At 43.8% G+C, this 72,089-nt stretch overlaps 1 pseudogene; it reads right to left on the reverse strand.

The window, feature by feature from the left end:
• Positions 1 to 6,953: 6,953 nt before the first annotated feature.
• On the reverse strand, positions 6,954 to 58,630 carry LOC138674509 (piwi-like protein 1; annotated as a pseudogene).
• Between the last annotated feature and the right edge of the window lie 13,459 nt (positions 58,631 to 72,089).

Raw genomic sequence — 72,089 nt, forward strand, 5'->3', positions numbered from 1 at the left:
CACACCGCACAGAGACCCCGCACACAGACACCCCACACGCCACACAGAGACCCCGCACAGAGACACCCCACACGCCACACAGAGACCCCGCACAGAGACCCAGCATGCCGCACAGATACACCCCGCACAGAGACTACCTGCACAGAGACCCCGCACACTGCACAGAGACCTCGCACAGAGACACCCCGCACGCTGCACAGAGACCCCGCAGAGACTCCGCATGCCGCACAGAGACACCCCGCACGCCGCACAGAGATGCCGCACAGAGACCACGCATGCCACACAGAGTCCCCGCACAGAGATGCCGCACAGACCCCAGAGAGCCCCGGTAGGCCCACACAGAGCCCCAGCAGGCAGGTACACATCCCTGGCAGGCCCGCACAGACCGCGCCCGCACATGCAGACACTCAAAGTGTCCGCCCACGCACCGCCCACACTTCATTAAACTGCATAATTTCACTATAGGAACTTCCAATTCCGATTTCCGATATCGCAAAACTATTGGAACTTGGTATCAGAATTCCGATACAGCGAATATCGGCCGATATCTTGTGCTCTTTGGAGCGCCAATGACAATGCAGGGATTGTCAGCAATGCACTGTAATACCACAGCCATCTTTGTTGTGGTATTACAGTGATTGGCTGGTCGCACAGATTCATCAGGTCTATAAGAGACCTGGTGCCGCCTTGCTCGCCGCATTCTTCTTTGGACTTAGCGAGTGTAGGTAGAGCTGCTGCTGAGATAAGGTCAGAATCGTCCTTTTAATAGTTAGTGTAGGTCTGCAATTGTTCAGTCCACAACTCCTGAGAAACCAACATTCCTTTTTAGGGCTAATTCGGGGGTCCAGAGCTTGCAGCGCTAGGTAGGCAAGGGAGTCTATGTGCACATATCCACATCAGTGCAAGGCCTTCAAGCACTGTATGTGAGTACATAGCTCTCACGGCATACCACCAAAAGCTCCATTACTGTCTGCTGCCGCTTATTTAATATATACCTAGCTGCGGTTTTATGTGGTATTTTATTTTTTTTCACCTTATACCTGCTCCTTTTATTCTAAAGCAATCCATAGCCTCCTTATTTCAACATTTGTTTGCTTGGTCACGTTGCAGAATACAGCCAGATTATTGTAATTGAAGAGCCCGCAAATCTAACAATTTTTTTTGTTCCAGGCATCAGATGTGTGTGCACCAAAAGATCTTTTTTTGTGTGTGTCATAGGCAACTTGTTGACACAATTTAGTTGTGCCCCAAAAAATCAAGGCCACATTTAGATCAGTCTGTTATCTCAGACTGACAACTGGTTTATCTGTGGTGGAAAAATCATAGCTTCGCAGGCATAAGTTTCATAGTTCTGTCTGCTAGCCTTGTTCGACTTTTTTTTCTTTTTTTAAATTCACCAACCCCCCCCCCCTCAAAAAAAATATATACAGTTTATCACATCAGGCTGAGGCCTGGCATATCTGTGATGGAAAAATCGTAGTTTTGCTGGCATACGTAGAATAGTTCTGTGTGCTAGCCTTAACATAGTAACATAGTAACATAGTTAGTAAGGCCGAAAAAAGACATTTGTCCATCCAGTTCAGCCTATATTCCATCCTAATAAATCCCCAGATCTACTTCCTTCTACAGAACCTAATTGTATGATACAATATTGTTCTGCTACAGAAAGACATCCAGGCCTCTCTTGAACCCCTCGACTGAGTTCGCCATCACCACCTCCTCAGGCAAGCAATTCCAGATTCTCACTGCTCTAACAGTAAAGAATCCTCTTCTATGTTGGTGGAAAAACCTTCTCTCCTCCAGATGCAAAGAATGCCCCCTTGTGCCCGTCACCTTCCTTGGTATAAACAGATACTCAGCGAGATATTTGTATTGTCCCCTTATATACTTATAGATGGTTATTAGATCGCCCCTCAGTCGTCTTTTTTCTAGACTAAATAATCCTAATTTCGCTAATCTATCTGGGTATTGTAGTTTTCCCATCCCCTTTATTAATTTTGTTGCCCTCCTTTGTACTCTCTCTAGTTCCATTATATCCTTCCTGAGCACCGGTGCCCAAAACTGGACACAGTACTCCATGTGCGGTCTAACTAGGGATTTGTACACAGGCAGTATAATGCTCTCATCATGTGTATCCAGACCTCTTTTAGTGCACCCCATGATCCTTTTTGCCTTGGCAGCTGCTGCCTGGCACTGGCTGCTCTAGGTAAGTTTATCATTAACTAGGATCACCAAGTCCTTCTCCCTGTCAGATTTACCCAGTGGTTTCCCATTCAGTGTGTAATGGTGATATTGATTCCTTCTTCCCATGTGTATAACCTTACATTTATCATTGTTAAACCTCATCTGCCACCTTTCAGCCCAAGTTTCCAACTTATCCAGATCCATCTGTAGCAGAATACTATCTTCTCTTGTATTAACTGCTTTACATAGTTTTTTATCATCTGCCAATATCGATATTTTACTGTGTAAACCTTCTACCAGATCATTAATGAATATGTTGAAGAGAACAGGTCCCAATACCGACCCCTGCGGTACCCCACTGGTCACAGCGACCCAGTTAGAGACTATACCATTTATAACCACCCTCTGCTTTCTATTACTACGCCAGTTACTAACCCATTTACACACATTTTCCCCCAGACCAAGCATTCTCATTTTGTGTCCAGCCTAGAGCTTACCTCTTCATAAAAACTGATTAGATTGGTTTGACAGGAGCGATTTCTCATAAACCCATGCTGATATGGAGTTAAACAGTTATTCTCATTGAGATAATCCAGAATAACAACCCCCAGAAACCCTTCAAATATTTTACCAACAATAGAGGTTAGACTTACTGGCCTATAATTTCCAGGTTCACTTTTAGAGCCCTTTTTGAATATTGGCACCACATTTGCTATGCGCCAGTCCTGCAGAACAGACCCTGTCGCTATAGAGTCCCAAAAAATAAGAAATAATGGTTTATCTATTACATTACTTAGTTCTCTTAGTACTCGTGGGTGTATGCCATCCGGACCCGGAGATTTATCTATTTTAATCTTATTTAGCCGGTTTCGCACTTCTTCTTGGGTTAGATTGGTGACCCTTAATATAGGGTTTTCATTGTTTCTTGGGATTTCACCTAACATTTCATTTTCCACCATGAATACCGTGGAGAAGAAGGTGTTTAATATGTTAGCTTTTTCCTCGTCATCTACAACCATTCGTTCCTCATTATTTTTTAAGGGGCCTACGTTTTCAGTTTTTATTCTTTTACTATTGATATAGTTGAAGAACAGTTTGGGATTAGTTTTACTCTCCTTAGCAATGTGCTTCTCTGTTTCCTTTTTGCCAGCTTTAATTAGTTTTTTAGATAAAGTATTTTTCTCCCTATAGTTTTTTAGAGCTTCAATGGTGCCATCCTGCTTTAGTAGTGCAAATGCTTTCTTTTTACTGTTAATTTCCTGTCTTACTTCTTTCTTTAGCCACATTGGGTTTTTTCTATTTCTAGTCCTTTTATTCCCACAAGGTATAAACCGCTTACAGTGCCTATTTAGGATGTTCTTAAACATTTTCCATTTATTATCTGTATTCTTATTTCTAAGGTTTTTGTCCCAGTCTACCAGATTAAGGGCATCTCTTAGCTGGTCAAACTTTGCCTTCCTAAAATTCAGTGTTTTTGTGACTCCCTGACAAGTTCCCCTAGTGAAAGACAGGTGAAACTGTACAATATTGTGGTCGCTATTTCCTAGATGCCCGACCACCTGCAGATTTGTTATTTTGTCAGGTCTATTAGATAGTATTAGGTCTAAAAGTGCTGCTCCTCTGGTTGGATTCTGCACCAATTGTGAAAGATAATTTTTCTTGGTTATTAGCAGAAACCTGTTGCCTTTATGGGTTTCACAGGTTTCTGTTTCCCAGTTAATATCCGGGTAGTTAAAGTCCCCCATAACCAGGACCTCATTATGGGTTGCAGCCTCATCTATCTGCTTTAGAAGTAGACTTTCCATGATTTCTGTTATATTTGGGGGTTTGTATCAGACCCCGATGAGAATTTTGTTACCATTTTTCCCTCCATGAATTTCGACCCATATGGACTCAACATCCTCATTCCCTTCGCTAATATCCTCCCTTAAAGTGGACTTTAGACAAGATTTTACATAGAGACAAACACCTCCTCCTCTCCGATTTTTATGATCCTTTCTAAACAGACTGTAACCCTGTAAGTTAACTGTCCAGTCATAGCTTTCATCTAACCATGTCTCGGTTATTCCCACTATGTCAAAGTTACCTGTAGATATTTCTGCTTCTAGTTCTTCCATCTTGTTTGTCAGGCTTCTGGCGTTTGCGAGCATGCAGTTTAGAGGATTTTGTTTTGTTCCAATCTCCTCACTGTGGATTGTTTTAGAAACGTTCTTACCTCCCTTCTGAGTATGTTTTCCTGGGTCTTCTTTGTTCGAGTCTAATGTTTTTCTTCCCGTCCCCTCTTCTTCTAGTTTAACGCCCTCCTGATGAGTGTAGCGAGTTTTCTGGCGAATGTGTGTTTCCCAGGTTTGTTGAGGTGTAGTCCGTCTCTGGCGAGGAGTTCTACTTGTTCTACTCTTTTTTTTCAAAAATTCACCAAAAACCAAACATATATTTTATACAGTCTGTTATGTCAGGCTGAGGCCTGGTGTATCTGTGGTGGAAAAATCGTAGCTTCACAGGCATAAGTTGCATAATTCTCTCTGCTAGCCTTGTTTCACTCATTTTGTTTTTTAAAAATTCACCAAAAAACAGAAAATTTTTTATACAGTCTGTTATGTCAGGCTGAGGCCTGGTGTATCTGTGGTGGAAGAATCGTAGCTTCACAGGCATACGTAGCATTGTTCTGTGTGCTGGCTTTGTTCTACTCTTTTGTTTTTTCAAAACATTCACCAAAAAACAAAACAAAAAAATGTATACAGTCTGTTTTATCAGGCTGAGGCCTGGTGTATCTGTATTGGAAAAATTGTAGTTTTGTAGGCATACGTAGCATAGTTCTGTGTGCTAGTCTTGTTCTACTCTTTCTTTTTTTTCAAAAATTCAACAAAAACTAAAAAAAAAAATATAGTCTGTTATGTCAGGCTGAGGCCTGGTGAATCTCTTTTGGAAAAATCATAGCTTCGCAGGCATACATAACATATTTCTGTGTGCTAGCCTTGTTCTACTCCTTTTTTTTCAAAAATTCAACACAAAACAAAAAAGTTTTATACAGTCTTGTATGTCAGGCTGAGGCCTAGTGTATCTGTGTTGGAACAATCGTAGGTTTGAAGGCATACTGATCAGATATAATTTTGCTCCAAATAATTACTTTTGTGCTGAGCTTTTGAAATCGTTCAGTAGTCCATTTAAAATGGGCAAGGCAAGGAGCAAGGCAAGGGGAAGTGGAAATGATGCGGATGGTGCATGCAGAGGCCAAGGCCGTATCGAAGCTGATAGTGGGCCACAACAAAGACCCACATCTTCTCGCTCGACCTTCCTGTCCCAGTTTCTAGGGGACCGCAGCACACCACTATTGAAGCCAGAGCAGTGTGAAATGGTTGTTGGTTGAATAGCAGATAATGCTTCCAGTCACTTAGCCAGCACCACCACCACCATGTCTTCAACACGGTCAAGTCTGAGTAGCCGTGAGTGTGGACTGGATATTCCTTATCCTGATACTCCTTCCTCCCACCATGCCGAGTGCCCTGAGGCAACTGATCCCACACTTGGACACTCTGACGAGCTGTTCAGTTTTCCCTTTCGAGATTCCGTACTCTCGGCTGGTCAACTTGAAGTGATGCCAGATGAGATCACATGTAGCGATGGCCAAAGCTTTGACCAGCCACGGCCACACGAAGGCAATGGTGGGAAAGTGTCAGAAGAGGTGGACGATGATGAGATACAATTGCCAGGAAGTCAGGAGGAGGAGCAGGGTGTGGATGTGGAAGTCGAGGTGGTGGATGACATAGTGACTGACCCAACCTGGCAGGAGGACAAACAGAGCGAGGACAGCAGCACACATGGGGAAGGAGGCATATCACCACAAAAGGCAGGAAGAAGCAGTGTGGTGGTCACAGACAGAAGATATGAGGGAAGTTGCCATTCCAAATGTTAGATCTTCCCAAGTCTGGTTATTTTTTAAAGACTGTGCCGATAACCTCAAACAGGTCATTTGCAGCACCTACCATGTCCGCATCAGCAGGGGTAGCAAAACTACCAGCTTGACCAGCACTAGCATGATCAGGCACATGGCAGCAAAGCAGCCAACTTTGTGGGCCGAAACCCAGGCTTCAGGAACACTGTCTGCAGGTGACACCACTGCTTCTTCCACTGTTTTGCGTAGAAGCCAATCCCCAGTCCACCATGCATGTGAAGATGCTTCTAGCCCTGCACCTGTTGTTGCCCACCATCAAGCAGCACCATCATCAAGCCCATCCACGTCCTTGTCCCAGCACAGCTTTCAGTTGTCCATACCCCAGTCATTGAAATGCAAGCGTAAATACCCATCCAACGCCCCACAGGCCACAGTACTAGATTCTAACATTTCTCTTTTGCTTGCGCTTGAAATGTTGCCTTTTAAGCTTGTTGAGATGGAAGCTTTCTGCAACTTGATGGCGGCGGCCATTCCTAGGTACTCGGTCTCCAGTAGCCACTATTTCTTCCGGTGTGCTGTACTGGCATTACACCAGAATGTGTGCCACAACATTACCCGTGCCCTCAACAATGCTGTTACTGGGAAAGTCCACCTAACTACAGACACGTGGACAAGTGCTTGTGGGCAGGGATGGTACATCTCACTGATGGCACACTGGGTTAACATAGTGGAAGCCGGGACCCAGTCGGACCTTGGGATGGACCACATCCTACCACGCCAATGATCAGCATTGCCCCCACAGTCTACAGCTCCTGTACCTCCTCCTCCTCTTCCTCCTCCTCCTCTTCAGCCTCCGTCTGTGAAATGAACACATCAGTCAGGAGCTGGAAGCACTGCAGCACTGCCTCAGCCAAGGGGCAACAGACTGGCTGATGATGAAGAAGTCATACCATTCAGGTCTGGTGACTTCACTGTCAATTATTGTTCCTGATGGTGGATTCTGGAGCCGGCTGCCCATATTAGCAAAGAATCTGGCATTTATTCTTTTCTTCACCACCACCACGGTTAGTCTTGGGCTGTAATCCTGTTTAGCAGACTTGATGCAGTCCATGAACTGTGGGATCTCGCAGTTCACTGTCCGTCACCTACTCCTTCTCTGTAGATGATGATGCGGTGTGGCAGGCCTACGTTAGTCTTGCTCCACGCATGCAGCACGCTTGCATACAAACTTTCAGGCCATTGACAATCTCTTGTCTCTGATCCTGGATGATGCATTGGGAAAACCAAGGAGTCATTTGCTTATTCGTGCTCACAACATAGCCAGCAATAGATCTGATCACCTCCAGAGTGTCATGGTAGCAATCAATCCCATTGATTATCAGTTTTTCCGGTGGCATCTCCATGGTCCACAGCTCTCATCCGAACTTGCAGTTCATCTGTAAGGCGATTTTGGTACAGACAGAGTGTTAGGACTGGCGGAATGCACCAAGTATAAGGTGAAATAATATTAGGTGCGTTCGCAGTCTGGGGTACACCGTGCAGGTGAAAACCTACTGCTAGTAAATGGCAGTGCTATATGGTGGTGGAAGCGAACCCTGTTAAGCCACAGGACCGCAATACCACACTAAAGAGCACAAGCTAAGAGTCACCGAACTCAGTCCCTAGACTCTTGGTTGAAGTCCGTTCAGACTAATAGCGCACAACACTGCAACTGGGTGTATTAGGTAACAAATAGAACTAGTTTTAGAGCACCGAAGTGCGAACTGTGCCGTGCTGGCAGACACCACCAAGCACCCGGACGTGGGTTAGGAAGCGCACTACTGGCGCATGGCGCCGCACTGGCGGTCACAGCAATGAATGCTGATTCGTGTGTAACACGTTGTGAGGATAGTCGGATGCTAGATAGCAGCCATACACCTTACGCGAGCAGTCATACAATAGGGTGGGTTATTTAAGGACGACTTGCACTCATTAACATACACACGTATACAATTGTACACTAGCGCATGGCCGTGCGGTCATGTGAAGCTTATATAGCTGCAGTACGTATAGGACCTTCCAAAAAAGGACCAATGGGAAGCTGCCGCAGAAGTTTAGCACCTTCAGGACCTTCCAGGAGGACTAATGGGAACCGCTGCAGCATCTGAGCCTGTGACCCTCGATCTCCAACAGGAGATCTCACCCTGGGCATGCTCAGAAGGGAAAAAGCAGGACTTAGTACCAAAAGCATCCGCTCGCCACTGCCCAGCACTGGCTTTAATGGCAAAAGCTGGAAAAGCAACAACAAGCCAAAGCACAGAGTGAGACTGAGCCAGACGCAAGGACCGATGTCTCCACTGAGCAGGTTCCATTGCAGCAGGAGAAGAATGGGAGACCGCAGCAGAAACGGCCTGAGATTCCCCCTGTGCAGAAGCGGGAACTCGACCCCTAACACAGAGAGGACAATCTGGGGTTTTCTCAAGGTCCTGGTGACGACGCACTGACTGGGGATGACAGGTGCTTCTTTATGGCGTAGTACTTCATCTTATTAATGCTGGACAGGATGCAGACGACCACCTCGGTGTGGTCCATGATGTTCTGCTGGAAGGCCTGTAAATATCCTCCCACCATGTCCTCAACCTCAACCAACACCGCCTGGTCCATCTTGATGCATATTTGCTGTGTGATCTTGAACATGTTCTGCAGAAGAGCCTTTGCCACGTCCTAATTTCTCCGGGTGTAAAAAGCAGCCAGTTATTCATATCTCGGGGGCTGATCAGGATGGGACCACTCTGCTCTCGCAAACCAATCAGCAAACTGTGGATTATATTCAGCAGATTTTTCTTTTTGCAGGATTTTTTCCGGAGGTGCGAATCTCCCTTCGAACTGTAGGAGATCGGTATCGAAACTTAGCCCCCAGTCACACAACTCTTTCTGAACACTCTTATCCTTGTGTATGTAGTTCATGAACTTTCCTACTTGTCACTCCCTCTGTTCTGGTGGTAAGCGGGTGTGAACGACCATGTCTTTCATGATGTTGAAGTCGCTTCTCATTCTGTCGGTCAGACCTGTTAGGTTACAGAACTCTGGCACCAGTACGATGGCTCCGTCTGTGGCTCCTGGCTTGGGCCTCCAGGGGATATTCGCGATCAGTGGCTGGATCATGTCTTTCACTTGTTCAATGTATTGGTTCTTATAGTAGTCCACAAAGCTGATCTCGCTTCCGTCTGCCTTCTTGAAGGTGGATGCTGTAGTCATATTCCAGGTGATCTCGACTATACGGTAGGTTTTAGTGTTGTACTTGGTGAGGACGATCTGTCCGATCAGCTCCTTGCAGCAGGCATCCTGGAACCTCTGAGGGCCACACGAGGAGTAGAGACTTTTCATGATGTCGTGCACGGTCTCGATCCTGAGGACTTTATGGCTGACATCAATGCTCAACATGATGTTGGACTCGTACTGGAGGATGGAGGTGAAAAAGCCCAGGCAGAAGGCGAGTCAGTGAGCTCTGACTTTGGTGGTGTTGCTCAGGTTGTAATAGTTGCGTCCAATCTGCTTCATATCCATTATCTTCCGGAGTCTTCAGAAAATGATGTTATAGAAATGGCAAAAGTGTCTATATGATGGCCGTTAACAATTTGAAACCAAAAGAAATGTTACTCCCCCAGGGGAAAAATTCATAAAAAGGAGATGTACGTATTTTCTTCCCAATTATTATTATATTTTCCATTTTTCATAGCTCTGGACAGTCCTCTAATGAGGTTGTGTATACCTCTACAATAAAAAATTATTCAAAGACTTTTATATTATATTTTTATTTATAGCCCTATCTCTGAGCTGTTGTTAGAGACAAACATATCTTGTTGGACACATTATGGCTTCATATTTATGAGTCTGTGCTCGCCCCTCTCTTTTGTTATTTTCTTTCATAGGTGGAGTCACATTTTTTATTTATTTCTTTTATTTCAGTATGATTTATCTTAAGTCTCCTCATTCTCCAACACTAGATCACCAAGGTTAACTGGTTTTGTGCTGCTACAGCCAGTCCAATTTTTGCCAAGTCTATGATGGCAATAAAAGATTTTAAAAAAATTTAACCCAATGGTGAAATGTTTGTCAGCCCATGCACTTACTGTATGGGCATTACAAGTCTAGGAGATCCGCTGCTTAAAATTGGGCCTAGTTTTTAAGAATGCCTTCCTCAAGATATCATCATTCGCTGACACTAGATCACCATGATTAACGGGTTTTGTGTTGCTACAGCCAGTCCAATTTTTGGAAAGGGTGTCTATGATGCCCATAAAAGATTTTTTAAAAATGTACCCCCATGGGGAAATGTTTGGACAATTTTAGTACTCCAAATGTTTTATTTTAGTGTCATAGCCTACTTATGGACACATGTTTGGTGGGCCCAAAAAAAACAAGAGCACATTTTGATCACTCTGTTATCTCCGTCAGATGCATGGTGTATCAGTGGTGTCCAAATCCTTCCTTTGCAGGCATACATTGCATTTTTTGGTATGCTAGACTGCTACCCTTGGTGTATACAGTATTTTGTGGTTTTTAAAATGTTAAAAAATACATCCCGCACATTAAAACAGTCTGTATCTCAGTCACACGTCTGGTCTATCAGTGGTCTTCAAATCTTGTATTTGCAGACAATCAAACATTCCATTTTTTTGCTCTGATACCCTTGGTATATACAGTATTTTGTGTTTTCTAAAATTAAAGGGACTCTGTCACCTGAATTTGGCGGGACTGGTTTTGGGTCATATGGGCGGAGATTTCGGGTGTTTGATTCACCCTTTCCTTACCCGCTGGCTGCATGCTGGCTGCAATATTGGATTGAAGTTCATTCTCTGTCCTCCATAGTACATGCCTGCACAAAGCAATCTTGCCTTGTGCAGGCGTGTACTATGGAGCACAGAGAATGAACTTCAATCCAATATTGCAGCCAGCATGCAGCCAGCAGGTAAGGAAAGGGTGAATCAAACACCCGAAAACTCCGCCCATATGACCCAAAACCGGTCCCGCCAAATTCAGGTGACAGGTTCCCTTTAAAAAAATACATCCCACGTATTGAAACACTCTGTTGTCTGTCACACGTCTTGTCTATGTGTGGTCTTAAAATCTTGGCTTTACAACCATGCATTCAAGTTATGGGTCTGATACACTTGGTGTATAGATTATTTTGTGTTTTTGTAATTAAAAAAATACATCCCATATATTGAAACAGTCTGTTATCTCAGACACACATCTGACCTTTGTGTGGTCTTCAAATCTTGGCTTTTGAGCCATACATTCCAGTTTTTGGTCTGATACCCTTGCTGTAGACAGTATTTTGGGTTTTTTACAATTTTAAAAAATACATCCCACATATTGAAGCAGTCTGTTATCTCAGTCACACGTCTCATCTATCAGCGGTCTTCAAATCTAGTCTTTTCAGACATACATTCCAATTTTTGGTCTGATACCCTTGTTGTATACAATATTTTGTGATTAGAAAATTGAAACCCATAAAGGCAACAGATTTCTGCTAATAACCAAGAAAAATTATCTTTCACAATTGGTGCAGAATCCAACCAGAGGAGCAGCACTTTTAGACCTAATACTATCTAATAGACCTGACAGAATAACAAATCTGCAGGTGGTCGGGCATCTAGGAAATAGCGACCACAATATTGTACAGTTTCACCTGTCTTTCACTAGGGGGACTTGTCAGGGAGTCACAAAAACACTGAACTTTAGGAAGGCAAAGTTTGACCAGCTTAGAGATGCCCTTAATCTGGTAGACTGGGACAATATCCTCAGAAATAATAATACAGATAATAAATGGAAAATGTTTAAGAACATCCTAAATAGGCACTGTAAGCGGTTTATACCTTGTGGGAATAAAAGGACTAGAAATAGGAAAAACCCAATGTGGCTAAACAAAGAAGTAAGACAGGCAATTAACAGTAAAAATAAAGCATTTGCACTACTAAAGCAGGATGGCACCATTGAAGCTCTAAAAAACAATAGGGAGAAAAATACTTTATCTAAAAAACTAATTAAAGCTGGCAAAAAGGAAACAGAGAAGCACATTGCTAAGGAGAGTAAAACTAATCCCAAACTGTTCTTCAACTATATCAATAGTAAAAGAATAAAAACTGAAAATGTAGGCCCCTTAAAAAATAGTGAGGAAAGAATGGTTGTAGATGACGAGGAAAAAGCTAACATATTAAACACCTTCTTCTCCACGGTATTCACGGTGGAAAATGAAATGCTAGGTGAAATCCCAAGAAACAATGAAAACCCTATATTAAGGGTCACCAATCTAACCCAAGAAGAGGTGCGAAACCGGCTAAATAAGATTAAAATAGATAAATCTCCGGGTCCGGATGGCATACACCCACGAGTACTAAGAGAACTAAGTAATGTAATAGATAAACCATTATTTCTTATTTTTAGGGACTCTATAGCGATGGGGTCTGTTCCGCAGGACTGGCGCATAGCAAATGTGGTGCCAATATTCAAAAAGGGCTCTAAAAGTGAACCTGGAAATTATAGGCCAGTAAGTCTAACCTCTATTGTTGGTAAAATATTTGAAGGGTTTCTGAGGGATGTTATTCAGGATTATCTCAATGAGAATATTAACTCCATATCAGCATGGGTTTATGAGAAATCGCTCCTGTCAAACCAATCTAATCAGTTTTTATGAAGAGGTAAGCTATAGGCTGGACCACGATGAGTCATTGGACGTGGTATATCTCGATTTTTCCAAAGCTTTTGATACCGTGCCGCACAAGAGGTTGGTACACAAAATGAGGATGCTTGGTCTGGGGGAAAATGTGTGTAAATGGGTTAGTAACTGGCTTAGTGATAGAAAGCAGAGTGTGGTATAAATGGTATAGTCTCTAACTGGGTCGCTGTGACCAGTGGGGTACCGCAGGGGTCAGTATTGGGACCTGTTCTCTTCAACATATTCATTAATGATCTGGTAGAAGGTTTACACAGTAAAATATCGATATTTGCAGATGATACAAAACTATGTAAAGCAGTTAATACAAGAGAAGATAGTATTCTGCTACAGATGGATCTGGATAAGTTGGAAACTTGGGCTGAAAGGTGGCAGATGAGGTTTAACAATGATAAATGTAAGGTTATACACATGGGAAGAAGGAATCAATATCACAATTACACACTGAACGGGAAACCACTGGGTAAATCTGACAGGGAGAAGGACTTGGGGATCCTAGTTAATGATAAACTTACCTGGAGCAGCCAGTGCCAGGCAGCAGGTGCCAAGGCAAACAGGATCATGGGGTGCATTAAAAGAGGTCTGGATACACATGATGAGAGCATTATACTGCCTCTGTACAAATCCCTAGTTAGACCGCACATGGAGTACTGTGTCCAGTTTTGGGCACCGGTGCTCAGGAAGGATATAATGGAACTAGAGAGAGTACAAAGGAGGGCAACAAAATTAATAAAGGGGATGGGAGAACTACAATACCCAGATAGATTAGCGAAATTAGGATTATTTAGTCTAGAAAAAAGACGACTGAGGGGCGATCTAATAACCATGTATAAGTATATAAGGGGACAATACAAATATCTCGCTGAGGATCTGTTTATACCAAGGAAGGTGATGGGCACAAGGGGGCATTCTTAGCGTCTGGAGGAGAGAAGGTTTTTCCACCAACATAGAAGAGGATTCTTTACTTTTAGGGCAGTGAGAATCTGGAATTGCTTGCCTGAGGAGATGGTGATGGCGAACTCAGTTGAGGGGTTCAAGAGAGGCCTGGATGTCTTCCTGGAGCAGAACAATATTGTATCATACAATTATTAGGTTCTGTAGAAGGACGTAGATCTGGGGATTTATTATGATGGAATATAGGCTGAACTGGATGGACAAATGTCTTTTTTCGGCCTTACTAACTATGTTACTATGTTACATACTGAAACAGTCTGTTATCTCTGTCCGATGGCCATTTTATGTGTGGTCCAAAAATAGGTTTTTTTCATGCATACATTCCAATTTTTGGTCTGTCTAATATCCTAGGTCTATACACTATCTTGGTTAAAACAAAAAAAAATTACAATGTGGTAGTTCCGTGACACGCCCCATCTATCTGTGGGCTACAAAGTGTGCTTTTGAAGCTTCCATTATCCTTTTTTTGCTGTGTGTTACTAAAGCTCAAAATAGTAAACACTATTTTGTCATGAATTTAAAAAAATAATAATTTTACCCCCATGGGTAAATGTTGGTCAGCCCATACGCTTAGTGAATGGGCAGTACGAGTCTAGGAGACAGGTTCCTTGGTAATGGGACAGTTTTGTTTAGGAGGCCCTCCTCCATGTTTCTTCAAAGGGGGGATTGGGGTGCATGCAAATTTGGGTAAAGGCGGCCCTTGCATTGAATGAATAAGGAACCTGTATGGCAGGACTAACTGAAGACTGTGAAGTGGGTTTTCCTGTAACCATCCAGTATCTGGGTTCAAAGGCTTATTGGGGTCCATATGACTTGATATCAGAGCAAGCCTTGCATTCAATTCAACATTTTTTCAGGAGGCCCTCCTGTACCTCTCATGAAAGGGGTATTGGGGTGCGTGGTAATTCTTGGCAGCCCAGGCACTCACTGCAGAGGCAATTACAGCATAGGAGACCCACTGTTTAATAATGGCCCTTTAAGAATATTAATGATGCCTGATGTCGCTCTAAAAATAGACTTTGTGACTTTAAGAGTTCATCCTTCAGAAATGAAACAAGATATGTCACCTTATGTGTCACACACCACATGGTCAGCTAGGGTTGTTAAATGTTACAATGACATTTCCCAGTGAATGCATTTGTATTGGCTGAAAGCAATGTTAAAGTTAAAAAAAATGCATCAAAAACGCTGCGTGTGAACATAGCCCAAGTGGTGGAGGAACATTTTGGTCTGGGGTAAATTATTTTGCCTTATATACAACTCATTACCCTGGAAAGGATGTACATTAACATATTTCCCAGCAAAATCGATTTTGGTTTTGTTTTTGTATGTTTTTTGGTGCACCTGTAAAAATGGCGTGAAACTCTGACAACATTGCTTACAGCTGTGACCAAGGAGTCAGAAATGCTTCCAGGGGCGATCCCCATGATGTTCCTGTGTCATTTGAGCAGTGTTTCCATCATTTTCAGACATTTGTAGACCTTAAAAGGATCCCTGGGGGGATCGCAGTAAAAATACTCGGGTTTCCCATAAACTTACATTGGGCTCGTTGCTCAGGTCGAATACCCGAGCATTCCAATTTGCTTGACCTGAGCAATGAGCACCCGAGCATTTTAGTGCTCGCTCATCACTAATGACCATGTGATATTTCAGTTTTTCTTTTTTATTAAATTTGCAAAAATTACTACATTTCTGTTCTTTTTCAGGCAAGATGGGGTGCAGAGTGTACATTAATGTAAAAAAAATTAACATTTTTGAATTTACCAAATGGCTGCAATGAAATAGAGATTGAAAAATTTGAAGGGGGGAAGGAATACTTTCTGTACCCACTGTAAACTGTATATGTCTATGAAAGCCACAATTAATGATCTATACAACATGAATGTATAAAACAACACAATCAAAATGAGAAGTATGGAAGTCAGTTAATGCGGATTTTCCTGCCAGGTCAGATATCAACTATATAAGGGTATTCTGGCAGTTATTATAGAACAGATTGTGTTGGGATTTCTGCAGGACTGAACTATGGCAATACAGATTAAGCAATTAACCTTGATGTCACTGTAATTATTAAGATACTTTAGCAAAATGAACTAATTTCCCCAAAGGATGTTTTCCTGAAATTAACTTCCAATATTTTTGAGTTGCCAAAATAGGAAATGTTAATGGAAAATTAGGTTGCCAATTTTTAACAAATCTTTAGGGTAAATGGCTATATATAATTTATTTATAATTTGTCTGAATTAAAAAATGCTGAATAAAACCTTAAAACTTACAATAGATTAGTTACCTCTACGGATCACTAATGTTTATTCAAGAATATTTTGCAGCAAAAGCTTGACAGGAAAATCTGCTACAGGGCTCCTAATGGTAATATTACCAAAAGTGCTGATGCTTTGCAAAAATGTGATATTGTAAGTGATAACATCACGATATATCTTAATAATGTTATTCCTCCAAATGGATGTCCATATAATACTGTAATAGTATGGATTCCATAAGCGGTAGGAGAAACTTTATTATAGAAAACACTTGTTTTTCAAATGAAATGGAAAAATGTCTAACTTTCATCTCATGATGTGTGTTCTATTTTCTGTTGTGAATAAAATATAACTTTAAGAGATGTCTAAATCATTGCTTTCTTGTTTTCTTTACATTTTACACAGTATCTCAACTTTTTTTTTTAAATTAGGTTTATGCGATTAAAATGCTTTTAGCCTTCATGCATACAAGGTGAATTTGTTTGTGGCAAATCTAATGTGGAGTTTGTCACAACTAGTGATGGGCGAGCGTGCTCAACACTGCTTGATACTAGTGTGAGGCAGTGCCGAGTATCATGAGGCACCGGATTGCTCGGGTCCCAGTAAGAAGCTCATTTGATTTAGCTGAGCCGGGCGTCGCACTGAAGGAGAGAGAGAGTCCTCTGGAAAAAAGCTTAAGTTTGCCATTTACTTCCATTATGCTTGTTACTTGAGTTGAGCCCGTCAGAGCATCTGCTGTCCTCGATTCGAGTACCCAGCAATTCAGCATTTGACTGCTAAATATTAACACTAGTCACAACATCTTTCTGTGTTGCATGAAAAAAAATTATTTTCACAAATAATATTTGTGTTTTAGGCAGAAATCTGTATGATTAAAAATCATGTATTAGTATTATAAAGCAGGGGCAGACTCTAATAGCTTGGGGCCCCTGTGAAAGAAATGTGTCTGGCCCCCTCCCTGCCCGGTACGCTGCTTATGATGAGAGCAATCTGGCAATGGGAACTAAGGTAGATTGCCCTCATTATTATCAACCTGCAAGCAGGTGCGTACATAGAAATCACAGGGCCCCATAGCAAAAGTTCCATTTGGGCCCCCCACACCTCTAAAAATATATATACTGTAGTTATATTTTTTCATTGAGATGGAAATATATATATATACTGTATGTGTGTGTAATAAATATATATATGTTAGAATTTGGCTCTGCTGGTTCCAGCGCAGTCAGACTTGGAGTCAGGTGAAAACCAGTGTTGGCCATGTCAGCGAATAGAAGTTTTGGTTCTGGGGTGGCAAAGCTTCTGAGTGGGCCCCTAAACAGGTATCCTTGATGACAACTCGATGACGCACCCTAATAGTGGAGGAGAACCTAAGCAAATGACCGCACTATTACTGAAAATAATCTCTACATAAAGACCAACATGGATATTACCGCCATATGATCCGTGGTAGATGCCAGCCCTGCAGAACATTTAAGAGATCAAAGTACAATTACAGATAATGTCTTACCGCTGACGTTCTTTCTGATGGAATCGTTCATTTTCCCTGTCTTTTCCATCTGACCCAGACCGACATGACAACTTCTTCCACCCAGGACTTGTCTGCAGAGAATACAACAAAGACACATTTCACATCTCATATTCCAGCCATCACCATCTATTCCCAACGAGCACAAACTCCTCATCTTGCTGATATCCCAATGCTGAGCCACTGCTGCCGTGTGTGTCCCTATTACTGCACCTGCTGTGTGGTACTATGTGCCTTCTAAATTCTGAAGCAACCCTCTATGATATAGTAATGCCAGGTGCAAGTGCCCTAGAACGCAGTGCCTACATTTTGCCCCCTAGAAAGTAATATTGCCTCTGTGTGCCCCTTTATAGTCACAGTAACCTGAGTTCCACTATAACAATAAGTGCCCACTTTACATTTAATAATGTCCCGAGTCTCTCCCCTGTACAGCTCCCCTATACACAGTATAATGCCCCCTCACTGTATAGTACCACCCACACAGTATACTGACCCCTTAGTAGCCTCCAAACTGTGTGATGGCTCCAACACTCTATGATGGCCCCTTCACTGTAATCCCCACACTGTATGATGGCCCCATAGATTACCTCCATATAGTATAATGTGCCAGATAGTCCTCAATATAGCACAAGGCAGCAGCCCGATAGGCAGACCCTGTAGTATAAGACAGTACCCCTATACACAGACCCTGTAGTATAAGGCAGCACCCCATAGGCAGACCCTGTAGTATAAGGCAGCACCCCTATAGGAAGACCCTGTAGTATAAGGCAGCACCCAATTGGCAAACCCTGTAGTATAAGACAATACCCCTATAGGAAGACCCTGCAGTATAAGGCAGCACCCCATTGGCAGACCCTGTAGTATAAAGCAGCACCACCATAGACAGACCCTGCAGTATAACACAGTACCCCCTAGGCAGATCCTGTAGTATAAAGCAGCACACCCATAGGCAGACCTGTAGTATAAAGCAGCACCCCTTAGGCAGACCCTGCAGTATAAGGCAGCACCCCCATAGGCAAACCCTGTATTATAAGACAGTACCCCTATAGGCAGACCCTCTAGTATAATACAGTACCCCCATAGGCAGACCCTGTAGTATAAAGCAGCACCCCTTAGGCAGACCCTGCAGTATAAGGCAGCACCCCCATAGGCAGACCCTGTAGTATAAGACAGTAGCCCCATAGGCAGATCCTGAAGCATAAAGCAGCATCCCCATAGGCAGACCCTGTAGCATAATGCAGCATCCCATAGGCAGACCCTGCAGTATAAGGCAGCCCCCATAAAACACCACAATAAATAAATACTCCTTTTTCTTCTTGTTCCAGCGGTGCTCCGAGCTCCCGCTCATTTCCTGACAGCTGGTGCCGGGCAGAGACGTCATTGCACTTGCTATCAGTGTCGGCGTCGGCGACATCAGACGTTGACAGGGGGATGATGGGAGAAGGAGCGTAACGCTCCTTCTCTCATCAATGTGGTGATCTGTATCGGATAGATTAGATGCCGATACAGCTGACCTTTTGATGACAGGCGGGGGGCCCACTGCGCGTGTCGATGCAGTTACAGTAGCATAGCTCTGGGTGGGCCCCCTCAGAGTGCGGGGCCCTAGGTGACCACCCCCTCTGCCCCCCCCCCGGTAGCTATGCTACTGAAGAGAACACTGTAGATGTGGCTGACACTCTAGTTACCACATGACAGCAGTTGTGTAAAGGGCCTCCTCGTGGTTATGTGATTACTACTGGAACCTGCAGAACACAACCATGTATATATTATATTGCATTATATGTTTGGTGTCTGTACCATCTGGTATCTGCTCTACTCATTGTCTTTGGAACTGATGGAAATAGCTGAGAGCAGCGCTCAACATATATAGGTGATGGAGAGAGCAGAGGCCGAGCATGCACAACTCCGCTCCATCCAGGAAGAGACTGCAGAGCCCTGTTCTCAGAATCTCTGGGGTGCCCAGTGGTTGAATCCCCAGTGATCAGCAAGTTATCCACTATCCGATGAATCACATATTCATCGTCCATATACCATACATACATACACACATACACCGTACATACATATACCATACATACATACAACATACATACATACTGTATGCCGTACATAGATACACATACATACACCGTACATACATTAGCATATACCATGCATACATACATATATCATACATACATACACACACATATACCATACATACATATACCATACATACACACAGATATACAAACATATACCGTTCATGCATACATACACACATATACCATACATACACACACATATGCAAGTACTGTCCATACATACACACATATTCCGTACATACACACACAGTAATATACATATATAGTATACACATACCGTACATGCATATACTGTACATACATGCGCAAAGACATTCACATATACCATATATACATACAAATATACCGTACATACAGATACAAACACATATAGTGTGAATACATATACTGTACATACACAGACACAGACATACACATATACTCTACCTGCATACACAGAGGTACACACACATATACTGTACATACATATACCATACATACACAGACACAGATATACACAGATGCACACACATATACCATACATACACACACACACAGATACTCGTACACACAGATAGAAACACACGTAAATACACACATACTGTACATACACACACAGAAGCACACACTCATACATACACAGATACAGACATATAGATATACTGTACATACACACACATAGATACACACACATACATGTACTGCACATATATATATACACACAAAGATACATACGCACATATACAGCTCTGGAAAAAATTAATAGACCACTGCAAAATGTTCAGTTTGTCTGATTTTTTTGTTTATAGGTATATTTTTGAGTAAAATGTAAATTGTTCTTTTATTCTATAAATGTCTGACAACATGTCTCCAGAGTTCCAAGCCATACATTTTGTATTTTTTTCTAACAAAGAAAAATGTTCTAAATAAAAAAAGCAGTGATTTCAGACCTCAAATAATGCAAGGAAAACCAGTTCATAATCATTTAGAAACAACAATACTAATATTTTAACTCAGGAAGAGTTCAGAAATCAATATTTTGAGGAATAACCATGATTTTTAATCACAGCTTTCATGCGTCTTGGCATACTTTCCACTAGTCTTTCACTCTGCTTCTGGCACAAAAATGTAAGCAGTTCTTCTTTGTTTGATGGCTTGTGACTATCCATCATCCTCTTGATTACATTCCAGAGGTTTTCAATGGGGTTCAGGTCTGGAGATTGGGCTGCCCATGACAGGGTTTTGATGTGGCAGTCTCTCAATTTTTTCCAGAGCTGTATACACTGTACACACACACACACATATATATATGTCTGTATATTTACATATGTGTATATATATATATATATATATATAGTACACATACACAAACATATGTTCATATACAAACATGCTAATCTTTGATATCAGTTGAGCCCTGGAGGAGCTCAGCCACATAGGCTACTTTCACACTTCCGTTTTTTTTAATCCGTTGCAATGCGTCGGCATGACGTATCAATGGATCCGTCAAAAATTGTGAAAAATGGATGCAACGCATCCAGTATTTTGACGGATCCGCTAGACGGTTCCGTCGAAAAACTGGATCCGTTGCATGCGTTTTGTCTGTTTTTACCATCCGTTTCATCCATTTTTTTGACGGATCTGTTTTCCATGCCTAAAAATGGGAGTCTCCCAAATGTGATTGGCTACTGGAAAATAGGGAAACCAATATATTGACTAGCTGGCTGTCTTCAGGCTGGCAGGAGTCTTGCTGACACATTTGGTGGTGATGCCCCAAGCCAGGTTTATATAGATTTGGGGCCTGTCTAACCAATTGGCTATAAATTCCTGATTCTGAGCATGCTCAGTATAAATAAAACGGATTCCAGCGCTGGATTCCGTCATACGACGTGTCACGACAGATCCTGCATCCATAGGCTTCCATTCTAGTCAACGACGTATGCCGCAGGATCCATCACGACACGTTTTCCCGACGCAGACAAAAAACGTTACATTGAACGTTTTTTCGAAACGACGGTCCGCCAAAACATGACGGATCCTCGTACGATCTGAAATGCATCTGAAAAGATGGAAGTGTGAAAGAGGCCATAGTTCAGAGATCAGCTGGAGAAGGCTGCATACCCCACTGTGAGGGATTGGGAAACAGCAGAGAGGACTGATATCAGCTCCCTGCTGCTGCCATGCTGTCTCATGCAGTGAGCCTCCACCCCCGGCCTCTTCTCTGTGAGATGTTGCAGCCTTCTGGGAATAGAAGGAAGCAGAAGACTCACTGTAAGTTCTGCTTCTCCTCCACTATTGCCCAGATGTGCTGTGCTGCCTGGGCCCCTAACTACAGGTGAGTACTCACCATTGGAACGCACCATGCAGGAGGACAGAGACGGCAATCAGTGAGCGTTCTCATCAGTCTGGTGGGGAAAGCATTCATTGGCCAGCGTCTATCCCTGCATGACACACCACCTTTTTGAACTCCTGCACTCTGCACACCGCTCTCTCCCCGCTTCTGGGTATCCACTTGATTATGGGAGAGAGTAAGAGGGGCCTGATGCTGCATGACACTGGGCCCCTCTTCCTCCCACCCATAATTTTGACTGAGTGGCCCCATAGTGGCTGCATACTCTGATGCTATGGGCATTATGCTTCTGCCTGCAGGCCCCCCTCCACCTCTGGGCCCCAATGCACTTGCACCGGCTGCACCGGCGGTATGTCCGCCCATGTTATAATGTATATATACTATAAGTAAAAATGTGAAGAATTTCCTGGGTTAAAGATTTCAGACATACAGAAAGATTGTGAGTAGGAATTTTACGGATCATTAACATAATTAAAAAACTGGATTGATTAAGCCCATTTCAGTATTGCATTTGCATCCCTGTTTTGGTCCTGTTTTTGGTGATTTTAGCCTATTTATAATTTGCACCTTTTTTAAGTCTATTTTATGCTTGTATTCCTCATTTCGAAGTTTGGCATTTTGGGCATTATTTTTGTTTTCCAAATGTTTGTAGCTGTTTCATCAATTGTGACTTTTTAAAAATGTGCTGTATATTTGTGCAAATTTAGTACAGTACATGTGTGATTTTTGGGCAAATTGCACTATAATTTATTAGAACAGGCAACTTTTTGCTTTGAAAACATATAATCAAGTTGAAAGACAAAGAAAAAAAAATATCCATTTTCTGCAAAAGTCCTTAACCAAGTACAGCCAATTTGAAGAATCTGGCACAAAAAATGTCAATGAAAACCATAACCCCCCCTCTCCCCCCAAAAAAGACTTTTATGAGTACAGCAAGTGCACTTTTAAAATATTTGAATAAGGCTCACTAGTTGCTGCATTTCTTTGTAGGGCCTGCAGGAAAAAAGCTTGGATTTTTCATTGATTCCCATTTTTCTCATTACTCGAAACGAGCATTCGAGTATTAGGAATTGAGCAACAAGCACCAGTGCATTTTAGCGCTTGCTCATCTCTACTCTAAACTTAATCCTTTACTTTCCCTATATACTGCACATAAATAACATTACAAATTAATTTAATTGCATTACAGTAACAATATCACTTAGTGCCTTTAGAACTATATGAAGATTCACATAGCACATAACTCACACAACACAATAAAACAATCTCATAACATTTATTTCAATACAGTTCTTACAAACATTGTCATTAGGGGCAGAGGTATATGCCATTTCTTTTAACACTCGTGCATTTCTCCCTCTTGAAATATGGTTGTCCCCAACCATAATTGTACCTGTAAAACACCAAAATATTCAGACATGCATAAAATTACACCCCAAATAAACATTTTTCTTTCTTCCTTCCTAGGAAGAAATTTGTCCTTGACACCAGTCCCAATGATTATTGGGCCAGGTCTCACTCATTTGGCATCCTGTAACAAGAGTTCAAGTTGTCTTTTTTTCTTTTAACTCCGGCTATTAAGGCCCACACAAAAACAGTAGGTACCCAACAGTCCATGGGTATAGTATTTTTCCTCTTCAACACAGCAGGCATATCAGGTCGTATTACTTATATACAGGTCTGCATGTCCCCGGTCCTACTCCCATGGGGCCCCTGACAAAAAGAGTCCAAGTTCCTGTAAATAACAGGTCCACATAACCCTTTCCCACTGCTCCAGGGACCCTAACACAGTGTGTTCATTTTTTTAGCAAATAACGGCCCATTGGCCATTATAACAACAGCTCCTATAGGAGCACAGTCTTTACAATACTGACTCGGATCGATCCCCAGGTCATTTGTACCCTTTACCCCTTCCCACCCCTTTCGTGAACAATGGTCCCTTTAAAGGTGAAGTGTGCTATCCATCAGTTTCTGTGGAAAATTTCATTTTAAACGTTGGGCAGAGTTCATGAAGGAAATGGGACAGAGTCCGTGGGGCAGTGCAGACAGTTCATAGTCCTTCAATCCAGAAGGGGGATGCACAAACTTGCACAAAATAAAACAGAAGAGGAAACACATAAACTCCTCCAACATTCTTGGCCAACACTGGGCGTTCCAGTCAATATTGGGTCTTCTGCCCTCAGGAACGCAGAACAGTTCAAATCTCTCAGCACAACTGGGACAAGACAAAGCAGAGCCTTCACTTCTGACCACCATGCCATTATCTCTTTGGTAGGCTATGAGGTACTCACTGGCTATGTTCCCATTAGGGACTTCTGCCGTACTGTTCTGCTGCAGGGCCTCTGCCACACCGACATGGTAGCTTCTGCTTTGGAGTCCAGCTCCAGACTGGTGGGACCAGCTGTACCTACTCTGACCTCTGCTCTAGCTGCTGCTTCCATTCGGACCTCCCTGGTACCCCACGGAGTGTGATGCCATTCCGCCGGCCATCTCTCTCTCTCTCTCTAGTTACTCTGGACCATTCCATCACTTGCTGCTCCTTCTTCATCACTCTCACCAGCAATGGTGCCAGCCAGCTGTACTTGAGCGAAATTCTTCTGTTGCTCTACCACTTCCAGGGTGGGTGTTCTTCCGGCTCACCTGCCTGTTACTTCAGTTCTCTCTTAGTTCGGTGCCATTCTCTCTTAGCTCGGTGCAATAGGCAGGGCTTCATTTTCTTCCTTCAGCGTCCACTGTGGATGGCATTTGTCATGATGGGCGGGTTTTCTGGGTGCAGATCACCGCCCAGACCGAGCAAATTTTCACACAGTTTTGGTGTTGCTTTCGCCTAGCCTCCACGCCATCACCTGCCATCTCGGGACTTATAATGGCTGCCATCTTTACCATTTCAGGGGTTCCTTTATTACCTGTATGCGAGGACTCTGAATCCTGCTTACAATGCTAAGTTATAATTTGCATAGGGTGGTAATCATGGGCGAGGGGCTGATGTTCTCCCACATCCTAGCACCAAAAAATAAATGTTGTACTAGATTCCATGTACTGTAAGTGCAGTGCAGTTCACTCACATTTTGGCTGCAGCCCTCCACTATATTAAAAATCCCAGATCGAGGATCAGCCACACATTCAATATAGTACACGCCGTTTGTTTTATCAAGTTTGTCTTTACCGAACAGTTCAAGTATAGCTACTGAATCTTTAAACAAAAAGAAAAAAAGTAGCCCTAATGGAGCGGAACCGTGCGGTGACCACCGCCACAGCTGCAATCTCCTGCTAATTAAAATCACCTGTGCCAAATGGGAGGAGGGCTGGTCCAAGAAAGAGACTAGAACATGCTTTGCACAAAAAGGAAAAAACGAGCATGAACCGCACATCCCAAAATCATACGTTGATCTAAAGCCGCTAGGCAAAAATTTATATAACTGAATATGCGGTTTTCAGTTTAACATTCTGATCAGACTGTATGAAGCCCACTGCCACATCACGGCAAACCTCGTAGTGGGTCCTACCGCCCTAACAGAGCTAAGCCGTGCGGCCATTGTTGCTGTGGCTTTTTGCTGGTGGGGCGGCACGGTCTGGAGTCATGGGGGCTCAGTCTCTCAGCATGGGTGCTGTGGGGCAACAGGCTGTCTGCTCTGCTGGTGCATTGCTGCTGTGGTGGTAGTCACCGCATGGCTCCGCTCCATTAGGGCGGTAGGACCCACTACGAGGTTTGCCGTGATGTGGCAGTGGGCTTCATGTAGTCTGATCAAAATGTTAAACTGAAAACCTCATATTCAGTTATATAAATTTTTGCCTAGCGGCTTTAGATAAACTTATGATTTTTGGAGGTGTGGTTCATGCTCTTTTTTTCTTTTTTCCTTTTTGTGCACAGCTATCTTTAACACACAGTAACAGGGACAGCACCCTCCGTCACTTGCTTCCTCCACACAGTAACATAACATAGTAACATAGTAACATAGTTAGTAAGGCCGAAAAAAGACATTTGTCCATCCAGTTCAGCCTATATTCCATCATAATAAATCCCCAGATCTACGTCCTTCTACAGAACCTAATTGTATGATACAATATTGTTCTGCTCCAGGAAGACATCCAGGCCTCTCTTGAACCCCTCGACTGAGTTCGCCATCACCACCTCCTCAGGCAAGCAATTCCAGATTCTCACTGCCCTAACAGTAAAGAATCCTCTTCTATGTTGGTGGAAAAACCTTCTCTCCTCCAGACGCAAAGAATGCCCCCTTGTGCCCGTCACCTTCCTTGGTATAAACAGATCCTCAGCGAGATATTTGTATTGTCCCCTTATATACTTATACATGGTTATTAGATCGCCCCTCAGTCGTCTTTTTTCTAGACTAAATAATCCTAATTTCGCTAAACTATCTGGGTATTGTAGTTCTCCCATCCCCTTTATTAATTTTGTTACCCTCCTTTGTACTCTCTCTAGGTCCATTATATCTTTCCTGAGCACCGGTGCCCAAAACTGGACACAGTACTCCATGTGCGGTCTAACTTGGGATTTGTACAGAGGCAGTATAATGCTCTCATCATGTGTATCCAGACCTCTTTTAATGCACCCCATGATCCTGTTTGCCTTGGCAGCTGCTGCCTGGCACTGGCTGCTCCAGGTAAGTTTATCATTAACTAGGATCCCCAAGTCCTTCTCCCTGTCAGATTTACCCAGTGGTTTCCCATTCAGTGTGTAATGGTGACATTGATTCCTTCTTCCCATGTGTATAACCTTACATTTATCATTGTTAAACCTCATCTGCCACCTTTCAGCCCAAGTTTCCAACTTATCCAGATCCATCTGTAGCAGAATACTATCTTCTCTTGTATTAACTGCTTTACATAGTTTTGTATCATCTGCAAATATCGATATTTTACTGTGTAAACCTTCTACCAGATCATTAATGAATATGTTGAAGAGAACAGGTCCCAATACTGACCCCTGCGGTACCCCACTGGTCACAGCGACCCAGTTAGAGACTATACCATTTATAACCACCCTCTGCTTTCTATCACTAAGCCAGTTACTAACCCATTTACACACAATTTCCCCCAGACCAAGCATTCTCATTTTGTGTACCAACCTCTTGTGCGGCACGGTATCAAACGCTTTGGAAAAATCGAGATATACCACGTCCAATGACTCACCGTGGTCCAGCCTATAGCTTACCTCTTCATAAAAACTGATTAGATTGGTTTGACAGGAGCGATTTCTCATAAACCCATGCTGATATGGAGTTAAACAGTTATTCTCATTGAGATAATCCTGAATAACATCCCTCAGAAACCCTTCAAATATTTTACCAACAATAGAGGTTAGACTTACTGGCCTATAATTTCCAGGTTCACTTTTAGAGCCCTTTTTGAATATTGGCACCACATTTGCTATGCGCCAATCCTGCGGAACAGACCCTGTCGCTATAGAGTCCCTAAAAATAAGAAATAATGGTTTATCTATTACATTACTTAGTTCTCTTAGTACTCGTGGGTGTATGCCATCCGGACCCGGAGATTTATCTATTTTAATCTTATTTAGCCGGTTTTGCACCTCTTCTTGGGTTAGATTGGTGACCCTTAATATAGGGTTTTCATTGTTTCTTGGGATTTCACCTAGCATTTCATTTTCCACCGTGAATACCGTGGAGAAGAAGGTGTTTAATATGTTAGCTTTTTCCTCGTCATCTACAACCATTCTTTCCTCACTATTTTTTAAGGGGCCTACATTTTCAGCTTTTATTCTTTTACTATTGATATAGTTGAAGAACAGTTTGGGATTAGTTTTACTCTCCTTAGCAATGTGCTTCTCTGTTTCCTTTTTGGCAGCTTTAATTAGTTTTTTAGATAAAGTATTTTTCTCCCTATAGTTTTTTAGAGCTTCAATGGTGCCATCCTGCTTTAGTAGTGCAAATGCTTTCTTTTTACTGTTAATTGCCTGTCTTACTTCTTTGTTTAGCCACATTGGGTTTTTCCTATTTCTAGTCCTTTTATTCCCACAAGGTATAAACCGCTTACACTGCCTATTTAGGATGTTCTTAAACATTTCCCATTTATTATCTGTATTCTTATTTCTGAGGATATTGTCCCAGTCTACCAGATTAAGGGCATCTCTAAGCTGGTCAAACTTTGCCTTCCTAAAGTTCAGTGTTTTTGTGACTCCCTGACAAGTCCCCCTAGTGAAAGACAGGTGAAACTGTACAATATTGTGGTCGCTATTTCCTAGATGCCCGACCACCTGCAGATTTGCTATTCTGTCAGGTCTATTAGATAGTATTAGGTCTAAAAGTGCTGCTCCTCTGGTTGGATTCTGCACCAATTGTGAAAGATAATTTTTCTTGGTTATTAGCAGAAACCTGTTGCCTTTATGGGTTTCACAGGTTTCTGTTTCCCAGTTACATCTGTTTCCCAGTACATCTCACTCCTGTTCTCACAATCAGCACTGATTACCCCTATGATTTATCCTCCTGTCAGCCCCATGGTTTCCCATTCCGGCTCCACAGTAAGCCTGAGATCCGCAATGCTTTCATCACACGGTTTCATGCCCATCTTCCACTGTATGGAAGGGTTGTTGGTGCTCTCTATAGCTTTTGACTTGAGCCTTAGACTCTGGAAGTTGCAGGAATGTCCAAAGGGAGATTTGTGCAACCTCATAACGCCAGAATGTCTTTGCCTATGTCACGCTTCAGCCCACTACACCTTGAACTACCCATAGCAACTGTCATCAACGAACTCTCCTCAATAACTGACTAAACCAGAAAGTGGTTGCCTTTAACTTGTCCTAACCTCTCTCATTTTAAGCTGGACCAATCTCCAACTGTCTCCTTTCTCTGTTTGCTCCAGTAGTTGGTTGCTGAGCAAACATTACCCTTCTCAAACTTAACTTCAGTCACTAATTTCTAACAGTATGGACTGAGCTTCCTTAATCTAATGGGCCCATAGCTGAATGTTTCCCATTTCTAAGTTATTCCCTAAGTGCTGTGCCATGTATTATGCTCTAAACCTGGGCAGCACGGTGGCGCAGTGGTTAGCACAGCAGCCTTGCAGCGCTGGGGTCCTGGGTTCTAATCCCACTCAGGACAACATCTGCAAAGAGTTTGTATGTTCTCTCCGTGTTTGCGTGGGTTTCCTCCCACATTCCAAAGACATACTGATAGGGATTCTAGATTGTGAGCCCCATCGGGGACAGTGATGATAATGTGTGCAAAACTGTAAAGCGCTGCGGAATATGTTAGCGCTATATAAAGATTATTATTATAAATAAAGATTATTATTATTAAACCTAATCATATACTTCCCCTACATACTATACACAAATAACATTACACATTAAACAACAGCAACCACATCACTTAGTGCCTATAGAACTCCTCTTCATATATCACATATCTCATACAATAAATCCATCTCACAACACATTGCCTTTAGGGGCAGAGGCATATGACATTCCCTGTCACACCCTTACAGCAGTATCACAAAATTATATAGACTACAGTCTCCAATGATTTCTAATGCCACTGCAATGTACACTAAGAACATCAGTCCACTCAATGGACCAGGCTCATTGCAATAAAGTTGAGAGTCTATAGTATGTTATTATAAATAAAACTTTAAATTATTTGTAGAAAGTAATTAAAATTTTTATCTGACTGTCTGTCTACATCAATTATTAACATCTATGTTACTGTATTTAGTGTTAAATATTTGTAAGTTACTAAAGGTCACAGAGCTCATGCTTTATTTAAATTACACTATATACATTTTTACCATAAAAATGAATTAACATCTAAATTAAAATTTATAAAATAAACTGTAAAGCGCTGCGGAATATGTTAGCGCTATATAAAAAAAAATAAAGAGTATTATTATATTATTACACTGGCGCTACAACCTGAAACGCACAAGTGCTGCTGGTATATAAGACAGATACTGTGCTTATTCTGTCAATATTAGGAAGACAAGATAATTAATGAGAAATACCGTGCTACGAGTGCCTGGAGATAATCACAATATTACCCACTCTGCTGTCCTGAAAGATCATATGCACCACCTCGTGCACACCACTAATATGCGTGCCAACCAAGTTGCCCTGTAGAATACAAACAAGCAACACCTCCTTATATTGCGCCTATATACAGTGGGGCAAAAAAGTATTTAGTCAGTCAGCAATAGTGCAAGTTCCACCACTTAAAAAGATGAGAGGCGTCTGTAATTTACATCATAGGTAGACCTCAACTATGGGAGACAAACTGAGAAAAAAAAATCCAGAAAATCACATTGTCTGTTTTTTTAACATTTTATTTGCATATTATGGTGGAAAATAAGTATTTGGTCAGAAACAAAATTTCATCTCAATACTTTGTAATATATCCTTTGTTGGCAATGACAGAGGTCAAACGTTTTCTGTAAGTCTTCACAAGGTTGCCACACACTGTTGTTGGTATGTTGGTCCATTCCTCCATGCAGATCTCCTCTAGAGCAGTGATGTTTTTGGCTTTTCGCTTGGCAACACGGACTTTCAACTCCCTCCAAAGGTTTTCTATAGGGTTGAGATCTGGAGACTGGCTAGGCCACTCCAGGACCTTGAAATGCTTCTTACGAAGCCACTCCTTCGTTGCCCTGGCGGTGTGCTTTGGATCATTGTCATGTTGAAAGACCCAGCCACGTTTCATCTTCAATGCCCTTGCTGATGGAAGGAGGTTTGCACTCAAAATCTCACGATACATGGCCCCATTCATTCTTTCATGTACCCGGATCAGTCGTCCTGGCCCCTTTGCAGAGAAACAGCCCCAAAGCATGATGTTTCCACCACCATGCTTTACAGTAGGTATGGTGTTTGATGGATGCAACTCAGTATTCTTTTTCCTCCAAACGCGACAAGTTGTGTTTCTACCAAACAGTTCCAGTTTGGTTTCATCAGACTATAGGACATTCTCCCAAAACTCCTCTGGATCATCCAAATGCTCTCTAGCAAACTTCAGACGGGCCCGGACATGTACTGGCTTAAGCAGTGGGACACGTCTGGCACTGCAGGATCTGAGTCCATGGTGGCGTAGTGTGTTACTTATGGTAGGCCTTGTTACATTGGTCCCAGCTCTCTGCAGTTCATTCACTAGGTCCCCCCGCGTGGTTCTGGGATTTTTGCTCACCGTTCTTGTGATCATTCTGACCCCACGGGGTGGGATTTTGCTTGGAGCCCCAGATCGAGGGAGATTATCAGTGGTCTTGTATGTCTTCCATTTTCTAATTATTGCTCCCACTGTTGATTTCTTCACTCCAAGCTGGTTGGCTATTGCAGATTCAGTCTTCCCAGCCTGGTGCAGGGCTACAATTTTGTTTCTGGTGTCCTTTGACAGCTCTTTGGTCTTCACCATAGTGGAGTTTGGAGTCAGACTGTTTGAGGGTGTGCACAGGTGTCTTTTTATACTGATAACAAGTTTAAACAGGTGCCATTACTACAAGTAATGAGTGAAGGAAAGAGGAGACTCTTAAAGAAGAAGTTACAGGTCTGTGAGAGCCAGAAATCTTGATTGTTTGTTTCTGACCAAATACTTATTTTCCACCATAATATGCAAATAAAATGATAAAAAAACAGACAATGTGATTTTCTGGATTTTTTTTTCTCAGTTTGTCTCCCATAGTTGAGGTCTACCTATGATGTAAATTACAGACGCCTCTCATCTTTTTAAGTGGTGGAACTTGCACTATTGCTGACTGACTAAATACTTTTTTGCCCCACTGTATACTACAATCCTGCTAGCTAGGGCACATAACTGCCCGTATGCTCTGGAAGGTAGGCGTGCACCTTCGGTGCTGAAAGCAACAGGTGGGGAGTTATCGCTACTCCGTGCAGAGACAGAGACGTCCCGGCCGGTGGCGTCCCTGGATACACGGAAGAAGAATGGCCGACACTGACAAGCAGCGTGTGACATCACTGACCTATGGAGCCTCACTGGGCCCAAACTAACTAACGCATTTCAAAGTGTAACGCACTCCTTCATCAGGGTTACCACCCCATGTTTAACCCCTTCATGTTCTTGGGATTTTCCGTTTCTCCGTGTTCGTTTTTCACTCCCCTCCTTCCCAGAGCAATAACTTTTTTATTTTTCTGTCAATATGGCCATGTGAGAGCTTATTTTTTGCGGGACAAGTTTTACTTTTGAACAACATCATTAGTTTTACCATGTCGTGTACTGGAAACCATGAAAAAAATTCCAAGTGCGGTGAAATTGCAAAAAAAGCGCAATGCCACACTTGTTTTTTGTGCTTCTTTGCTAGGTTCAGTAAATGCTAAAACTGACCTGCTATTGTAATTCTCCAGGTCACTACGAGTTCATAGACACCAAACATATCTAGTTTATTTTTTATCTAAATGGTGAAAAAAAATTCCAAACTTTGCTAAAAAAAAACACAAAGAGACCACTAAGGGTACGTATAAAAGAACACTTTATTAATATCCAAAAAGGGTTCAAAGGACACCCCCTCTCACGCCATTTCAAGAAGAAACATGGGCAATCTTTAAAAGGAACACATTTTTGTGGTATTCAAGTTGTACATCCAAACAAAAGAGGGGGCGATTTCCTAAAACAAATGTCAAGAATGGAATCCCAATGGATTTTCACTTTGGACAGTTTGAAACCTAAAGGACTCAACTTTGAATTGGCATTATATGCCTTCTGAATACTATCAAAGATTGAGGGGAGTGAGGGCAGCAAGGGCTCATATAATAGCCTGTAAAGAATTGGGACTGGTACACTTAATAACCCACAGTGTTGATCCCATTATATCAATGCAATTTTATAAGGTTTTAAATGAGTATAAATATAATATCCTAGGAAGAATATATTTTAGGTCCATTATTAGTCTGGTACTAACAACTGAATAGCCATTGAATAGCCACACTAGTTATTAATTACATTTTTACTCCAGTCATATTTATTTTAGGATAATTTTATAGCATTTTAGTTTTACATAATTTGTATGTGTTTTTCTAATAAAGGTATAGTTTTAACTGTCCATATAGGGATTTTATTAAATTATATATTTGTAGCCAAAACTCAGTAGGGCATGGTAGGGGATGGCTTTAGGATTCCCAAGGTGTTGCTATTGCTTAAATAGACTCTAGGGAATCAATACTCTTAAAAAGGAAATTTCTTGGTGTAGAGTATTGACTGGAAGACTATGAATCCCCTTGTAAATAGGTTAGATGACACAATAGCGGTTTTTGGGGTGGAAGCTAGAAGCAAACATGAGGGCGGGACTCAAGGCGGAACACACAGCGGGGTATATGCAGAGTGTTTATATATGGAGTATTAAACATGGGGCGGTAACCCTGATGAAGGAGTGCGTTACACTTTGAAACGCGTAGGTTAGTTTGGCCCCAGTGAGGCTCCATAGGCCAGTAACGTCACACACTGCTTGTCAGTGTCGGCCATTCTTCTTCTGTGTATGCAGGGACGCCACCGGCCGGGACGTCTCTGGTTCTGCACGGAGTAGCAGTAACTCTCCACCTGCTGCTTTCAGCAGCGGAAGGTGCGCGCCTACCTTCCAGAGCATACGGGTAGTTATCTGCCCTAAATAGCAATGGCGTGTGCAAGTTCCAGCCTCGTACCATCCGGAATGTGGCCAGCTCCCAGCAACCTACCAAATGCCTTCCTGTATTAGGTATGTAAAAATTTGCAAATAGGCATTAATTGCATTTGTAATTATATTGTGTACCAGGATTGTAGTATATATATATATATAGGCGCAATATAAGGAGGTGTTGCGTGTTTATGTTCTATAGGGCAACTTGGTTGGCACGCATATTAGTGGTGTGCACGAGGTGGTGCATATGATCTTTCAGGACAGCAGAGTTGGTAATATTGTGATTATCTCCAGGCACTCATGGCGCGGTATTTCTCATTAATTATCATGAATTACCGTAACATCTGCTTTTATATTTCATAGGTGAACCTCATACAACATTTTACTTGTTCGTTTGGAAAAAAATGTTCCCCATATTCATGATCATTGCTTGTAAGAACAGAGTGATTGTAATGACAGAAACACTACGGAAGAATGCTAATTTTGTTCTCCTGTATGACTGATTGGGCAACTTCAGCAAAAATTGATTACTCTGTCACCTCTTTGAGTCTACTAATGACATGTTGTTCTACCAAAGAGACTCAGACTTACTTGATAGACTTGGCCTCCGCTATTTCATTCAAATCTCAAAAGGAAGAGAGCAATAAGTAAGGTAATAAAAAAGGCCAAAACCTATTGAACTGAAATTAATTAAATGACCAACAGACCTTTAAACAGGCTAATTATTATAAGTCTTTGTGGAATATCTATGTAAATCATTTCAGGACACATTATATAAATAAAAAATATACATATATACAGTGGCATGTAAACATTTGGGCACCCCTTGTCAAAATTGCTTATAACGATTTTGCATTTCCTTTGCATTTTCAACTTTCAGAATATAAATAAATATAAATATATATATATATATATATATATATATATATATATATATTTTAAAAAGTTGGAACAGCACCAAACACAGTACCTTAAAGGGACTCTGTCACCTGAAATTGGAGGGAACAATTTTCAGCCATAGGGGCGGGGTTTTGGGGTGTTTGATTCACCCTTTCCTTACCCGCTGGCTGCATGCTGGCTGCAATATTGGATTGAAGTTAATTCTCTGTCCTCCATAGTACACGCCTGCGCAAGGCAAGATTGCCTTGTGCAGGCATGTACTACAGAGGATTACTATTGGATTAAGAAGGCTGCCAAGCACTATCTAAGTGCATCCCATGAGAACAGACAGCCTAGTTTACAAAGCCAAACATGCTGGGCTTGGCTGCATCCTGAAAAATGAAGTGCAAAAAAAAATATATATATATACAGTGGGGCAAAAAAGTATTTAGTCAGTCAGCAATAGTGCAAGTTCCACCACTTAAAAAGATGAGAGGCGTCTGTAATTTACATCATAGGTAGACCTCAACTATGGGAGACAAACTGAGGAAAAAAAATCCAGAAAATCACATTGTCTGTTTTTTTAACACTTTATTTGCATATTATGGTGGAAAATAAGTATTTGGTCAGAAACAAAATTTCATCTCAATACTTTATAATATATCCTTTTTTGGCAATGACAGAGGTCAAACATTTTCTGTAAGTCTTCACAAGGTTGCCACACACTGTTGTTGGTATGTTGGCCCATTCCTCCATGCAGATCTCCTCTAGAGCAGTGATGTTTTTGGCTTTTCGCTTGGCAACACGGACTTTCAACTCCCTCCAAAGGTTTTCTATAGGGTTGAGATCTGGAGACTGTCTAGGCCACTCCAGGACCTTGAAATGCTTCTTACGAAGCCACTCCTTCGTTGCCCTGGCGGTGTGCTTTGGATCATTGTCCTGGCGGTGTGCTTTGGATCATTGTCATTTTGAAAGACCCAGCCACGTTTCATCTTCAATGCCCTTGCTGATGGAAGGAGGTTTGCACTCAAAATCTCACGATACATGGCCCCATTCATTCTTTCATGTACCCGGATCAGTCGTCCTGGCCCCTTTGCAAAGAAACAGCCCCAAAGCATGATGTTTCCACCACAGTGCTTTACAGTAGGTATGGTGTTTGATGGATGCAACTCAGTATTCTTTTTCCTCCAAACACAACAAGTTGTGTTTCTACCAAACAGTTCCAGTTTGGTTTCATCAGACCATAGGACATTCTCCCAAAACTCCTCTGGATCATCCAAATGCTCTCTAGCAAACTTTAGACGGGCCCGGACATGTACTGGCTTAAGCAGTGGGACATGTCTGGCACTGCAGGATCTGAGTCCATGGTGGCGTAGTGTGTTACTTATGGTAGGCCTTGTTACATTGGTCCCAGCTCTCTGCAGTTCATTCACTAGGTCCCCCCGCGTGGTTCTGGGATTTTTGCTCACCGTTCTTGTGATCATTCTGACCCCACGGGGTGGGATTTTGCGTGGAGCCCCAGATCGAGGGAGATTATCAGTGGTCTTGTATGTCTTCCATTTTCTAATTATTGCTCCCACTGTTGATTTCTTCACTCCAAGCTGGTTGGCTATTGCAGATTCAGTCTTCCCAGCCTGGTGCAGGGCTACAATTTTGTTTTTGGTGTCCTTTGACAGCTCTTTGGTCTTCACCATAGTGGAGTTTGGAGTCAGACTGTTTGAGGGTGTGCACAGGTGTATTTTTATACTGATAACAAGTTTAAACAGGTGCCATTACTACAGGTAATGAGTGGAGGAAAGAGGAGACTCTTAAAGAAGAAGTTACAGGTCTGTGAGAGCCAGAAATATGGATTGTTTGTTTCTGACCAAATACTTATTTTCCACCATAATATGCAAAAAAAATCATAAAAAAACAGACAATGTGATTTTCTGGATTTTTTTTTTCTCAGTTTGTCTCCCATAGTTGAGGTCTACCTATGATGTAAATTACAGACACCTCTCATCTTTTTAAGTGGTGGAACTTGCACTATTGCTGACTGACTAAATACTTTTTTGCCCCACTGTATATACATGATATATGAGGTATTGGTCGATATTTTGGCCAAGATATGCAAGCTTGCAACTTGTGTCAAGGGTACTCACTAGGGTTGAGCAAAACGGGTCGTTCATTTTCAAAAGTCGCCGACTTTTGGCAAAGTCGGGTTTCATGAAACCCGATCCGACCCCTGTGCGGGGTCGGCCATGCGGTACGCGACTTTCGCACCAAAGTCGCGTTTCAATGACGCGAAAAGCGCCATTTCTCAGCAAATGAAGGTAAACGCAGAGTGTGGGCAGCGTGATGACATAGGTCCTGGTCCCCACCATCTTGGAGAAGGGCATTGCAGTGATTGGCTTGCTGTCTGCGGCGTCACAGGGGCTATAAAGGGGCGTTCCCGCCGACCGCCATGTTACTGCTGCTGATCTGAGCTTAGGGAGAGGTTGCTGCCGCTTCGTCAGAAGCAGGGATAGCGTTAGGCAGGGTCCATTAACCACCAAACCGCTTGTGCTGTAGCGATTTCCACTGCCCAACACCACCTTCGGTGTGCAGGGACAGTGGAAGCTACATTTTTTTTTTCCCTCAGCGCTGTAGCTCATTGGGCTGCCCTAGAAGGCTCCCTGATAGCTGCATTGCTGTGTGTACGCCGCTGTGCAAACCAACTGCTTTTTTCAAAGCACAAATCCTCTTGTTCCTTCCTTTCTGCACAGCTATCTTTTTTGTTTGTCCACACTTTTTATTTAATTTGTACATCAGTCCACTCCTTATTGCTGCCTGCCATACCTGGCTGAGATTACTGCAGGGAGATAGTAATTGTTGGACACTCCCTGTTTTTTTTTTTTTTTTTTTTTTGTGGGAGATTAAGATTGACATTTCTGCTAGAGTGCCATCCCTGTGTGTGCCATCTCTCACTCAGTGGGCCATAGAAAGCCTATTTATTTTTTTGCTTGATTTGGGTTATAAAATCTACCTGAAAAAATCACTACATCAATCAGTGGGAGAAAAATATTGGCCTCAGGGCTTGTGTGCCACTCCTGACTCCTGTTTGCATCATCACTCACTCAGTGGGCCATAGAAAGCCTATTTTTTTTTTTTTGCTTTATTTGGGTTCTAAATTCTACCTGAAAAAATCAATAAATCAATCAGTGGGAGATTAATATTGGCCTTTGGGCTTGTGTGCCAGTCCTAAGGGTGCCATCTCTCTCTCTCAGATAGTGGGCCATAGAAAGCCTATTTATTATTTTTTTTATTGGGTTTATAAATTTTCCCTGGAACAAAAAAAAAAAAGTGGGAGATTAATATTGGCCTCTGGGCTTGTGTGCCAGTCCTGAGCGTGCCATCTCTCTCACAAATAGTGGGCCATAGAAAGCCTATTTATTTATTTTTTTTTGGTTTTATAAATTCTCCCTGAAAAAAAAAAGGGAGATTAATATTGGCCTTTGGGCTTGTGTGCCAGATCGTAAGCGTGCCATCTCTCTCTCTCAGATAGTGGGCCATAGAAAGCCTATTTATTATTTTTTTTATTGGGTTTATAAATTTTCCCTGAAAAAAAAAATAAAGTGGGAGATTAATATTGGCCTCTGGGCTTGTGTGCCAGTCCTGAGCGTGCCATCTCTCTCACAAATAGTGGGCCATAGAAAGCCTATTTATTTTTTTGGTTGATTTGGGTTCTAAATTCTACCTGAAAAAATCAATAAATCAATCAGTGGGAGATAAATATTGGCCTCTGGGCTTGTGTGCCACTCCTGACTCCTGTGTGCGTCATCTCTCACTCAGTGGGCCATAGAAAGCCTATTTTTTGTTTTATTTGTTTTATAAATTCTCCCTGAAAAAATCATTTTTATTTTATTTGGTTTCTAAATTCTTCCTGAAAAAATCATTTTATTCTATTATTTTTTTTTCCTAAAGTCTCCCTGAAAAAAAAAAAAAATCAAATCAGTGGGAGATTAATATTGCCCTTTCTGCTTATGTGCCAGTCTTGACTCCTGGGTGTGCCATCTCTCTCTCTCTCTCCAATTGTGGGCCATAGAAAGCCTATTATTTTTTTAGCTTGATTTGGGTTCCAAAATCTACCTGAAAAAATCACTACATCAATCAGTGGGAGATAAATATTGGCCTCTGGGCTTGTGTGCCACTCCTGACTCCTGTGTGCGTCATCTCTCACTCAGTGGGCCATAGAAAGCCTTTTTTTGTTTTATTTGTTTTCTAAATTCTCCCAGAAAAAATCATTTTATTTTATTTGGTTTCTAAATTCTTCCTGAAAAAATCATTTTATTCTATTATTTTTTTTTCCTAAAGTCTCCCTGAAAAAAAAAAAATCAAATCAGTGGGAGATTAATATTGCCCTTTCTGCTTGTGTGCCAGTCTTGACTACTGGGTGTGCCATCTCTCTCTCTCTCTCTCCAATTGTGGGCCATAGAAAGCCTATTATTTTTTTAGCTTGATTTGGGTTCCAAAATCTACCTGAAAAAATCACTACATCAATCAGTGGGAGATAAATATTGGCCTCTGGGCTTGTGTGCCACTCCTGACTCCTGTGTGCGTCATCTCTCACTCAGTGGGCCATAGAAAGCCTTTTTTTGTTTTATTTGTTTTCTAAATTCTCCCTGAAAAAATCATTTTATTTTATTTGGTTTCTAAATTCTTCCTGAAAAAATCATTTTATTCTATTATTTTTTTTCCCTAAAGTCTCCCTGAAAAAAAAAAAAAATCAAATCAGTGGGAGATTAATATTGCCCTTTCTGCTTGTGTGCCAGTCTTGACTCCTGGGTGTGCCATCTCTCCCTCTCTCTCCAATTGTGGGCCATAGAAAGCCTATTATTTTTTTAGCTTGATTTGGGTTCCAAAATCTACCTGAAAAAATCACTACATCAATCAGTGGGAGATAAATATTGGCCTCTGGGCTTGTGTGCCACTCCTGACTCCTGTGTGCGTCATCTCTCACTCAGTGGGCCATAGAAAGCCTTTTTTTGTTTTATTTGTTTTCTAAATTCTCCCTGAAAAAATCATTTTATTTTATTTGGTTTCTAAATTCTTCCTGAAAAAATCATTTTATTCTATTATTTTTTTTTCCTAAAGTCTCCCTGAAAGAAAAAAAAAATCAAATCAGTGGGAGATTAATATTTACATTTGTGCTTCAGTGACAGTCCTGCGTGTGTGGCATCTCTCTCATTTGTTGCCACCAACAACAGAGTGTGTAACATTGTGCCTGATTTTCGTTGTGGTCTCACTCACCTGTAAAGGGGTAGCTAAATCATACTGAAGTTATAGCTCACCGTGTAATTTGTGTGACAGCAACAAATACCATTAGTTTGTTTACGTTTTTAAAACAATGAGGAAGTCTGGTGGAAGAGGTCGTGGCCGGGGGCATTCATTGTCAGCTGGTAATGAGGGTAGTGGTAGTGGTGGAGCATCAGCTGGTCGTGGGAAAAAAAATATTGCACCTAAGTCTGGAGCTGTGGAGCCAGGTTCGTCGTCTGGCTACACAAGGCCTCGAACGCTCCCTTTTCTGGGAGTAGGAAAACCGCTTTTAAAGCCGGAGCAGCAAGAGCAAGTTTTGGCTTATCTTGCTGACTCAGCCTCTAGCTCTTTTGCCTCCTCTCGTGAAACTGGTAAATGTCAAAGCAGCGCGTCATTAGTGGATGTTCACGGTCAGGGACAAGTCGCTTCCTTGTCCTCTTCAGCAAAAACAACAACAGAGAAGAATGCAGCAGGCGACACAACGGGTTACTCCATGGAGCTCTTTACACATACCGTCCCTGGCTTAGAAAGTGAAGCAGTTAACAGTCCATGCCCATTACAAGTTGAATCTGACATGGAGTGCACTGATGCACAGCCACAGCCAGACTACTATGCTGGTCCTTTGACTCAGACCACAACATTGCCCTCGCAGGGTAATGATCAAGAATCAGACCCTGATGAGACTATGTTGCCCCATCACGAACGCTATACCACCGACCGACACGGTGACACAGACGAAGTTGCACACGAGCTACAAGAAGAGGTAATAGATGACCCAGTTCTTGACCCCGATTGGCAGCCATTGGGGGAACAGGGTGCAGGCGGCAGCAGTTCTGAAGCGGAGGAGGAGGGGCCGCAGCAGGCATCAACATCGCAACAGGTTCCATCTGCCGGGCCCGTATCTTGCCCAAAACGCATGGCAAAGCCAAAACCTGTTGGAGGACAGCGTGGCCATCCGGTTAAAGCTCAGTCTGCAATGCCTGAAAAGGTATCCGATGCTAGAAAGAGTGCAGTCTGGCATTTTTTTAAACAACATCCAATTGATCAGCGCAAAGTCATCTGTCAAAAATGTTCAACTACCTTAAGCAGAGGACAGAATCTGAAAAGTCTCAATACAAGTTGCATGCATAGACATTTAACCACCATGCATTTGCAAGCCTGGACTAACTACCAAACGTCCCTTAAGGTTGTAGCACCCTCGGCCAATGAAGCTAGTCAGCAACGCAACATCCCTTCCGGCAGTGTAGGGCCACCATTTTCCGCACCACCTGCAGTATCTGTGCAGGTTTCTTTGCCAGGCCAAAGCAGTCAGGGTCAGGGAATCACCAGTTTCGTAGTAGGAAACACTGCATCTAGGGCACCGGCGGCAACAATACCATCTCCCACCGTCTCTCAGTCTGCCATGTCCACCGGCACCCCCGCTAGTTCCACGATCTCCAGCTCTCCAGTCCAGCTCACCCTACATGAGACTATGGTTAGAAAAAGGAAGTACTTAGCCTCGCATCCGCGTACACAGGGTTTGAACGCACACATAGCTAGACTAATCTCGTTAGAGATGATGCCCTACCGGTTAGTTGAAAGCGAAGCTTTCAAAGCCCTGATGGACTACGCTGTACCACGCTACGAGCTACCCAGTCGACACTTTTTTTCCAGAAAAGCTATCCCAGCCCTCCACCAGCATGTTAAAGAGCGCATCGTCCATGCACTCAGGCAATCTGTGAGCACAAAGGTGCACCTGACAACAGATGCATGGACCAGTAGGCATGGCCATGGACGTTACGTGTCCATCACGGCACACTGGGTGAATGTTGTGGATGCAGGGTCCACAGGGGACAGCAAGTTTGGGACAGTTCTGCCTAGCCCACGGTCTAGGAAACAGTTGGCTGGAGCCGTTTGCACCCCCTCCTCCTCCTCTTCGTCCTCCTGCAGAAGCGAGAGCTCGTCCACAGACCGCAGTCGCACAACCACTCCATCCGCAGCTGCCACTGTTGCACACCAGGTCTCCCATTATGGGGCAGCTACTGGCAAACGTCAGCAGGCTGTATTGGCTATGAAGTGTTTGGGCGACAACAGACACACCGCGTAAGTTCTGTCCGAGTTCTTGCAGAAAGAAACGCAGTCGTGGCTGGGCACTGTAGATCTTGAGGCAGGCAAGGTAGTGAGTGATAACGGAAGGAATTTCATGGCTGCCATCTCCCTTTCCCAACTGAAACACATTCCTTGCCTGGCTCACACCTTAAACCTGGTGGTGCAGTGCTTCCTGAAAAGTTATCCGGGGTTATCCGACCTGCTCCTCAAAGTGCGTGGACTTTGCTCACATATCCGCCGTTCGCCCGTACACTCCAGCCGTATGCAGACCTATCAGCGTTCTTTGAACCTTCCCCAGCATCGCCTAATCATAGACGTTGCAACAAGGTGGAACTCAACACTGCACATGCTTCAGAGACTGTGCGAACAGAGGCGGGCTGTTATGTTTTTGTGGGAGGATACACATACACGGGCAGGCAGTAGGATGGCAGACATGGAGTTGTCAGGTGTGCAGTGGTCGAAGATTCAAGACATGTGTCAAGTCCTTCAGTGTTTTGAGGAATGCACATGGCTGGTTATTGCAGACAATGCCATAATAAGCATGAGCATCCCCCTAATGCGTCTGCTGATGCAAATTTTGACGCACATAAAGGATCAGGCGTCTGCAGCTGAGGAAGAGGAAAGCCTTGATGACAGTCAGCCATTGTCTGGCCAGGGCAGTGTACAGGACGAGTTAGCGGGCGAAGAGTAGGAGGAGGACGAGGAGGATGATGGGGATGATTATATTTTTAATGAGGAAGCTTTTCCGGGGCCACTGGAAATTGGTGGCGCGGCAAGGCCGGGTTCTGGTTTTTGGAGGGACACAAGTGACGTGGATTTGCCTGAAACTGCCCCTCAACCAAGCACAACCGCAGATTTGAGAACTGGAACTTTGGCCCACATGGCGGATTATGCCTTACGTATCCTCAAAAGGGACACACGCATAACTAAAATGATGAACGATGACGATTACTGGTTGGCCTGCCTCCTTGATCCTCGCTATAAAGGCAATTTGCAAAATATAATGCCACATGAGAACTTGGAACTAATATTAGCAACCAAACAATCAACTCTTGTTGACCGTTTGCTTCTGGCATTCCCTGCACACAGCGCCCGTGATCGTTCTCACACGAGCTGCAGGGGCCAGCAGATCAGAGGAGTTAGAGGGGCAGAAATCAGAAGTGGCGTTGGCCAGAGGGGTTTTCTGACCAGGTTGTGGAGTGATTTTGCTATGACCGCAGAAAGGACAGGTACTGCAGCATCAATTCAAAGTGACAGGAGACAACATTTGTCCAGTATGGTTACAAACTATTTTTCATCCCTTATCGATGTTCTCCCTCAACCGTCATTCCCATTTGATTACTGGGCATCAAAATTAGACACCTGGCCAGAATTGGCAGAATATGCATTGCAGGAGCTTGCTTGCCCGGCAGCTAGTGTCCTATCAGAAAGAGTATTCAGTGCTGCAGGTTCAATACTAACAGAAAAAAGGACTCGTCTGGCTACCCAAAATGTAGATGATCTAACCTTCATTAAAATGAACCACAACTGGATTTCGAAATCTTTTGCCCCACCTTGCCCGGCTGACACCTAGCTTTCCTATGAAAAGGTCTTGCCTGTGGACTATTCTGAATGCCTTTTCCAATCTCGCAATTTTCTGCACCTGATTGTCCAGCATACGACATGTTTACACCTCACTAAATGGCCAAACTCCCCACACGGGGCTGTGGTATCGACACTTGGCGACAGCACCCGTGAGAGTGCAGTTTGTCTGAAGAGGTGGGTGAGCCTGCTTTTGGTCGACGGCACTGCCACTGGGTCCCTCCTAGTACAATAAAGTGTCTCTGGCGGTGGTGGTGCGCACCCAACGTCAGACACACCGTTGTAATATGAGGGGCCCTGGGCCTGTACCGCCGGCCACAAGACAGTTCCCCCCCCAGCTCAAACAGTGCTCTACCACTTGCAAAATTATCTCACAGCTCCACCAATGTTTAGTCTATGCGCTGACATCCTTCAATGGCTGCCACTGACAATACCATTGTATTGACATTTTTGTTATGTTAGGCCTTCGAAGCCTGTCTGCGGTCACTCCTTCCACTATGCCTCCACTGACCACACCACTGCTGCCCGTATACCCCTGGAACCAATTTAAAATTGCCTACAGCCATGTGTTATTATTTTAGGCCTTCGATGCCTGTCTGCGGTCACTCCTTACAATATGCCTCCACTGACCACACCACTGCTGCCCGTGTACCCCTGGAACCAATTTAAAATTGCCTACAGCCAACCCAATTTTTTATTTTAGGCCTTCGATGCCTGTCTGCGGTCCGTTCTTTCTACTACTACTACACTGACCAGGCCACTGCTGCCCGTGTACCCCTGGAACCAATTTAAAATTGCCTACAGCCATGTGTTATTATTTTAGGCCTTCGATGCCTGTCTGCGGTCACTCCTTCCACTAGGCCTCCACTGACCACACCACTGCTGCCCGTGTACCCCTGGAACCAATTTAAAATTGCCTACAGCCAGCCCAATTTTTTTATTTTAGGCCTTCGATGCCTGTCTGCGGTCACTCCTTCCACTAGGCCTCCACTGACCACACCACTGCTGTCCGTGTACCCCTGGAACCAATTTATAATTGCCTACAGCCAGCCCAATTTTTTTATTTTAGGCCTTCGATGCCTGTCTGCGGTCACTCCTTCCACTAGGCCTCCACTGACCACACCACTGCTGCCCGTGTACCCCTGGAACCAATTTAAAATTGCCTACAGCCATGTGTTATTATTTTAGGCCTTCGATGCCTGTCTGCGGTCACTCCTTCCACTAGGCCTCCACTGACCACACCACTGCTGCCCGTGTACCCCTGGAACCAATTTAAAATTGCCTACAGCCAGCCCAATTTTTTTATTTTAGGCCTTCGATGCCTGTCTGCGGTCACTCCTTCCACTAGGCCTCCACTGACCACACCACTGCTGCCCGTGTACCCCTGGAACCAATTTAAAATTGCCTACAGCCATGTGTTATTATTTTAGGCCTTCGATGCCTGTCTGCGGTCACTCCTTACAATATGCCTCCACTGACCACACCACTGCTGCCCGTGTACCCCTGGAACCAATTTAAAATTGCCTACAGCCAGCCCAATTTTTTTATTTTAGGCCTTCGATGCCTGTCTGCGGTCACTCCTTCCACTAGGCCTCCACTGACCACACCACTGCTGCCCGTGTACCCCTGGAACCAATTTAAAATTGCCTACAGCCATGTGTTATTATTTTAGGCCTTCGATGCCTGTCTGCGGTCACTCCTTACAATATGCCTCCACTGACCACACCACTGCTGCCCGTGTACCCCTGGAACCAATTTAAAATTGCCTACAGCCAGCCCAATTTTTTTATTTTAGGCCTTCGATGCCTGTCTGCGGTCCGTTCTTTCTGCTACTACTACACTGACCAGGCCACTGCTGCCCGTGTACCCCTGGAACCAATTTAAAATTGCCTACAGCCATGTGTTATTATTTTAGGCCTTCGATGCCTGTCTGCGGTCACTCCTTCCACTAGGCCTCCACTGGCCACACCACTGCTGCCTGTGTACCCCTGGAACCAATTTAAAATTGCCTACAGCCAGCCCAATTTTTTTATTTTAGGCCTTCGATGCCTGTCTGCGGTCACTCCTTCCACTAGGCCTCCACTGACCACACCACTGCTGCCCGTGTACCCCTGGAACCAATTTAAAATTGCCTACAGCCATGTGTTATTATTTTAGGCCTTCGATGCCTGTCTGCGGTCACTCCTTACAATATGCCTCCACTGACCACACCACTGCTGCCCGTGTACCCCTGGAACCAATTTAAAATTGCCTACAGCCAGCCCAATTTTTTTATTTTAGGCCTTCGATGCCTGTCTGCGGTCCGTTCTTTCTACTACTACTACACTGACCAGGCCACTGCTGCCCGTGTACCCCTGGAACCAATTTAAAATTGCCTACAGCCATGTGTTATTATTTTAGGCCTTCGATGCCTGTCTGCGGTCACTCCTTCCACTAGGCCTCCACTGACCACACCACTGCTGCCCGTGTACCCCTAGAACCTATTTATAATTGCATAGAGCATCCTTTTTTTAATAGTAGGCGTACAAAGTCTGTCTGCGGTTCACTATTGAAATTGTCCTCCACTGCCCAGAGCACTGCAGCTTGTGTACCCCTGTAACTTTTTTCTGCTGCAGTGAGCCACATTTTTGGTTTGAGTCCTACTACCTGTGTCTGTCTGCGCCACTCAATTCAGCTGTGTTCCTTTGAAAAAAGCTGAGCGTCAATAGTCTTGTTTTCAGCCTCTAGGAATTTTAAAACTGCATTGGGTGTACAACTTTGGTAGGGCCTACTAACGGTGTCTGCCTCCCCAAGGTGTTCCCCAGGTTTCCTCTCCATTGCTTCAATCTTCATGCTCTCGTTTAGTAGTTGTTGGAAACTACGCTGCATTAGGCCTACAAATTGGGTATGGGGTGTAGAGAGATGGTGTGTTCCACTCCAAGGTGTTCTCCAGGTTGCCTTTCCTGAGCTTCAATCTTCATGCTCTCGTTTAGTAGTTGTTGGAAACTACGCTGCATTAGGCCTACAAATTGGGTATGGGGTGTAGAGAGATGGTGTGTTCCACTCCAAGGTGTTCTCCAGGTTGCCTTTCCTGAGCTTCAATCTTCATGCTCTCGTTTAGTAGTTGTTGGAAACTACGCTGCATTAGGCCTACAAATTGGGTATGGGGTGTAGAGAGATGGTGTGTTCCACTCCAAGGTGTTCTCCAGGTTGCCTTTCCTGAGCTTCAATCTTCATGCTCTCGTTTAGTAGTTGTTGGAAACTACGCTGCATTAGGCCTACAAATTGGGTATGGGGTGTAGAGAGATGGTGTGTTCCACTCCAAGGTGTTCTCCAGGTTGCCTTTCCTGAGCTTCAATCTTCATGCTCTCGTTTAGTAGTTGTTGGAAACTACGCTGCATTAGGCCTACAAATTGGGTATGGGGTGTTGAGAGATGGTGTGTTCCACTCCAAGGTGTTCTCCAGGTTGCCTTTCCTGAGCTTCAATCTTCATGCTCTCGTTTAGTAGTTGTTGGAAACTACGCTGCATTAGGCCTACAAATTGGGTATGGGGTGTAGAGAGATGGTGTGTTCCACTCCAAGGTGTTCCCCAGGTTTCCTCTCCATTGCTTCGATCTTCATGCTCTCGTTTAGTAGTTGTAGAAAACTACACTGCATTAGGCCTACAAATTGGGTATGGGGTGTAGAGAGATGGTGTGTTCCACTCCAAGGTGTTCCCCAGGTTTCGTCCACATTGCTTCGGTCTTCCGACTCTCGTTTAGTAGTTGTAGAAAACTACACTGCATTAGGCCTACAAATTGGGTATGGGGTGTAGAGAGACGGTGTGTTACACTCCAAGGTGTTCCCCAGGTTTCGTCCACATTGCTTCGATCTTCCGACTCTCGTTTAGTTGTTGTTGAAAACTACACTGCATTAGGCCTACAAATTGGGTATGGGGTGTAGAGAGATGGTGTGTTCCACTCCAAGGTGTTCTCCAGGTTGCCTTTCCTGAGCTTCGATCTTCATGCTCTCATTTAGTAGTTGTTGGAAACTACGCTGCATTAGGCCTACAAATTGGGTATGGGGTGTAGAGAGATGGTGTGTTCCACTCCAAGGTGTTCCCCAGGTTTCCTCTCCATTGCTTCGATCTTCATGCTCTCGTTTAGTAGTTGTAGAAAACTACACTGCATTAGGCCTACAAATTGGGTATGGGGTGTAGAGAGATGGTGTGTTCCACTCCAAGGTGTTCCCCAGGTTTCGTCCACATTGCTTCGGTCTTACGACTCTCGTTTAGTAGTTGTAGAAAACTACACTGCATTAGGCCTACAAATTGGGTATGGGGTGTAGAGAGACGGTGTGTTACACTCCAAGGTGTTCCCCAGGTTTCGTCCACATTGCTTCGATCTTCTGACTCTCGTTTAGTAGTTGTTGAAAACTACACTGCATTAGGCCTACAAATTGGGTATGGGGTGTAGAGAGATGGTGTGTTCCACTCCAAGGTGTTCTCCAGGTTGCCTTTCCTGAGCTTCGATCTTCATGCTCTCATTTAGTAGTTGTTGGAAACTACGCTGCATTAGGCCTACAAATTGGGTATGGGGTGTAGAGAGATGGTGTGTTCCACTCCAAGGTGTTCCCCAGGTTTCCTCTCCATTGCTTCGATCTTCATGCTCTCGTTTAGTAGTTGTAGAAAACTACACTGCATTAGGCCTACAAATTGGGTATGGGGTGTAGAGAGATGGTGTGTTCCACTCCAAGGTGTTCCCCAGGTTTCGTCCACATTGCTTCGGTCTTCCGACTCTCGTTTAGTAGTTGTAGAAAACTACACTGCATTAGGCCTACAAATTGGGTATGGGGTGTAGAGAGACGGTGTGTTACACTCCAAGGTGTTCCCCAGGTTTCGTCCACATTGCTTCGATCTTCCGACTCTCGTTTAGTAGTTGTTGAAAACTACACTGCATTAGGCCTACAAATTGGGTATGGGGTGTAGAGAGATGGTGTGTTCCACTCCAAGGTGTTCTCCAGGTTGCCTTTCCTGAACTTCTATCTTCAGGCTCTCATTAAATTGTAGTTAAATGGAACAACTGCATTTGGCGTACTAGTTGGTTTGGGGCCTACTATCGGTGTCTGCCACTCCTTGCTGTTCTCCTGGTTTCCTGTCCTGAAATTCCATTTTCAGGCTCTTGTTAAGTAGTTGTTAATGTTAGACTGCATTTGGCCTACTAGTTGGGTTGGGGCCTACTATTGGTGTCTGCCACTCCTTGCTGTTCTCCTCAACTGAACAAAGCTGGGCCGCCTGTTTACTACGGTTGCCAATTTTGAACTGCATGTCGACTACTTACTGATTTGGGCCTACTCTCTGTGTCAGCCTCTCATTCCAGTTGTCCTCCACTGCAATGCCCCCTGGTTAGTCCTGTGTTACCAATTTTGAACTGCATTTAGCCCACTTTATTCTTTGGGCCTATATCTGTGTTTCCTCCTCATCCTGCCCATTGCCCAGCCAGTGATAGATGAGTCTGCTGGTACATTGACCCATAACGCAAAATTCCCCGTGCACGCTACACAGCAAGATTGTGACCCTGCTGAAAGTCAGGTTCCTCTTCCCGCATACCATACCACCTTACACGGGGACAAAGAGGAAGGTGCAGATGAAAGTGCAGGTTCCTTCATCAGGTGGGGGAGGAATACTAGTTGGTGACGTCACTGGCACAGGGCCTCTCATAGTACGCAAAAGTGTTGCTGCCGGTGGGAGGCGCCCCCGCCGTGCAAACACACCGCTGTACTTTGAGGGGCCCTGTGCCAGTGCCAATGCCAACGAGTGGGCCCCCCCTGCTTGCTCAGGATCACAGCACTTGCAACGTTGAAATACTTACCTCTCCCTGCTCCACTGCCGTGACGTGGTCCAGATTTACTGGGCCCACTAATTACTTGAACCAGCCCTACCCCCCACAACTTTAGCCAAATGACCCCCAATTTCAAATGCCTTCCAATTATTATAAGGTAAATTACGATTGACAAGCTTCTTTAACAAGAATGGATGTTTTTGCCATTAAAATGGGCAGTGTAGGTGTTTTCCTGGCCTCCACTCACTGCCGACTATGCTCCCCCATTGACTTGCATTGGGTTTCGTGTTTCGGGCGATACCCGACTTTTCGCGATAATCGGCCGATTCCACTCGACTCGACTTCTAAGATAGTCGGGTTTCGCGAAACACGGCTCGACTCTAAAAAGGTCAAGGTCGCTCAACCCTAGTACTCACACTTGCAAGTCTGTATGTTGAGATCATTATCCTGCTGAAAGGTATGGTATTGGGTTGAAATTTTTATAAAAAGATCACGTTATGCGATACTTCTTTGAACAGGAGATGGGTGTAGCAGAGTCATTGCTGCTAGTTCTGAACTGAAGGCACTACTAGAAATCTAATGATTTTGAAAGGATGTAAGCATGATATGTCTTTTATCTTTTGAACAAAGTTACCATTGCTGATTCCTTCATCCAAGGTCCTCAAAATTGTCTATTTCTTGGTGTCATTGCTCAGAAATCCAGGCAGATTCTTTTGCATCATGCAATTCCATCAGGGAGGTGGCTGACTGGCTCAAAATGTATTAAGCAGCAGAAAAACAGCCAATACCATTAAGAACTATCTTCAGCAGCATAAAGTAGAGCAAGGAGTCCTTGAATTGATTACTTTGTCCCCACAGAGCCCTGATTTAAAAACAACTGAGTCTGTCTGGGATTACATGAAAAGAGAGAGGAATTTGCACAAAACTTATTTCATAGAAGATCTGTTCACAGTTTTCAAAGATGTTTAAATCAACCATCCTGCCAATTTCCTTCATAAAGATCGCAGGAGGATCACTCTGGAGAAGGACACTGAAGCAGGAGGCAGGAGATCGCAGGGGGCATCATACTGGACACCAAAGAATTCTTTTCTCAGGTATTCAGCTCTTTCAACTCCTGCATTTATCCTGTATGTCTTCAGTCAATTATGTCAGCAAGTAGCTTCTAAGGCCGGCCTCACACTCAGCGTATAAAAATACGGTCCGTTATTTATGGCCGTAATACGCAGAAAAGTCCCCAAAATAGTGGTCCATATGTCATCCGTAGGCAGGGTGTGTCAAAGTATCAGTGAAACACACATATATCTATAATATAACGCTGGGAGTGTCACTCTGTCCGAAGCCTTAATAGACTGCGCAGGCGCGACGCTCCTAGCGTTACATTATAGAAAATGCCGCCGAGAGCAGGGGGTCGGGAGCAGGGGGCGCCGTCTATTATAGATGCCACAGAGAGCAGGGGGTCGGGAGCACGGGGGCGCCGTATGTCTGTCGGCACAGTAAGTTTTTACTTACGGCATTTCCGGCGCCATTGTCTTGCTCCTCCTGGTGCCGGAATCGGCGCCTGCTCAGTCCGCGCTTTCCGGCGCCATTTTCTTGAAGACACACAGCAGTGTGTCTTCAAGAAAATTGCGCCGGAAAGCGTGGACTGCGCAGGCACCGATTCCGGCACCAGGAGGAGCAAGACAATGGCGCCGGAAATTCCGTAAGTAACAAATTGCTGTGGCATGAAGTGCCACAGCCTCATGGCACAGTAAGTTTTTATTTACGGCATTTCCGGCTCCATTGTCTTGCTCCTCCTGCTGCCGGAATCTGCGCCTGCGCAGTCTGCGCTTTCCGGCGCCATTTTCTTGAAGACACACTCCGGCTCCACTGCAGGTGTGTCTTCAAGAAAATGGCGCCGGAAAGCGCGGACTGCGCAGGCGCCGATTCCTGCTGCCGGAATCGGCGCCTGCGCAGTCCGAGCTTTCCGGCGCCATTTTCTTGAAGACACACCTGCAGTGGAGCCGGACGATAGGTGAGTATGGTATTTTTTTTTTTTTTATATGGCAGCAGCATACGGGGGCATACACACTGGAGCGTCTTATGGGGGGGCATATAATACAATGGTGGCGCAGGATGGGAGCAGCACATGACAGAACGGGGGCAGGATGGCAGCAGCACATGACAGAACGGGCGCAGGATGGCAGCAGCACATGACAGAACGGGCGCAGGATGGCAGCAGCACATGACAGAACGGGCGCAGGATGGCAGCAGCACATGACAGAACGGGCGCAGGATGGCAGCAGCACATGACAGAATGGGCGCAGGATGGGAGCAGCACATGACAGAACGGGCGCAGGATGGCAGCAGCACATGACAGAACGGGTGCAGGATGGGAGCAGCACATGACAGGATGGGAGCAGCACATGACAGAACGGGCGCAGGATGGCAGCAGCACATGACAGAACGGGCACAGGATGGGAGCAGCACATGACAGAACAGGGGAGCAGGATAGCAGCAGCACATGACAGAACGGGCGCAGGATGGCAGCAGCACATGACAGAACGGGCGCAGGATGGGAGCAGCACATAAAAGAACAGGTGCAGGATGGCAGCAGCACATGACAGAACGGGCGCAGGATGGGAGCAGCACATGACAGAACAGGGGAGCAGGATGGGAGCAGCACATGACAGAACGGGGGAGCAGGATGGGAGCAGCACATGACAGAACGGGGGCGCAGGATGGGAGCAGCACATGACAGAACGGGGGCGCAGGATGGGAGCAGCACATGACAGGATGGGAGCAGCAAATGACAGAATGGAGGCGCAGGATGGGAGCAGCACATGACAGAACGGGGGCGCAGGATGGAGCAGCACATGACAGGATGGGGACGCAGGATGGAGCAGCACATACAAGGATGGAGACCATATACCAATATAAATGCTCGCCACCCGGGCGTAGAACGGGTTCAATAGCTAGTATATATATATATATATATATATTAATATATCATACAGCGCTAGATAGCTTAAAAGCCGCTAATTCAATTGCCGGCTTTTCCTATCTCCTTCTCAAACCCGACATGATATAAGACATTGTTTACATACAGTAAACCATCTCATATCCCTTTTTTTGCATATTCCACACTACTAATGTTAGTAGTGTGTATGTGCAAAATTTGGGCGCTCTAGCTAGTAAATTTAAGGGTTAAATCGTGGGAAAAAATTGACGTGGGCTCCCGCACAATTTTCTCCGCCAGAATGGTAAAGCCAGTGACTGAGGGCAGATATTAATAGCCTGGAGAGGGTCCATGGTTATTGCCCCCCCCCCCCGGCTAAAAACATCTGCCCCCAGCCACCCCAGAAAAGGCATATCTGGAAGATGCGCCTATTCTGGCACTTGGCCACTGTCTTCCCATTCCCGTGTAGCGGTGGGATATGGGGTAATGAAGGGTTAATGTCACCTTGCTATTGTAAGGTGACATTAAGCCAGGTTAATAATGGAGAGGCGTCAATTATGACACCTATCCATTATTAATCCAATAGTATGAAATGGTTAAAAAACACACACACACATTATTAGGCTGCCGTCACACTAGCAATATTTGGTCAGTATTTTACATCAGTATTTGTAAGCCAAAACCAGGAGTGGAACAAATAGAGGAAAAGTATAATAGAAACATATGCACCACTTCTGCATTTATCACCCACTCCTGGTTTTGGCTTACAAATACTGATGTAAAATACTGACCAAATACTGCTAGTGTGACTGCAGCCTTACAAAGTATTTTAATGAAATAAATACACAGGTTTTTGTAATATTTTATTATACCGGTTATCCACCTGAAGACCCTCGTTATGTAAAAAAGGTAAAATAAAAAAACAACAATATCCCATACTTTCAGATGATTAGTCTCGTCCCACGCTGTAAATCCATCTGAAGGGGTTAATTATTTTTACAAGCAGAAGCTCTGCTAATGCAGCTGTGCTCCTGCCTGTAAAACCGCAGGGAATGAATGGAATGTAGGTCAATGACCTGTAGTTACCTTCAGTCGCGGTGATGCGCCCTCTGCTGGATGTCCTCATATGAACTCGAGCCTGGGAACTTTTCTGAATATTTTCCCACGCTCGAGTTCATATGAGGACATCCAGCAGAGGGCCCCCATAGACTTTCATTGGCGTATTTTTTGCGCAATACGGTGACAAATGCAACATGCTGCGTTTTTCTACGGCCATAGAAGACCGTATAATACGGATCAGTAAAATATGGCAGATAGGAGCTGGGCCATAGAGAATCATTGTACCGTATGCAATCCGTATTTTCAGCACCTCTCTTACTTCCGTAAAACACGCTAGTGTGAGGCCGGCCTAATGGTATTCACTCTTTCAACTCCTGTATGTCTCCAGTCAATTCTATTCATCTTTGCAAGCATATGTAATGTTATTGCAATTCAACTCTGCTTGCCCCTTTTTCAAAGTTATTTATGATCCATGTAGGCCTGCATAGTTGTTTATTTGTTAGTTCATTTATTGCCTCCTGCAGACCTAACTTATTTGATTGATTGCTAACGAATGAGTTAAATAGGGGGAGATCTTAGAGCTAGCCTCTTAGGCTACTTTCACACTTGCGTTTTTCAGCATCCGTCATAATCCGTAGATTTTTGAGAATGCAGGATCCTGCAAACAAATTTGCAGGATCCTGCATTTTCCCATAGACTTGTATTAGCGACGGATTCTGACGGATGGCCATCCATTTCATCCGTTGTGCACTGGATCCATCGGAAAATAGCGGTCTGTCGTGTGGAGAAAGTTTTTTCTGCACGTCGGAAAATCAGTCAGCGACACATCCTGCACTGCCCATCGTTGGCTATAATGGAAGCCTATGGACACAGGACGCTGACCATCACGTACAGGAATCCAGCGACGTATGATGTTTTTCCCCTCTGAGCATGCCCGGAAGGATTTTCAAATCTGGGAAAAAGTCTCTCTCTCTGTCTCTCTCTCATCCCCGGATCCCCGGACATATGATTCCCGGCAATTTCTCTATTGAAATTGTGGCAACAGCACAAACGATGCATCCGTCATTACACTGGATGCGTCACATACGTTTTTCACTATTTTTGTAACGTCTGTTGACACGTCATTTTACTGCACAACGACGTACAGCAGACAACGCAAATGTGAAATAAGCCTTATATATTGAGACCCAGCCTGAAGAAGCATTTATGCAGGAGTGCATTTGTGCACATTTAATCGAAACACATTTTAGCAAAGTATCGGCAGTTATACCATGACAGCTAGACAGGGCAGGAGATAGGTAAGACAAATAAACTAACCTATTCTCAGTACATTTGGATTACAACAAATATTTACCATATGCATTTGTATAATTTATATCCTGGCTGCAGCAGTCAGTCACATCCACCGTCCTTGCATTAACTCTTTACACTCCATCCATATCGGCCCCTCAGTCCTCTCCTCTTCTATGTATAGCACTCATGCTCTTTTCACATTGCTAAAATGTCACAGATCCATTCAGTCTCACTATCCAACACAAGAGACGCTCTCACAAATCACTTAACCATCTGCTCACTCTTTGTATCCTCCTTCTTCTAGTCACAGGAGATATCTCTCCCAACCCCCCCCCCCATGTTATAGCAAGTCAAACTCCACAATTGCTACTCCCAGAAACCTCTCTAATCTTATTAATATAGCCTGCATGCCATCTGTCTTTCAATTGTACCCTTTGGATTTCTCGCTCAGTGTGTAATAAACTCTCCTTCTTCCATGACTTCATCCTTTCTAATTCTCTTAACCTCCTGCCTCTTCCTGAAGCCTGGATCCAGCAGTCAGACAACACCACTCCTGCTGCTCTTTCATATGGTGGACTGCACTTCTTTAACACCCCAAGATCAGACGACAGAGCAGGTGGATGCGTTAGTCTGCTCCTATCACCCAAATGTACCTTTCAGGTTATCCCTCAAGTACCCTCACTTGTCTTCCCTTCTTTTGAGGTCCATGCTGTCAGACTCTACATCCCCTTCTCCAAACAAGTGGCGGTGGTGTATCATCCTCAGGGCCCCTCCCATCAATTTCTGGATCACTTTGCCACCTGGCTTCCACACTTTCTCTCCTGTGACATCCCCACCCACATCATGGGTGATTTCAACATCCCCATTGCTTTTCCCCTCTCCCCATCTGCTGCTCACCTCTTATGTCTATCCTCCTCTTTCGGCCTATCGCAGCTTACAAACTCTCCAATGCTTGAAGACGGAAACTCTCGCGACTTGGTCTTCTCCCGGCTTTGCTTAGTGGATGATTTCACAAATTCCCCTCTCCCACTTTCTGACAACAACCTTCTTTCATTCTCTATCAAGAACTGCCGAATGCCTATGGAGAAAATCCAATCAGCCCAAAGATTTTCATTCATTATAAGTTTATGCTTAAAACATAAAACACTGTCCTTCACCTCTCCAAACAAACTTATTTCAACACCCTCATCACCTCACTATCCAATAACCCTAAATGTCTCTTTAACACTTTTCATTCCCTACTCAACCCAAGAGTGCCTCAACCATGGATCTCCACGCTGACGATCTGACCAATTACTTCATAGAAAATATTGACCATATCTGACAGGAAATTTTCTCCCAAACTCCTTATACCATACACTGTCCACCCTCTCCTACTACATCTCGCTCTCTCTCTGACTTTGAAGCAGTCACAGAAGAAGTAATCAGGCTCCTTGCATCTTCTCGCCCGACCACTTGAACCAGTGACCCCATTCAGTCACATCTCCTTCAGTCCCTTTCCCCATCTGTCACCGCTCACCTAACAAAAATATTCAACCTCTATCTCTTCTAGTATCTTTCCCTCCTCATTTAAGCACGCCATCATACATCCATTACTTAAAAAAAATCCCTCTACAAAAACTGTACCACTCACTATAGACCTGTCCTTAATCTTCCCTTCATCTCTAAACTCCCGGAACGCCTGGTCCACTCCCGTCTTATCCGCTATCTCTCAGATAACTCTCTTCCCGACCCTCTACAATCCGATTTCCACTCTTTACACTCTACTGAAACTGCCCTTACTAAAGTCACTAATGATCTACTAACAGCTAAATTTAATGGTCACTACTCCATACTAATTATCTTGGATCTCTCAGCAGCATTCGAAACTGTGGATTATCAGCTCCTACTCACTTTGCTCCGCTCCATTGGCCTCAAGGACACCATTCTCTCCTGGTTCTCGTCCTATCTCTGACCGCTCCTTCACTGTATTTTTTGCTGGCTCCTCCTCTCATCTTCCCCCTTACTGTTGGGGTTCCTCAAGGATCGGTTCTAGGCCCCCTTCTCTTCTCTTTGTAGACTGCCCGTATTGGTCAAACAATCAGTACATTTGGTTTCCAGTACCATCTCTATGCAGATTACACCCAATTGTACACCTCTTCTCCTGATATCATGCCTACCTTTTTAGCAAACACCAGTGATTGTCTAACCGCTGTCTCTAACATCATGTCCTCCCTCTATCTGAAACTGAACTTGTCAAAAACTGAGCTCCTTGTGTTTCCTCCCTCTACTAATGTACCTATGCCTGACATTGCCATTTCCATGTGTGGTTCCACCACTACTCCCCAGCAACATGCCCGCTGTCTTGGGGTCATACTTGATTCTGAGCTTTCATTCATCCCCCCACATCCGATCACTGGCTCGCTCTTGTTATCTGCACCTCAAAAACATTTCTAGAATTCGACCCTTTCTTACTTTCGACTCTGCAAGAACTCTTACTGTTTCTCTTATTCATTCTCGTCTGAACTATTGTAATTCTCTACTAATCGGTCTCCCCTTCTTACCAAAATCTCCGCTCTCCAATCTGTCTTGAATGCTGCAGCCAGGATCATATTCCTCACCAACCGTTACACCAATGCCTCTACCTTGAGCCAGTCATTACACTGGTTACCCATCCACTCCAGAATCCAGTACAAACTTATTACCCTCACCCACAAAGCACTCCATGGCTCAGCACCACCTTACATCATCGCCCTCATCTCAGTCTACCACCCTACCTGTCCCCTCCATTCTGCTAATGACCTGAGGTTAACATCCTCATTAATCAGAACCTCCCACTCCCATCTCCAAGACTTTTCATGTTCTGTACCAATTCTTTGGAATGCACTACCCAGGTTAACATGATTAATCCCCAATCCCCACAGTTTTAATTTCTAAAAACGCATGTGTTCAGACTGGCCTACCATCTCAACGCATTAACCTAACTATCCCTGTGCTGCCCATTCAAAATTTTTTACCATAACCAGGTTCCTCGCATAATGTTCTCACATGCTTCATGCATCTAATAGCCCACTGGGTCTCTATTGTTACATACTTAGGCTGATAACCGGTTCATGCAGCATTACATGAACACCCGATTCTTACACTTTGGCCGGTCCGAACAACTAAAACAATTGTTACAATCCAACTTTTATGTCATCCCTTTTCCTCATAGATTGTAAGCTTGCGAGCAGGGCCCTCATTTCTCTTTGTATCTGTTTTGATCTTTGCGTTTATTGTTATGCTGTAATGTCTATTATCTTTACAAGTCCCCTCGAAAATGTAAAGTGCTGTGGAATGTGTCGGCGCTATAAAAATAAAATAATAATTATTATTATTATAAACTGTGTACAGGTGTACCTAAACAAATTGATGATTTGATGCTGTTTTGAAGGTAAGTCACATCAAATATTCATTTCAGATTTTTCTTTTGTTCATTCACTTTACATTTTTCATTCACAACTATTTTTACAAGTATCCATACTTTACGTTTTCTCCCCACCTGCCTAAGACTTTTGCAATGCTGTATATAGTGCTTGAAAAAATGTTCCTATGCCGTGAACCTATCCACTTTGCTTCACATTACACTCAAACTTAATTATTTAAGTGGGATTTTATGCAATTTATCAACACAAAGTAGCAGATATTTGTGACGTGTAAAAAAAAAAAAAAATTATACATGGTTCTCTAATTATTTTAAAAATGCAAGTCTGAAAATTGTGCTGTGCATTTGTATTCAGCTCCTGTAGTCTGATAACAATAAATAAAGTCCTGAGTGACCAATTACCTGCAGAAGTCACATACACTGACGAGCAAAAGGATAACAGTGTTTTGAACTTCTGACTTTCAGGCTCAATATTTCACCATGCACTACTGATTTGAACTTGAGACTACCATCATTTTATAGACAATCGTCTTGGTTACCTCATACATAAATTTAACTTGCAACTATTTTATGATTAGTTCTGCAGATTCTTGTAATGTCATTGCATTGTTTTGTTTATCTCCTATAAATCAAAATTTAAATTTGCATTATTTTGTTAGTAATTTGTAAATTTACCTTTGGCTTTCAACGTAGCCTGAATCTTTCTGGCCATGCTCTCGATCAGATTCAAGTATGTTTCGACCAAAATCTGATCCCAGGTCTCTTCTACACGATCCCAAAGTTGGTGCATACTGGTTGACTCACTTGAGTATGTATACAGCTTTTTTTTCAACTCTACCCAAAAGTGTTCAATTTGGTTGAGGTCTGGGGACTTTTGGGGCCAATCCAGCACCTCTACTTCATTGTCATTGAACCATTTCTTTGTCATTCTTGATGTATGTCTTTGGGTCATTGTCCTGCTTGAACACTGTGTCATCCTTTTCATACCTATAGTACTTCATGTGACGCTGAGTCACTTCTCACAGCCAAGCCATGAGACAGGATAGTCAGGAGTCTGAGGTCCAAACCCACGAAGTAGGTCATAAACAGAAGCCATAAACAAAGGCATAGTAAAATAATGTTCTGAGGGCAGAATACCAGGAAAATAGCTTATCAGTGCAGTAGGGATTAAAAAGACAAATGGCCAGAACGAGGTCCAAGGTCAGGCAATGAAATATCTACAAACGGAATGCAGATAGACCAACCACACTTAGCTGAATATATGTCTGGCAGAAGTCTGGTAGCAACAGTCCAGTTAAGTAGCCTGGTAATCACTTGGGATAATGAACACCTGGCGACAGCCAGCGCCTCCCAGTATCAAATTGGATGGCAGAGCTGTCAATTAACATACTGAAAGCTTCAACATGCCCCTTCACCAGACTGAATGACTGACCTGTCAAGCAAAATACTGACACCTTCAGCACGTCCCTGTACCAAATTGGACAGCTGAGTTGTCAGTAACTGCATCCTAAACACACTGAAGGGTGGAAGCATAACAGTATCCCCTCTTCTAGGGGACCCATCAGACCCCCAGTTTTCCCAGGAAACCTGGCTCCAGCAGGAGAGGAGGAGTTTTGAATGAATCCCCCCCGTCAAATTCTCCAGAACGCAGTCCGACATAACTTAAGTCTCAGCTGGGGACAGAGGGTAAATTCTGCCTCTAGATGGTGTAGATCTGGCAGTCAACTCAATAGGGCAGTCATACGGCATGTGGGGTGGCAAAGTCTCTGCTTCCTTCTTGTTAAAAACATTGGCAAAGGACCAATAGGCAGACAGCAAACTAGACAGTGATGCTGGACAAGATGAGGCCTTAACAGGACATACTGGAGCCAGACACTTATCATGACAGGAGTGTCCCCTGCGGAGCACCTCTCCAGTTCTCCAGTTCAACACAGGTTCATGCTGCCGTAGCCATGGTAGGCCTAAGAAAAAGGAGTAAAACATGTGGGAAAGAACATAGAAGGCAATTTTCTCAGTGTGAAGCATCCGAATACGGACCTCTAGTGGCTCAGAGCCAGGCGAACCATCTCCCAAAGACTTCTCCTATCAACAGATGTTATAGCCAGGGGGTTCTTTAGTGGATGAACTGGTATTTGGAACTGATCCACTACCGCCTGGCTGCCCCGGAATCCAAATACGCCGACTCAACAAACTGGGATTCACCAGATGTCATGGCTACCATAAGGGTCAGAGGTAGGGAGATTTCCTTTCTGTTTAGGGAGGCCTCTCCTAGCTCCCTTAGATACTGGAGCTTCTCAAGTCTCATCGGGCAGACTGGAATGGAGTGACCCATAACTCCACAATATAGGCACTAGCCTTTAGCATGACAATCCCTCAGTCGCTGTCTGGCAAGGGCAAGGTGCTTGATCTGCATGGGTTCCGATGATTCCTCAACAAGGGCTGCCTAGTCCTTGAAAAGATGAAGCCAGGTGCTATGGTTCTCTTTCACATTCCACCTCACTAGCACGCTCACGGAAGTGGAGGTCTATGCGGACAGCAAGGGAAATCAGGTCGTCGAGGGTAGTTGGTAGGTCTCGACCGGCTAGGTCATCCTTAACATCTCTGGAATGCTCCTCCCAGAATGTAGCCACCAAAGCTTCTTTATTCGGATGCCAGAGTGTGAAAGCGTACCGCATATTGCCCCACAGAAGAATTGGACTGATGTAAATGGAGAAGAGCAGAAGCTGCTGAGGTGGTTCGTACAGGTTCATCGAACATTTTGCTAAAAGCTTCCAAAAATGCAAGCAAATTGAAGATAATCAGATCCTCTCTCTCCCATAATGGGTTCAACCACACCAGGTCCATTGTTGTGATAGGCAATTCAGTATCACAATGGACATAGCGGTCAGAGCACATACAGTGATCTGACAATAACCCAAAATAATAGAACGAGCTCTGAGACGTGGGAACTCTGCAGACCGCAATCCCTAATCCTCTCCAAACAACACTAGAGGCAGCCGTGGATTGCGCCTAACTCTGCCTATGCAACTCGGCACAGCCTGAGAAACTAACTAGCCTGAAGATAGAAAAATAAGCCTACCTTGCCTCAGAGAAATACCCCAAAGGAAAAGGCAGCCCCCCACATATAATGACTGTGAGTTAAGATGAAAAGACAAACGTAGGGATGAAATAGATTCAGCAAAGTGAGGCCCGACTTTCTTAACAGAGCGAGGATAGGAAAGATAACTTTGCGGTCTACACAAAACCCTAAAGAAAACCACGCAAAGGGGGCAAAAAGACCCTCCATACCGAACTAACGGCACGGAGGTACACCCTTTGCGTCCCAGAGCTTCCAGCAAAACAATTAGACAAGCTGGACAGAAAAAATAGCAAACAAATAGCAAAGAAGAACTTAGCTATGCAGAGCAGCAGGCCACAGGAATGATCCAGGGAAAAACAAGTCCAACACTGGAACATTGACAGGAAGCATGGATCAAAGCATTAGGTGGAGTTAAGTAGAGAAGCACCTAACGACCTCACCAGATCACCTGAGGGAGGAAACTCAGAAGCCGCAGTACCACATGTGACCACAGGAGTGAACTCTGCCACAGAATTCACAACAGTACCCCCCTTGAGGAGGGGTCACCGAACCCTCACCAGAGCCCCCAGGCCGACCAGGATGAGCCACATGAAAGGCACGAACAAGATCGGGAGCATGGACATCAGAAGCAAAAACCCAGGAATTATCTTCCTGAGCATAACCCTTCCATTTAACCAGATACTGGAGTTTCCGTCTTGAAACACGAGAATCCAAAATCTTCTCCACAATATACTCCAATTCCCCCTCCACCAAAACCGGGGCAGGAGGGTCAACAGATGGAACCATAGGTGCCACGTATCTCCGCAACAATGACCTATGGAATACGTTATGTATGGAAAAAGAATCTGGGAGGGTCAGACGAAAAGACACAGGATTAAGAACCTCAGAAATCCTATACGGACCAATGAAACGAGGTTTAAACTTAGGAGAGGAAACCTTCATAGGAATATGACGAGAAGATAACCAAACCAGATCCCCAACACGAAGTCGGGGACCCACACGGCGTCTGCGATTAGCGAAACGTTGAGCCTTTTCCTGGGACAAGGTCAAATTGTCCACTACATGAGTCCAAATCTGTTGCAACCTGTCCACCACAGTATCCACACCAGGACAGTCCGAAGACTCAACCTGTCCTGAAGAGAAATGAGGATGGAACCCAGAATTGCAGAAAAATGGCGAAACCAAGGTAGCCGAGCTGGACCGATTATTAAGGGCGAACTCAGCCAAAGGCAAAAAGGACACCCAGTCATCCTGATCGGCAGAAACAAAGCATCTCAGATAGGTTTCCAAGGTCTGATTGGTTCGTTCGGTCTGGCCATTAGTCTGAGGATGGAAAGCCGAGGAAAAAGACAAGTCAATGCCCATCCTACCACAAAAGGCTCGCCAAAACCTCGAAACAAACTGGGAACCTCTGTCAGAAACGATATTCTCTGGAATGCCATGCAAACGAACCACATGCTGGAAGAACAATGGCACCAAATCAGAGGAGGAAGGCAATTTAGACAAGGGTACCAAATGGACCATCTTAGAAAAGCGATCACAGACCACCCAAATGACTGACATCTTTTGAGAAACGGGAAGATCTGAAATAAAATCCATAGAGATATGTGTCCAAGGCCTCTTCGGGACCGGCAAGGGCAAAAGCAACCCACTGGCACGAGAACAGCAGGGCTTAGCCCGAGCACAAATCCCACAGGACTGCACAAAAGTACGCACATCCCGCGACAGAGATGGCCACCAAAAGGATCTAGCCACTAACTCTCTGGTACCAAAGATTCCAGGATGACCAGCCAACACCGAACAATGAACCTCAGAGATAACTTTATTCATCCACCTATCAGGGACTAACAGTTTCTACGCTGGGCAACGATCAGGTTTATTAGCCTGAAATTTTTGCAGCACCCGCCGCAAATCAGGGGAGATGGCAGACACAATTACTCCTTCCTTGAGGATACCCGCCGGCTCAGATAAACCCGGAGAATCGGGCACAAAACTCCTAGACAGAGCATCCGCCTTCACATTTTTAGAGCCCGGAAGGTACGAAATCACAAAGTCAAAACGAGCAAAAAACAGCGACCAATGAGCCTGTCTAGGATTCAAACGCTTAGCAGACTCGAGATAAGTCAAGCTCTTATGATCAGTCAATACCACCACGCGATGCTTAGTTCCTTCAAGCCAATGACGCCACTCCTCGAATGCCCACTTCATGGCCAGCAACTCTCGGTTGCCCACATCATAATTTCGCTCAGCAGGCGAAAACTTCCTGGAAAAAAAAGCGCATGGTTTCATCACTGAGCAATCAGATCCTCTCTGCGACAAAACAGCCCCTGCTCCAATCTCAGAAGCATCAACCTCGACCTGGAACGGAAGAGAAACATCTGGTTGACACAACACAGGGGCAGAAGAAAAACGACGCTTCAACTCTTGAAAAGCTTCCACAGCAGCAGAAGACCAATTGACCAAATCAGCACCCTTCTTGGTCAAATCGGTCAATGGTTTGGCAATACTAGAAAAATTGCAGATGAAGCGACGATAAAAATTAGCAAAGCCCAGGAACTTTTGCAGACTTTTCAGAGATGTCGGCTGAGTCCAATCATGGATGGCTTGGACCTTAACAGGATCCATCTCGATAGTAGAAGGGGAAAAGATGAACCCCAAAAATGAAACCTTCTGCACACCAAAGAGACACTTTGATCCCTTCACAAACAAAGAATTAGCACGCAGGACCTGAAAAACCGTTCTGACCTGCTTCACATGAGACTCCCAATCATCCGAGAAGATCAAAATGTCATCCAAGTACACAATCAGGAATTTATCCAGGTACTCTCGGAAGATGTCATGCATAAAGGACTGAAACACTGATGGAGCATTGGCAAGTCCGAATGGCATCACTAGATACTCAAAATGACCCTCGGGCGTATTAAATGCAGTTTTCCATTCATCGCCTCGCCTGATTCTCACCAGATTATACGCACCACGAAGATCTATCTTAGTGAACCAACTAGCCCCCTTAATCCGAGCAAACAAATCAGATAACAATGGCAAGGGGTACTGAAATTTAACAGTGATCTTATTAAGAAGGCGGTAATCTATACAAGGTCTCAGCGAACCATCCTTCTTGGCTACAAAAAAGAACCCTGCTCCTAATGGCGACGATGACGGGCGAATATGCCCCTTCTCCAGGGATTCCTTCACATAACTGCGCATAGCGGTGTGCTCAGGCACGGATAAATTAAACAGTCGAACTTTTGGGAATTTACTACCAGGAATCAAATTGATAGCACAATCACAATCCCTATGCGGAGGTAGGGCATCGGACTTGGGCTCATCAAATACATCCCGGTAATCAGACAAGAACTCTGGAACCTCAGAAGAGGTGGATGACGAAATTGACAGAAATGGAACATCACCATGTACCCCCTGACAACCCCAGCTGGACACCGACATGGATTTCCAATCCAATACTGGATTATGGGCTTGTAGCCATGGCAACCCCAACACGACCACATCATGCAGATTATGCAACACCAGAAAGCGAATAACCTCCTGATGTGCAGGAGCCATGCACATGGTCAGCTGGGTCCAGTATTGAGGCTTATTCTTGGCCAAAGACGTAGCATCAATTCCTCTCAATGGAATAGGACACTGCAAGGGCTCCAAGAAAAACCCACAACGCTTAGCATATTCCAAGTCCATCAAATTCAGGGCAGCGCCTGAATCCACAAACGCCATGACAGAATACGATGACAAAGAGCAGATCAAGGTAACGGACAGAAGAAATTTTGACTGTACTGTACCAATGGTGGCAGACCTAGCGAACCACTTAGTGCGCTTAGGACAATCAGAGATAGCATGAGTGGAATCACCACAGTAGAAACACAGCCCATTCAGACGTCTGTGTTCTTGCCGTTCAACTCTGGTCATAGTCCTATCGCACTGCATAGGCTCAGGTTTAATCTCAGGTAATACCGCCAAATGGTGCACAGATTTACGCTCACGCAAGCGTCGACCGATCTGAATGGCCAAAGACATAGACTCATTCAAACCAGCAGGCATAGGAAATCCCACCATGACATCCTTAAGGGCTTCAGAGAGACCCTTTCTGAATATAGCTGCAAGCGCAGATTCATTCCATTGAGTGAGCACGGACCATTTTCTAAATTTCTGGCAATATACCTCTATCTCATCCTGAGCCTGACAAAGAGCCAGCAAATTTTTTTCTGCCTGATCTACTGAATTAGGCTCATCGTACAGCAATCCAAGCGCCAGGAAAAACGCATCGATATTACTTAATGCAGGATCTCCTGACGCAAGAGAAAATGCCCAGTCCTGAGGGTCGCCACGCAAAAAAGAAATGACGATCCTAACCTGTTGAACTGGGTCAACAGAGGAGCGAGGTTTCAAAGCCAGAAACAGTTTACAATTATTTTTGAAACTCAGAAATGTAGTTCTATCTCCAAAAAACAAATCTGGAATAGGAATTCTCGGTTCTAACAAAGAATTCTGAACCACAAAATCTTGAATATTTTGAACTCTTGCCGTGAGCTGATCCACACATGAAGACAGACCTTTAATGTCCATTGCTACACCTGTGTCCTGAACCACCCAAATGTCTAGGGGAAAAAAAGGCAAAACACAGTGCAAAGAAAAAAAATTGGTCTCAGAACTTCTTTTTTCCCTCTATTGAGAATCATTAGCACTTTAGGCATCCTGTACTGTTGTGATAGGCAATTCAGTATCACAATGGACATAGCGGTCAGAGCACATACAGTGATCTGACAATAACCCAAAATAATAGAACGAGCTCTGAGACGTGGGAACTCTGCAGACCGCAATCCCTAATCCTCTCCAAACAACACTAGAGGCAGCCGTGAATTGCGCCTAACTCTGCCTATGCAACTCGGCACAGCCTGAGAAACTAACTAGCCTGAAGATAGAAAAATAAGCCTACCTTGCCTCAGAGAAATACCCCAAAGGAAAAGGCAGCCCCCCACATATAATGACTGTGAGTTAAGATGAAAAGACAAACGTAGGGATGAAATAGATTCAGCAAAGTGAGGCCCGACTTTCTTAACAGAGCGAGGATAGGAAAGATAACTTTGCGGTCTACACAAAACCCTAAAGAAAACCACGCAAAGGGGGCAAAAAGACCCTCCGTACCGAACTAACGGCACGGAGGTACACCCTTTGCGTCCCAGAGCTTCCAGCAAAACAATTAGACAAGCTGGACAGAAAAAATAGCAAACAAATAGCAAGGAAGAACTTAGCTATGCAGAGCAGCAGGCCACAGGAATGATCCAGGGAAAAACAAGTCCAACACTGGAACATTGACAGGAAGCATGGATCAAAGCATTAGGTGGAGTTAAGTAGAGAAGCACCTAACGACCTCACCAGATCACCTGAGGGAGGAAACTCAGAAGCCTCAGTACCACATGTGACCACAGGAGTGAACTCTGCCACAGAATTCACAACAGTCCATGCCTCCAAAATGTGACATAAGGATCGCTACTTTTGCTAGGTCCAAAGGGAAGTGGTGCGGGAGAAGTTCAAAATGTAGCCAGCACTGATTGACGAACCCATTGCAGAGTTTTGGATTGCCATCAAAACATTGTGGAGCTGCAAGTCGGGGATCTTGATCTTGAACTAAGCAAACTGGGAAGTATCTGAAGAAGACACGGCTGCTTCATGCTGGAACTCAGGAGGGATGATTAAAGCCTCCAACTTAGTGGTTAAAGACTCCAACTGTACGGACAGCTCTTCCTGTGTGTCTTTCTGTCAGCACTGACCCTTTTTAGAGGGCAGGAGCACATGTGTGCGTTCCCTAAGGACATGGCTAGAGGACCGTCTGGAAGCATGCAGAGCATGGGGAAGGGAAGAACTCTCTGCAGCATCGGTGAGTGAAGAGACACGCCAGAGACCCTGCCTGTCAGAGCAGGGATCCAGTGTAGTGCCAGCATAATCTATTCTCAGTATAGCTACAGCTGTTTTGTTAAGGTCTCAGAGGTTTGTGTGAAAACATTACTGATCATACAGCATCATGAAAACCAAGGCATACACCAGAAAGGTCAGGGAGAAGGTTGTGTAGAAGAGTAAAGCGAGGTTAGGTTATAAAAGAATAGCCCATGCTATGGAGATCTCTTGAAGCAATGTTCAATATATGATCCAAAAATGGAAGATGTGTGGCACAACTGCAAACCCAAGACATGGCTGTCCACTTAAACTGACATCCCAAGCAACGAAAGCACTATTTAGAGAAGCAGCCAAGAAACCCTTGGTCTTATTGGAGGAGCTGCAGAAATCCACATCTCAGTGCACCTATTAGTCTTACACCACAAATCTGTCCTTTATGGAAGAGTGGCAGGAAGAAAACTATTTTGAAAACAAGCCAAAAGAAGTCCCACTTGCAGTTTGCAAAATTCCATATAGGTTACTTGTGGAAGAAGATGCTCTGGTGATGTGAGGCAAAAGTAGAACTTTTTGGGCTAAGTGCAAAATGCTATGTGTAGTCGAAAACTAACACTATACATTGCTCTGAAAGCACAATCCCAACCAACAAACATGATAGTTTGTGGATGATTTTCTTCATCAGGGACATGGAAGCTGGTCATAGTTGACATGAAGGTAAATTTAGCTAAATACATGGCTATTCTGGAGGAAAACTTGCTAGAGGCTGCCCAATATTTGAGACTTAGGGTGTAATTTAACCTTCCAGCAGGACAACGACAATAAACAAACCTTTAGAGTTACAATGGAATAGTTTAGATCAAAGCATATTCATGTTTTAATCACCCAGTCATAGTCCAGACCTAAATCCCAATGAGAATCTGTGGAAAGACTTGGACATTTCTGTTTTCAGACGCTCTCCACACAATCTCACTAAGATAGAGCCAATTTGCAAAAAATTCAGCCTCTAGATATGCAAAGCTCGTAGAGACATACAGTACCACAAAACACTTTCAGGATTAAATGCAGCAAAAGGGGATCATTAAAAATGTTGAATCAGGGGGCTGCAGTTCCCCGAGAGAATTTCACTGCCGTGAATTTGAACTGCTGTGAACTCGCCTCTGCACGTCAGCCCGGCTGGGAACGCAGCTCAGTAACATCGATGACATCACCGCTAGTCACCAATGCTGGGCTCACAGCAGCTCATTCACCAGTGGTTCTCAACCTGGATGGTCACATCTTGGCACCATCCAGGTTGAAAACTGTTTATCACCCAGACATGGATTACGGCATGGGACAGAACGACGGACGAGAGAGGGATGTTGTTTTTTATTTTTGTTTTATTACAGAAGACAAGGGCTTTGGTGAAATAAGGCATTAAGTGAGTATAATTGTGTTTATTATTTTTAAATAAAAATACTTCAAGTAAAATACTTTATACTGGCTGCTTCCTTATACACCATATAACTATAGGATTAGTAATGGATAGGTGTCTTATAGACACCTCTCCATTAGTAATCCGTGAGTTTGGTATCACCTGACAATACAAAGGTGACATCAACCCCACAAATATGAACCCCACTTGCCACTGCTAAAGGGCAAGTTGGAAGAGCCAGGCAAAGTGCTGGAATTGGCACATCTAATAGAAGCTACTGCCTCACCAACACCGGAGCTACCGCCTCACCAACACCGGAGCTACTGCCTCACCAACACCGGAGCTCCTGCAACCCTCAACCTACTGTCTCCTTCCCCATAATCCTGTAGAATGTAAGCCCGCAAGGGCAGGGTCCTCGCCCCTCTGTATCAGTCCGTCATTGTTAGTTTGTTTACTGTATGTGATATTTGTAACTTGTATGTAACCCCTTCTCATGTACAGCACCATGGAATCAATGGTGCTATATAAATAAATAAATAAATAATAATAATAATAATAATAATAATGCCGTTTCTTGGCAGCTGCTGGCTGTTATTTTTAGGCTGGGGGGTCTATATCAATGGCCCCTTATCAGCCTGAGAATACCAGCCACCAGTTGTCTGCTTAAGCAAGGCTGGTTGTCAAATGTGGGAGGTACCCCATGCCATTTTTTGGTTCTGGGGTCCCAACCTAGTGGGATTGGGTGTCATGCTGGCCCCAAGAAACAGGAAAGAAAACATCTGCCTTCTGGAGAAGCAAATTAATGTTTGTTTTTGTTTGCTTTTATGTATTGTTGCCATGCAGGTTTACAGAGGGTTGAGGAGGACCATTATTAAAGTATGGGGAAATGTATGAATATGGATCAACTGCCGTGTTTCCACCGAAAGCATTGATGCTACTGTAGTATAGAATATGTAAGATGTGAATAATATTTTGCTCCTGACATGTTTCCTTCTGATAAAAATGGTTAATTTCCTTGTGGCCTGCAGCACTTACTAATGGTCCAAGATGTCACTGTATAAAAGGCATAGAGACAGTTTGAGAGTTAAGGACAGTGGGTGGGTGCTTTGGGAATCTCTGGGAAGTGTCAAGGTCAGTTAGGTAAAGTGTGGTGAAGTGATAGTGGTGGTCATAGTCAGTACAAAAAAAGAAAACCAGCTCACCCAGGCTCTAGGAATGTTGAAGCACGAATACAATTTACCAATTTTAGATCAAATATAGAAAAAAATCTGCTTCTTAAAATGGCAAGGTTTATTGAAAAATTCAGTGCATGATATTCACATAAACAGCAATGCATTTGAATGCACACAGCTTTGTTTGTCACAGCTGTACACAAAATGACTGCAAGACACTTAAATAACACTAACTAGCAAACAATAAAGAGGGCATCACCTCACAGTAGTATAGGGAGCTACATTTCAAATAATGCAGTTAATACTAGACCGCAACATCTTAATGTTATGAGTCACATCCTAAATCTGTTAAAACTTGGGTCACAAGAAAAATTGTAGTATATTTATAGATATGTATACAAATAGAACAAGAAAGATGTATATAGCTAAACAGTGCAAGCCAAGATAGCAAAGAGCAATAGATATAAGAAGGAAATATATATATACTGTGTATGTATATGTGTATGTATAATACTCTTGTTATTGCAGATACACTTTAACCCTAGAATATAAAATGTCCCATTTTTTGCTTGCTAAATAAATTATATATATATATATATATATATATATATATATATATATATATATATATATATTATTTATTTATTTAGCAAGCAAAAAATGGGACATTTTATATTCTAGGGTTAAAGTGTATCTGCAATAACAAGAGTATTTAATATGACAGATATCCAACAATTTTTAACATGTCAAATAGCTGATATGAGGAAGGACTATAAAGTGCATGTGCAGAAGATAAATATACCCAATTGAATGGCTATTATATTTCACACTAGATGGTGGCCCGATTCTAACGCACCGGGTATTCTACAATATGCATGTCCACGTAGTATATTGACCAGTCACGTACTACATTGCCCAGCAACGTAGTATATTGCCCAGCCACGTAGAATATTGCCCAGCCACATACTATATTACCCAGCCACGTACTATATTGCCCAGCCATGTACTATATTGGCCAGCCACATACTATATTGCCCAGCCACGTAGTATATTGCCCAGCCACGTAGTATATTGCCCAGCCACGTAGTATATTGCCCAGCCACGTAGTATATTGCCCAGTCACGTAGTATATTGCCCAGTCACGTAGTATATTGCCCAGCGACGTAGTATATTGCCCAGTCACGTAGTATATTGCACAATGACGTAGTATACAGCAGAGCCACATAGTATATTTCCCAGTCTCGTAGTATATTGCCCAGCCACGTAGTATATTGCGCAGCGACGTAGTATACAGCACAGAGCAACGTAGTATACAGCACAGAGCCACGTAGTATACAGCACAGAGCCACGTAGTATACTGCCCAGTCACGTAATATATTGCCAAGTCGTGTAATATACAGCACAGACACGTAGTATATTGCCCAGCTGCATAGAATATTGCCCAGGCATGTATGTAACAGGTTACAAAATAAAAAAGAAACATATACTCGCCATATGAAGAGCCCGTTGTTGTTCCAGCGCTTGTGTGCGGTGCACCTGGTAGCTTCCGGTCCCAGGGTTGGTATGAGCGCAGGACCTGTTATGACGTCGCGGTCACATGACCGTGACATCATGGAAGGTCCTTCTCCCAAAGCATCTTTGGAAGTGGAACCTGCTGCTTGCAGTGTAGAGGACAGGACGTGACGGCAGAGGGTGAGAATAACTTTTTTTTTTATTATTATTATTATTTTTAACATTAGATCGTTTTACTATTGATGCTGCATACGCAGCATCAATAGTAAAAAGTTGGTCACACAGGGTTAATAGCTGCGTAACCGGAGTGCGTTACACTGCAGTCCGGTAACACTGGCATTAACCCTGTGTGAGGACTGACTGGAGGGGAGTATGGAGCGGGCACTGACTGACTGCGGGGAGGAAAGAGCGGCCATATTGCCGCCGGACTGCGGGCATCGCTGATTGGTCGTGGCAATGGTCGTGGGCGTTTTGCCACGACCAATCAGCGACTTGGATTCCATGACAGACAGAGGCCACGACCAATGAATATCTGTGACAGAAAGACAGACAGACAGAAAGACAGAAGTGACCCTTAGACAATTATATAGTAGATAGTAGTTTGTATTGCAACCTGCCTTACTCAATGCTGCTGACACAATGTGGAGAGAATGAGGAAAGTCATAAGAAATTATAAGTGACCCATACCAGTGAACACATAGTTACATGGCAAACTCAACCCCACGTGTATCTCCATTCAAAACTTCAGTGCATGATAGTCACATAAACAGTAATGCTTTTCCAATGCACACATCTTTCTTTGTCAGAGCTGTACACAAAATGACTGCAAGACATTTAAATAACACAAAGCCAACGAGCTCATGTTAAATAGACACATGACCGCTAATAAACAAAAGAGTAGAAATAAAAGCAGAAAATTGTAAGTGAACAAACACAGACATGAGAACAATTCCAATGCTATGAAAATATCTCAATAATGAAACATGCGTTCCTTTCGCATATTCAATCCATTAGGGTTGCAGGTATTAAGGCTGTACATCCAATACGCTTCATAATCTGGGGATTCCGGTCTGCACCTCGCAGGTAATGTGCCTTCGCCACTAGTGCTGCATATATCTAACTGGGTTATCTACAGCCACATTTGTCCCTCATGTTTGCCTTTTACAGC

The sequence above is a fragment of the Ranitomeya imitator genome, chromosome 4 (genome assembly GCF_032444005.1).
Source record: "Ranitomeya imitator isolate aRanImi1 chromosome 4, aRanImi1.pri, whole genome shotgun sequence".
In the NCBI taxonomy this organism is placed as follows: domain Eukaryota; kingdom Metazoa; phylum Chordata; class Amphibia; order Anura; family Dendrobatidae; genus Ranitomeya; species Ranitomeya imitator.